The sequence below is a fragment of the Benincasa hispida genome, chromosome 3 (assembly GCF_009727055.1).
Source record: "Benincasa hispida cultivar B227 chromosome 3, ASM972705v1, whole genome shotgun sequence".
NCBI classification, from domain to species: Eukaryota; Viridiplantae; Streptophyta; class Magnoliopsida; order Cucurbitales; family Cucurbitaceae; genus Benincasa; species Benincasa hispida.
In genome coordinates, this window is record NC_052351.1 from 36,031,831 (window position 1) to 36,103,919 (window position 72,089).

The 72,089-nt window shown below is 32.7% G+C and overlaps 3 protein-coding genes and 1 long non-coding RNA gene across 13 annotated transcripts; 2 read left to right on the plus strand and 2 right to left on the minus strand.

Moving 5' to 3' along the window:
* The first annotated feature begins 15,617 nt into the window (after positions 1–15,617).
* On the plus strand, positions 15,618–18,452 carry LOC120073722 (8-hydroxygeraniol dehydrogenase-like). The gene is made up of 5 exons (XM_039026526.1): positions 15,618–15,803; positions 17,000–17,113; positions 17,237–17,750; positions 17,841–17,994; positions 18,094–18,452. Exons 1-5 carry the CDS (start codon positions 15,706–15,708, stop codon positions 18,297–18,299), a joined length of 1,086 nt encoding a protein of 361 aa, XP_038882454.1. The 5' UTR covers positions 15,618–15,705; the 3' UTR covers positions 18,300–18,452.
* Positions 18,378–22,786, minus strand: LOC120073721 (probable rhamnogalacturonate lyase B). The gene is made up of 12 exons (XM_039026525.1): positions 22,599–22,786; positions 22,267–22,351; positions 21,828–21,949; positions 21,569–21,619; positions 21,059–21,175; positions 20,756–20,875; positions 20,515–20,650; positions 20,171–20,341; positions 19,911–20,069; positions 19,696–19,802; positions 19,523–19,613; positions 18,378–19,406 (listed from the first exon to the last, which is right to left on the minus strand). The coding sequence occupies exons 1-12, from the start codon at positions 22,727–22,729 to the stop codon at positions 18,612–18,614; spliced, it is 2,085 nt and encodes a 694-aa protein (XP_038882453.1). The 5' UTR covers positions 22,730–22,786; the 3' UTR covers positions 18,378–18,611.
* A 6,025-nt stretch (positions 22,787–28,811) lies between these two features.
* On the minus strand, positions 28,812–32,003 carry LOC120074138. Of its 10 annotated transcripts, XR_005480904.1 has the most exons (7): positions 31,586–32,003; positions 31,228–31,278; positions 30,337–30,645; positions 30,037–30,233; positions 29,855–29,949; positions 29,434–29,500; positions 28,816–28,870 (listed from the first exon to the last, which is right to left on the minus strand). It is a non-coding gene; the product is annotated as an uncharacterized LOC120074138 (long non-coding RNA). The 10 variants fall into 10 exon arrangements; XR_005480908.1 differs by having other exon boundaries at positions 28,812–28,870; positions 29,434–30,233; positions 31,228–31,274; positions 31,586–31,643; positions 31,741–32,003; XR_005480905.1 differs by having other exon boundaries at positions 28,812–28,870; positions 29,434–30,233; positions 31,586–31,643; positions 31,741–32,003.
* A 28,275-nt stretch (positions 32,004–60,278) lies between these two features.
* LOC120073550 (MADS-box transcription factor 23-like) lies at positions 60,279–64,401 on the plus strand. Its single transcript, XM_039026382.1, has 7 exons — positions 60,279–60,460; positions 60,744–60,822; positions 61,580–61,641; positions 62,638–62,737; positions 63,899–63,940; positions 64,063–64,146; positions 64,246–64,401. The coding sequence occupies exons 1-7, from the start codon at positions 60,279–60,281 to the stop codon at positions 64,399–64,401; spliced, it is 705 nt and encodes a 234-aa protein (XP_038882310.1).
* Positions 64,402–72,089: the final 7,688 nt, after the last annotated feature.

Below are 72,089 nucleotides of genomic sequence, written 5' to 3' on the forward strand. Positions count from 1 at the left end.
GAAGGAAAAAAAAATAGAAGATTACTTCCCTGATGAAAAGCTGATGAGTTTGTGCGACAAGAAACTAAGGTACGTAGATATTATTAGCTACTTAGTTTACGTGTAAACTTTGAAAGACTACAATTTTCAACAAAAGAAAAAGCTTTTTCATGAATCAAAATTTTATTGCTAGGATGATCCATATCTGTACAAATTAGAGCCTGACGATATTCTAAGACGATGTATGCCAGAGACAGAGGTTCAGCGCATCTTAGTGCACTGTCACGAGTCCCCTTATGGTGGACATTTTGGAAGGCAAAGGATCGTGGCTAAGGTTCTTCAGTGTGGCTACTTTTGGCCCACTCTATTCAAAGATATCCGTGCTTATGTGGTGAAGCAAGCTTGTATCATTATCGCATCTGGCGATCTAGTGAGGAAACTGCACGATGAAGAACTCTGTCGCAACAATGCGAGGGTAGAAGAAGAAATGAGGAAAAAGATAGAAGAAGATAAGAGAATTGAGGTCGCAACTAGGGAATTTGTGCGAGAGATGAAAGAAGAAAAAAAAAGAGGAGAGATACATCTAATAGCTCTTTTTCTATTCCATGGCACTTAATGTATCTCATTTACATTAATCCTCTATTAGATGTATCTCATACATCATACCGATCATATCATATATAATCAAATTACCTCTTGTCAATTTGAATAATACAAATCAACACCAAGAACTGATCCTTAGCTTGAATCCATTGAGCTGACAAGAGAACCTTATGGACCTGTAGCTCGAAGCTCCAAGAGTACTTGAATAATTAACTAAACTCTTTAGTCATGGGATCCACCATCTGTTAACTATCAGGCACTCCACTAAAGACCGACAGTTGAACTCTTCTTACTATAGATATATTATGTGTCCATCTTAACCAATCAACAGTGCGACATCCCTTCATAAATCGCTTGTGAGTATAGTTCGGCCAATAACCATTATGCTCCTGTAGTTACATCTAACTCCTCAAGTACCACTGATCCCTCTAATGAACATAAGTCATAGTCCTACTATGACTGAGTCTTCTCTTCCAAAGAGAAGTTGTGGTCATTATGTTCAAGTCCCATAATCAGACTTTAAGGGAGCAATATATCTACTTACCTCTACTTTGTGGAAGAAGTGAATTCCATCTTGTGTAACTAAGTTCCCAGCTTTCAGATCAGACAAGTCCCCAAAAAGGTAGGCATGTTGAGTTGCAATCTGGTCACTCTCACCCATACTAATCAAAAGACCGCCCTCAAAGGCAGAAGTTTCCAAAAAACTCAGGATTGAGGTCATGTCACCTATGGTCGTTTAAAGAAGATGTAAGTCTCTAGTATCAACGGTGTTATATACAGAGTCTAGTCATCTCGTGGTCCGGTCTTATACAAAATCTTTGTATAAGACACCCCTGCTCGCATGTCTCCACATGAATAGTTAAGATCTACCATCTGTAGTAGTTTGCAACACTTGCAAAGCTTTACAAAAGTGGGTTGTATCCGTAGTGTCACTAGGATCAGGTATCCCACCTTAATCCTTATACTACAGACCTATTTAGGTTATCACTTAAGGCATGATCCACTTGTATATCTCATATACATGTTTAAGTTTACATAAGATAACCATGGAGCTTTACTTATTGGATATGAGTAAATGCCAGAATGAAATAACACTTATTTTATTCATAAACAATGTGTATAATTACAAACAACGAGACTTCGGGAGAATTAGGACACCTATCTCAACACTGCCAACACACAATCCATCATTTACCCTCAATGAGCTTCAAATCTTCATTTCCCGAGAACTCCAAACTCAGCTTGCGCCCTCCACCAATCGCTCATCGAAGTGCATTGAGACGTGGACACCATCCGCCAGTCTCTTGTCAATGTGCAATGCAACATTTTCACTTAACAGTTCCTCCTCATCTTCGCCAGCCTTCGCGTTTTTCTGATGTGCAAGGCCTTGCTATTCTAGCACCACAAAATGATGATCCTTTGCCGCAGAAGTAAATTTGGGGATGTTGCTTTGGGGTTGGAATTTTTTTCTCTATCTGTTGATTTTCCTTTGCTTGTATTTGCCAATTTTTTGTATTTTAGCGCATCATTTATTTATATTGAATGAATTCCATGTATATTTGCGTTCATTATTCTGGTTTATCTAGTCTTGACTTGTTATTTTTCATGTCTTATCATTTTGAAATTCATTTTGATGCTATGTCTTTTTGTGCGTTGATAAATAAGCACCTATCATGATCTTTATGCACTTCATCACTAGGATACGCATGCTTCCTTTAGCCTTAGTAGCTTCTTCATCTTTTGACAATCTTAAATTTTATGCACACAAGCCTCTACTTAACCTTCTTTTTCAAAATTTTCGAGTAATTTTGTTTTCCCTTTTTTAAGCAAAGAAGACCTTGCTACTCTAAAAAATTTAGGGGTGGGAGAGGTCTGAGCAGATGCGTTTAACTTACACATGATGATTACATACATGATTTCATAAATAAAAAAACAATAATTTCAAATAAGGTACTCCACTATCAGCGCAAAGGAAAAACCAAACTTGATAAGAGTTTAAGTTGTGAAAGGAACTTGATCATAGTTGGATACTTCACATGACACCCGTGCAGGTAAGCCAAAACAAAGGTAGATTACCAAGATCAATGCAATGTAAGTAATAGTTAATAAGATCAACTCCATTGTCTGGCGAAAGTTAAACTTAGTCAAGATAAGAGTTGAGTTGAACTTGGTACGCAATCGTAGTAGAATGTTCGCATGACGCCTTGGGGGCAAGACAAAATGAATGGCATAACCAAGTTCAACGCCGTGTAATAATCTAAATAAGTAATCACAAAATGTCAAAGAACTGCTCTTCTTTTCAAAACAAATTCATTACAAAGAAAAAAAAGGGGACATAAAAGTGTTCAAAATGAGAAAAAGGTTTTTAAGGGAAGGTTTTTCCGATTCAAATTAAGAAAATATTTCCTTAGAGAAGTGACCAGGCTCAAGAGAAAAATGTAGCTTGATAAAGGAGTACTTGTGAAAGGCAACCAGAGAAGCTAATCACCGCAACGTTAAGGTATAGAGTATGTTTAAATTTCCTTAGCATAAGATATGCTTGAAGACAAGTATTATTCTAAATTTGGAAGTGTGGTAACTTGTAGAAATACAAGTTATTATAGACTTTTTACTTAAAATAATGAGAGTAGATAAACAAATATACATTGATTATACTAGAATTCATGTTAAATATCATACTTGCGCTAAAGTACACTAAAAATTTTCCACTAACCGCATATCATGAGTTAAATTGCGTCAAAAGTGTATATTTTGCAATAGTTTGCAAGACTTGATTGCATGTGTTGATCTCCTACCCGATGAACAAATAGTTGATCGCATGCCTCAAGATCTCTGACCCTATACCAACGGATCTTCTGCTGAAATCCTTAAAATGTTGACCAGGATAGTAGTGTTAGCACCCTCACCTACTGCGTCAGAGATGATGATTAATTAAAGTGGGAATTTCAACAATTGTCAGTGTATGGCTCTATAAATAGAGCCTTGACGCTCATGAAGAAGTTCGAAGAGTTTTAAGAGTCGACACAAGCAAAGATGGAACTGAAAACATTTTACTGAGATTTTTCATCTCCAAACTCCACCCCAATTCATCATCGGAGCTTTACTAGAGCAAGAGTCTGAGAGGGCCTTCTCCACTCCACACTTCCATTCCTTCACCAGTAGCCTTGACATCCATCTATTGGAAGGAAGAAATTGCTGACAATTGTCCTTCCCCTTTTATTCTTTACTTTGGCTTATTGTTGTATTGCATTTTGTCTAAGAGAATATTCATTTTGTAATCAACTACTCTATTGCTATCCATATATCTCATCATGTCTACTTTCATCATTTTCTCTATCTTTACCTTTTCTTTTTCATTTATCATGAGTTGCTAATTTTCACAGGGAAAGGGTGAAGATTAATGCTATGAACTAAGTTGAACCTTTAAAGGGTAATCCTATTTGTTTAGTGTATGGCGATTTAAATGCTTGCATATGATCACTCATTGAGTCAAGCAACTATGACTAACTCCCCAAGAGTGTAAATAGCTTTGAACTCACTATGAAAAGTAAGAAGTGTTTCTAGACATAGAAATAACCTTATGCTCAAATGCAACATCACTGACATGTCATAGAAATATGATAAGTGTGGCTGGCCACTGAGAGATGTGCGATGAATGGATGATGCGAGCTATTAACCTTAAAAGTTAAACTTAAGGATGTGGTATTGATCTCCCCTAAACCCTTCCTTCTCCATATATTTTACACACGTTAATGCTACTGTCCATCTTAATTTTCTCAGGACGAAACTCGAATTATTCTTTGCTTGTTTAGAAAATTTCATCGCATAGGTTTATCTTATCGCATGATTTTTAACCCTCTTCAATTGTCTTAGTTCTTACCGCATTCATATACTTTTTAAACATTCATAGTACAGATCTTTGAGTTTGACCTCGGCTCACACCGAGAAACTTATAGTTTGTTTATACTTGGCAAAAAATAAGAAAACTCGTGACACACACATGATTCACTACACTGAGCGCAAAATAAGTTCAACGCATAATCAGTATAGTGTCGTTCACAATAGACAAGCACGTAAAGACTGAAACAAGTTTTTGTCAATACAAAACCCAACAAATGCCACTATTTATAGGTAATTTGGCAAGTAGGAGGTGGACTACATAGACACTAATAGTGTGCGATCTTGAGACACATAGACAATACATGGAGTAATGAATAAGTAACACATGGCCAATGAACACTAATAATGGACATCTACATTATACCTAATTTAAAATATTTATAATATCTCTAAATTTTTTATTATGATAAAGAAAAAACATTGTCATAGATAATCTTGGACCTACAAGGAATATTGGAAACAAAAGTTTTAAGGTAAAATATTAGAAAAAATTTCACTCCTAAAAGAATTTGAGATGGATAGTAAATAGTAAGAAAAGGCACAATTGAAATGTAGGGCGAGGCGATTGCACCACCCAACCTAAAAAGTCCACCTTAGCCAAAGACAAGGTCAAAATGCATGTCCCCTTCTTGGACTCTGTCCTTTGTAGACCCAAAATTAAAGACAATTGGGCCATTCAACCTAAAATGCATGCCTCGACCTCAGAAGGATTGAGGTTGAAGCCAGTCGACTCTGGCTTATTTCTCCCATATTTAGGCTTGATCTAGTCTTTCCAATTCATTTTCTTAAAAGAATTGAGGAAACCTTAGGTTTAATCCCACACTATATACTGAACATGATAAAGATAATTTTTTCTTCTTCTCTAAAAGCTTATTTTGATGCTTGTGTTGAAACTTTATTTTGCAGATGATCTCTTCTCCAAATACAAATTCACAGATAATGACACATGTGTTGGGATTGGTGTCCTAATTCTCCCGAAGTCTCGTTGTTTTGTAAAGATACACATTGTTTAATGAATAAAATAAATGTTATTTAATTATGGCATTTACTCACATCCAATAAACAAAGCTCCTTGGTTATCTTATGTGAACTTAAGCATGTATATGTGATATACAAGTGGATCATGACTTAAGTGATAACCTGAATAGGTCTATAATATAAGGATTAAAGTGGGATACTTGATCCTGGTGACACTACGGATACGGCCCGCTTTGTAGAAGTTTGTAAGTGTTGTAAACTACCATAGATGGTAGATCCTGACCATTCATATGGAGACGTGCAAGCGGGGGTGTCCTATACAAAGAGTTTGTATAAGACCTAGACCACGAGATAACTAGACTTTCTATATAACGTCGTTGATACTAGAGACTTACATCTCATCTAAACGACCATAGGTGACACGACCTCAATCCTTAGTGTTTTAGGAACTCCTGCCTTTAAGGGTNGTCGTTGATACTAGAGACTTACATCTCATCTAAACGACCATAGGTGACACGACCTCAATCCTTAGTGTTTTAGGAACTCCTGCCTTTAAGGGTGGTCCTTTGATTAATATGGGTCAGAGTGGCCAGATTGCCAACTCAATATGCCTACCTTTTTTGCCAGATTGCCAACTCAACATGCCTACCTTTTTGGGGACTTGTTTGATCTGGGAGCTGGGAACTCAATCCACAAGATGGAATTCACTTCTTTCCCGAAGCAGGGATAAGTAGAGAGATTGCTCCCTTAAGGGCTGATTCTGGGGCTTGAACATAGTGGCCACATCTTCTCTTTGGAAGAGAAAAATTAGTCATAGTAGGACTATGACTTATGTTCATTAGAGGGATCAGTCGTACTTAAGAAGACAGATGTAACTATAAGGGCATAACGGTTATTGGCCCAGCTGTACTGACGAGCGATCTGTGAAGGGTTGTCGCACTGCTGATTGGTTAAGATGGACACATAATATATCTGTGATAAGAAGAGTTTAGCTGTCGGTCTTTATTGGAGTGCCTGGCAGTTAACTAATGGTGGATCCCATGACTAAAGAGTTTAGTCAGTTATTCACTTACCATTGGAGCTTCGAGCTACAGGTCCATAAGGTCCCCTTGGTAGCTCAATGGATTCAAACTGAGGATCAGTTCTTGGTGTTGATTTGAAATGTTCAAATTGACAAGAGGTCTTTTGATTATATATGATAGAATTGGTATGATGTATGAGATACATCTAATGGAGGATTGATGTAAATGAGATTTACATTAAGTACCATAAAATAGAAAAAGAAATATGGTTTATATGTCTCATGAGATGAAATATTAAAACTAAAGGTTATAAAAATAGTATGATAAGTTGGTTATCATTTATATTTATAATAATATTAATTATTGGATAATTAATTCTTTTTTTTTAATAACCAATTGAGTGGGTGGTCATTGGTGATTCATGATAACCGTGAGATAAAAGAAAAATAGTTTTCCTAATTTTAGTAACTTTTGGCAAATTTTTGTTTTTGAGATTTTCTCTCGCAAAATGAATCTCACGATAGTTGTTAAGTAAATATAGATTTACTAAACGACAGCTTGGCGAGCTAAACGATCGTGCAGTGGTGAGCTAAATGATTGTGCTATATTTACTAAGCAATAGTTTACCTGAAGTAAACGATCGTGTAGTATTTGTAGGCGAAAAACATCGAGCTAAACGATGAGCTAAACGATCGTGTAGCTTTTGCTAGACGATCGCATAGCTTTAGCTAAACGATTGGGTATCAACCTATACGATAGGTCTCCACCATCTCCCACTTGTCCAGTCGTGTGCATGATCTGTGTTTCCTCCTTCGTCTGCCTCCTACCAAGTCTGAACAGAGCCCGCCCTCTGGATTCTCACACCGAGAATACCAAGGTAACCTTTTTGGTGGTGTCATACTCAACTCAACACCGTCGAGGTTCTGTGGAGGCCGTTCATGTTGCTGAGGAGTTCGTGGCCGAGGCGATCGTTGAGGACGAGCATGAAGTGTTCGTGCTGTGTTTGTAGTTGTGTAGATCGAGCGTTCGAAGTTGCCGTGTTCGAGCATTCGTGCGAAAAGGAGCGTGGAGACGAGTCTACAAATGTTCGTAGAGTTCTTTCTTGTTCATTTGTAGTGTTCATGCTGTAATTTCTATAATTGTACAACCGCATGTTTTGTATACGACTGTAATTTGTAATATTCATTCATGATTGTAATTTGGAATGATCTTATTTCTGCTGCTCATGAAAATCTCGAGTTCGATTTCCTTCAACATGAAGTTCAGACAAGTTTCCTTAACCAAATTTTGTCATCAACACACATAAACTAATAGATAAAAGTAGTAATGTTTATAAATTTAATTTAAAAAGAAAACCAAATAGTAATTGAATAGACATAATAAGTTAGTTTTTAAATACTTACAAAGATTATTGTCTAATATGGACCATAAAATAATAGAGCTAACTATCCTAAAATAAAATGTAAAAAGATTTCTTTATAATTACAATGTGTGTAGAACTTTCATGGTTAATATAACTAAGTGTATAGCAACATTTTTAAAGGATTGCAACTATAGCAAAATTTATAGGTGATAGACTTCTAAAAGTGATATAGTTTGTCGATGATAATTTATAAGAGTTCGATCTAATTTTTGCTATATTTGTAAATTCTTTTGCATTGTGTTATATCTATAAATTCTTTTTCATAATGCTATATCTGCTATTACTTTGGTCAAATTGCTATATTTACAACTATCTCTGTAATATTTTTCTCACCCATTGAAAAATTATTATTAAAGTTCAATTCATGACATTTAATTATTTAAGAGGAGATGAGGTCTGACTATCATAAAAGAGTGACTAGTAGCTTAAGATCCAATTCGTACCATCTTCACTTGAATGATGGGTTCTACTAATTGAATTATTTTCATCATAAACATTTAGGAAGTGTTTGATAAATGGGTATGAGTTATTGAGTTGGGTGGGTATTTATTACCTATGTTTGTTAAGCTCATAAAGAAAACCTATGGGTTATTAAAATTCCCTTTTTTACCTACTCAAAACTCTCTTTTTTATCCCTTCAAAACTAGAACCTTTTATATTAATATGGTTGTTTTCAAAACTTATTAGGGAAATAAGGTTGTTTTGAAACTTATTAGAGAAATATTGTTGTTTTGCTAGAAGTCGAGGGTTGAGGATTCGATTAAGTAGAGGTCGAACGTTGAGAACTCGATAAACAAAGAAAAACTTGGAAACAATATGTATATTAGGGTTGTCGAAGGTTGAAGTTTCGACATACATAGGTCGAAAATTAATCGAACGTTGAGAACTCGATAAACAAAAAAAAACTTGAAAACAATATGTATAAAGGGTTGCCGAAGGTTGAAGTTTTGACATACATAAGTCGAAACTTTAACTCTCGCAAGTGAAATCTCGCTAATTTTGTGATGAGGATCTCGCTCTAGAATGAAATCTCGCTAATTTTTTGATGAGGATCTCGCTCTAGAAGAGAATCTCACTAGAAATGTGGGCTGAATCTCGCTGGTAAGGTGAGCATCGCTAGGAAGACAGTTTGTTAAAAAAAATGCTTGATCTCGCTCATAAGGATCTCGCTCATCCTAATCTGATTTTCATTTCAATTTGCTAGCTAATTTAATAGAGTTTTTGTGTTATATTATATATATAATTTTTTTTCCAATTCATAGCTTACTTTTTAGTTTTACAAAAATTTGATATGATGATTTGGTTCATTGTTTTTGTTGGATTCTTCCAAGGACCGATCTTATCTTATATGTTCAAATTCATTCTACTGTCATTGGATTCTTCCAAGGACCGATCTTATCTTATATGTTCAAATTCATTCTACTGTCATTTTTGTTGGTTCATTCTACTCATATTTGGTTCATTGATTTGGTTCATTCTACTGCCATATTTGTCATATTTGGTTCATTATTTTTTTAGTATTTCTATTTACTTGACTTTACTATTTGTATTTACTTGACTTTACTACCACGTGCTACTTACTTTCAACTAACATTCAAATTAATTTCACTCTTTAATTAATGAGGTTAAATTAATTTCACTCTTTAATAAATGCACCTAACTCTCTCTAACAACCACTTCTTTCTCCAATGCACCAAACTCTCTCCAACAACCACTTCTTTCTCCACTATAGGTGTTAAACCTTAAAAAAGGTATGCTTTTGTTGGTTACTCTTTAGTTCAATTTATTTTTTTTGTTGGTTACTCCTTAGTTCAATTTATTTTATTTTATTTCTAATCTAACTATCATTATTTTGTATTTCTTGTAGGGTCCAAACTAATTGCACAAATCATTCATAATTAGTTTGAAGAGGTTTGTTATTTTGAGGTTCAGAGTATCTCCTTTTTTTAGGACTTATTATTATTATTTTTTTAATGAAAATATGTTATTTGTTAATTGTTGGTCACATTTTTTTAGAATACTAGTTCACAATTTTTTTTATTAATGGTTGGGGACATTATATTTTTTTAATCCGATACTTCTCAAAATTTTGATGAATTATGGGTGAAATAGTATGTTATGTAACTTTTTTTTATCTAATAATATGTTCATTTCAATTCTTTTTTTTTTCAGCTTCAATAAAAATATATTCTATACATTTTGGTGTGTTATTATCAAGCTAGTTTCAGAATTAATTATAGCATGTCTTACTATCGTTTCACAATCATAATTGATTTTTTTTTAAATTATGTAATTGTAATGAAACGATGGTATTAATATTATAACTAATGTTTAATTTTCAAAAAATATAGTTTCTAATCGGTGACATAAGAATTTAAAAAATATTGCACACCAATATTCATACAATCGGTTCACTAAGTTTTGAAAGTATAGAAAAATGTTGTCCTATGAACTAGGAGTATGACAAGTTTTTAGAAGCTGATACAAATTATTCATCAACCAATCTAGGGAAAAAAAATTAAAAGAATAAGAAAGAGAGAGAGAAAAAAAGAACCCACTAGGCCCTTAAAAAGAATTAACTAAAATACCCCCAACCCTATCCTTAGGAAAAAAAACCTATTAAGCCCTTGAAAACATGTATTTTTAGATTATTATAGGTACATTGGGAAATAACACCATAAATCTAAGGGCTAGTTGCATAAATAGAATTTAAGCCTAAAATAATAGAATATGTAGTACAAGGATAAAATAATTGCTTCTTCTCGGTAAAAAATGGTAAAAGACTAAAAAAACCCATGCCTAGTCACCATTTTTTCGCTTCTTCTCGGTTTTATCAAATTAAAAGCTATCACTGATAGCAGTTATCAGTGATAACCACTGATAGCTACTATCAGCTGCTATCACTGATAGCAGCTATCAATGATGACCACTGATAGGTTCTATCAGCTGCTATCGTTGATAGTTTCTATCAATTGCTATCGATGATAGTTGCTTCAGCGATAGCTTTCAATTTTAGAAAAATTAATATAATTTTGAAATATTAACTTTTAATTTGCTATCAATTATTATTAGCTATCATTAATTCACTTTCATCAATTGGAATCAACGTTGAAATATTATTACTTAAGGCTATCAGTGGCTATCAATGATAGATTTATAAATAGTGATCAACTTTGAAAGAAAACCAACAACTTTGATTACCATAGTAGTTATCACTAATAATCTTTTATCATGGTTATCACTGATAGCAGCTATCAGTCATTATCACTGATAGACTTTCATCAATTAAAATCAACCTTGAAATATTAACACTTAAGGCTATTAATGATAGATTTCTATAACTGGTTATCACCTTTGAAAGAAACTCGATATATAGATATCACTTAAGTTTTATCACCAATATCACTAACATCACTCATATTGTGGTTATCAGTGATAGCTTCTTTCACTGATAACATCACTAATAAGATGCTATCAACGATCTCACTGATATCAGGCTATCAGTGATAGTTCTCTATCACTGATAACGTGCTATCAGTGGTAGCTTCTATCACCGATAACGTGTTATCAGATAACTTCTATCATCGATAACATGCTATTAGTATTAGCTCCTATCATTGGTAACATGCTATTAGTAGTAGCTTCTATCATTCATAACCACTGAACATCTTTTTTCCCCTTTCTTGTCCTTCCCAAACATTTATAAGTCTCTTTTCTTTTCGATGATAGCTTCTATCACTGATAAACATTTTATTAGTGATAATTCCTAGGCATTCCACTTACATTTTAGTTCGAGATTCAACTTTATTAATTAAATTCACTAAGTTGGCTATCAATGATAGATTTCTACAAGTGGCTATTAACTACGAAAATATAATCAAAGATTAAGCTATCAATGATAGAAAATATTAATGGCTATCACTGATAGACTTTCATTTGCTATTTATATTTATTATTTGTTATAATAATCAAACTTGATGATTGGCTTGTTGGTACTAAGTCACTTATGAATTGAATACTTTCAAGTCATGCGTATGGAACTCAGCCTCATAATTCAAATAAAGGAAAGAAAAATTTTTAAAATAAGAGAAAACGAAGAAGCAAAAACTGAAGAAAAAGAAAGAAAATTAAATAGAAAAAAGGAAGCAAAAACTAAAGAAATGAAAGAAAAACTAAAAAAGAAAAAGAAAAAGAAAGAGAAGAAGCAAAAAACGGAGAAAGACAAGAAAATAAAATAATAATAAAAAAAGATAAGGGAAGAAGCAAAAATCAGAGAAATGGAAGAAAATAAAAATTAAAAAAAAGAATAAGTAAGAGCTGAAGAAAGAAAATGAAAAAGAAGGAAAAAAAAGAAAATAAAAAAATAAAGGAAAGAAGCAAAAAAAATAAAAAGGAAAAAAAAAAAAAAAAAAAAAAAAGAGAGAAGAAGCAAAAACTAAGAAAGAAAATAAAATGAAAATAGGGAGGGAAGAAGCAAAAATCAAAGAAGAGAAATAAAATAAAAAGACTAAAAAAAGTTATGCAACAAAATAAGACAAGGAGGGCGAAATTAAAAATTAAAAAAAAAATATTCAAAGATTGACTAGTCAACTAATCCATATTTGTAAATATTTTTAAAATGTAATATATTTTTAGATTTTTTCTCTTATTCTACTATGCATTACAAATATCCTAAATCTAAACTATAACCCAATATGCCCAATACTGACACTTGACATCGTTTGCTATTCTTTCTTAATCATGAAACATAATCTGCCAAATACCTTACCCTTTCAGGAGCAAATGGACAATGGACTGTCATGTCGAAAAGAATGATAACTTCTGCATACGTCATGACATGTAATTTTTGTGTTTGTATTATGACACGAATATTATTAGTATCGAAAAGAACATTATTTGTGACTTTTTTTTGGAAACGGCCACATATTCGGTCGGTTCATATTATTTTTGTGATCTTATGAAAAATGTTACTGTACTATATCACATTCTCACCATCATAATCAAATGAAAGGTAATTATCCTATGTACAATTTCAATTCCAAATATACTATTCATATTATATAAAAATAAACTGTATGATATGTGAAATAATAAAGTTAAGTTAGCAAGATTCAATATATATACATACAATATACCAATTAGTAATTGAGATAATTACCTTCAATATATATGTAAACATTCAATATATATACATACAATATACAATATACCAATTAATTGAGCAGCAATATGAAATATATTTTGTTGTTATGTTTTACCGATTGAAGAAAATTAGAATTATTACAGTTTTTGAAAAGAATATATGAAAAATAATCTACTATGTTCTACAAATTGAGAAAAAAAAATTGAAATTGTCCAGTTTATGTCATAAATGATTTGAGAAAATACATGTATATTTGAAAATTAATCAACAATAACAAAGCATAAAACTAAAAAAATAAAAGAATGAAATAAAAAACAAACAGAAAAAAATAGAACTAATCTCATTCATAAAAAACTGCATCAGGTCCCCAACTCAACTCAACTCTGCACAACAAACACATACAATAATTATCAACTCAACTCAACTCTGCAAATAAACATAGACAATTTAACTACCTCAGATAATATAACTTTCCAGATAATAATTACCAACTCAACTCAACTCAACTCAACTCAACTCTCTACTTTTATCACACACCAAACACACCCTTAGAATTTATGATTTTTTTTTTTTTGGGAGAAATATTGAAAATCATATTTTTCCAAACACATTTATATTCAGTCAAGTTTCAGTTAATTTTAGTCAACTTGTGTAACACATTTATTACGTGGCTGAAAGAACATGGTGGAATAGTATCCAAATTAAATCCATCCACCTAACTAACAAAACCCAATAAATTGACACCAATTAAAGACTCCCTCCATCCATCCAACCACCCATTTAAGGCCTATTTTTGCTAAATACTATTAAGGACTGAAAAACTCTTATTCTAAATTCTTATTCTATTTACAACATATTTTTATATTTTCAATTTAATCATTTTTTCAGTATAGGAGAGGTTGGTCAATTCGTATTACATTAACTCTTATCACTAATATATGTTATTTATCAATTGAGTTAAGTTTGTTTTGACATTTTCAAATAAATAGTTGAGTATACTCAATATATGATATGTAAACAAACATCAAACCAATCATCAAAATTTTTTTCCTTAAATTGAGTACATAGTTGTTACATACGTTAATGATTCATTGAAAATAATTTGAGATTGTTTTTTGAGATGTACTTCAAAAGGGAAAAAAAAAACATAAAAGAAAAATAATTAGGTGCATGTGTGTTGTATCTATATTCATATAATCTATCCAATTCTCCAATCACAATATGTCATATGATATCTTTTTCTTTTTTATAAATAATTGTTAGTCTTTTTTTACTGTGTATTGATTAAAGTGGAATGCGCAAAATAAAAGTTGACTTAATTCAATCGACATGTACGTATCAACAATCAAGAGATACATAATTCAGATCCTTCTAACCTATTGTACTAAAAGTGAATAGAATGATTGTACAAAAATAATTAGTCCATTTAATAACCAATAAAAGAATGATCGTACAAACATAATTAATGTTCACTTACCTAACAATAAATATTTGATTACACAAAAAATAGAAAGGGAGGGAGAAGAAATTTCTCTCCTAATCAAACACGAGATCTCCGTCACCGTCACCACCGCGTTAGACTATTGATTTTCTTTTGCAAGAAAAAGAAAAGAGGAGAAAATTAGGATATGTATGATAGAAAATCTAGATTATGTTTTATGTTTTTAGATTCATTACATTAAATAAATATGTGTTTGGTAGATGATCCGATTTTTGTTTCTAAAAACTATTTTCGAATCTTGTGATCTAAATAGTGGAAATACTAAAAACAACATTTTTATATTTTCATTTTTATTAAATAAAAATAAAAATAATTAGAAATACACTATGTATTATGCAATTTATTATAAATTATATAATATTACAAAATAATAATTATATAATTTTCTTTAAACATAAATCATAGTCATAAATAAATTTATAATAATTTATCGTCAACTAAACATTAATAAATAACTATAATTAATTTTATGCTTTATGAATATATAATATCAAATACATTTTAATAAATAATGGTTTAAATTAGAATTCAATTTTTAAATAAAATATATATATATATATATACATGAAACTATAAGGGGTTGTATGGGGCACTGAGATGATATACGATACACGGAAGAAAAATGTGATGAGATACAAAACATGTTTTGAAAATGGAACCACAAACAATTAAAATCGATGAGATAGGATAATGAGTCTCTAAATGCTAAGATGATATAGGATGTAGGGATATATCATCTCATGTTGAACTCCAAACAATCCCTAAGTTTGTCTTTATTAAAGTGATGGTTATCAAAATTCTCTATTCACCTACCAAAGTGGCCTTACAAATGGAAATCTTGAGGTGCTAAGTCTCTGATCTAACAAGGAAAGTATAGAAGATTCACGTGAGGAGATGAAGTAAAAACGTACCTAAATTCAAACCCGCCAAAATGGGCCCCATTTACCTTCTGCTGAGGTCAGGCAATATGTCAGGTGGACCCGACCCGGTTCGGCCCAGCCCAAAAAGCGTGGCCTTCTCTTCTTTTTTGTATGCATTCGGAGATTAGTATTTAAAGCCGGGCACTGAGTTGCACTCTCAACCATTGAGTGGCCTTCAAATCTGCATTTTGGTATTTTTTTTTTCAAATCTTGTTTGTTTTTTTCATTTGATTCTGATGGGGAAATCACCGGCAGAAGAGCATCCTAAGAAGGCTTTCGGATGGGCCGCCACCGATACCTCCGGCCATCTTTCTCCATTTCATTTCTCCAGAAGGTTCCTCTTTCTTTTTTCTTTTTATTTTTCCCTCTCGATTTGTGAAATGCTGATCAATGGAAAGAAAAATATACAGCTTATTTCTTGTTTTCTTGAGAAGCGCTTGCATGTGCCTTTGATGTTCATATTTTGTTTAGAATATTCCATGGGGACAATGAATATTACGACCTTTTCAGTACGAGGTGGGGATTAAAGTGTTCTCTCTCTGGATCAAGGATTCAAATTATGAGATCTCATTTTTCTTTCCATATATTAATAAAATATATAGGCCCCCGGATGAACTCTAAAAATTTACATATAAATTATCTAATTTATAATTAACTTCTTTTTACTTCTAAATTAAATTGTTGGTTTCATTTTTTTTCTTTTTAATTCCATTATTGGGCTACTTGTTATTAATATTTTATGTTCATATTGGATTAATTGATTTTTTAATTGATTTTAGGGGTATTTATAAAAGATATCGTAGTCATCGATTTTTTTAAAAAATAAATATCGTAGTTATCGATTAATACTAAAAAAATAATTGATTTGGACCGGACTGTTTAATTTAAAAAACATTTATTAGTATCATTAATTTTCTTGGTATATTTATGTATAGTTGTCGAGCTATGCTCACACAAGACTATTTGTGTGACTAATTAGGAGAATTTTATCAAATCATACTAATTATATCCTAATTTTTAAAATTAATAGGACTAAAATCAACCATAGGTACTTAATTCCTAATTTTAAAATTAATAGTACTAAAATCAACCATAGGTACTCAATTCCTAATTTTTAAAATTAATAGGACTAAAATCAACCATAGGTACTCAATTCTGATAGGACCAAAATTATAATTTAACTTTTATTTATGAGCTATTCATGATAAAGAGTTAAGAGACTATAGGTTCAATACATGATGGCTACCTATCTAAGATTTAATATCTTAGAGTTTTCATGATACCCAAATACTCTATGGAATCAGGTGGCTGTCCCATAAGATAAGTTGAGATGTGCATTTACTGGTTTTGAGTTTGCCACTTAGTTAAGTTTTCTTTTTTTAAAAAAATAATTTTTATTCTTTTTCGTGTGTGATTAGAGTGAATGCATCAATGCATTACTTGCTCAATAATAATTGTACAGCAAACAACTTTAATGAAACATATATCGATTATTTGTACTGTGGTTGGACCGACGAAATGTGGTTGCAGAGAAACTGGGGAAAACGATGTAGCTTTTAAAGTTCTTTACTGTGGAATTTGCCATTCTGACCTTCACATGGTGAAGAATGAGTGGGGCAATACCATTTACCCTATTGTTCCTGGGTGCGTCCTCTCTATCTTTTCTTTCTCGCCTTCCTTTTTGATCTACTGTTATGAATTATGATGATCATGTTCTTAGTTTCAAGTGTGCTTGTTGTTGTTGTTGTTGTTGGTTTGGATTTGCAGTCATGAAATCGTGGGCGAGGTAACAGAGGTTGGAAGCAAAGTAAAGAATTTCAAGGTCGGAGACAGAGTTGGCGTAGGATGTATGGTTGGATCCTGCCGCTCCTGTGATAACTGTTCCAATGACCTTGAGAACTATTGTCCCAAAATGATCCTCACCTACTCTGCCAAGGACACCGACGGGACCATAACCTACGGAGGCTACTCTGACTGTATGGTCGCTGACGAGCATTTCATTGTTCGCATTCCCGACAGCATCTCTCTGCACGCCGCGGCTCCGCTGTTGTGTGCTGGTATCACGGTTTACAGCCCCTTGAGATACTTTGGACTTGACAAGCCTGGAATGCAAATCGGCGTGGTTGGCCTCGGTGGGCTTGGCCATGTAGCCATCAAATTTGCTAAGGCCTTTGGCGCTAAGGTTACTGTGATTAGTACCTCGCCTAACAAGAAGCAGGAGGCTATTGAACATCTTGGGGCTGATTCATTCTTGGTCAGCCGTGATCAAGAGCAAATGCAGGTGAGATTTGTAATGATTTGAATTTTTATTGCTTTTGTTTTGTTTTTATGTATGAAAGTATGAGTAATGATATGATATCTTTTGGCTTAGGCTGCTGGAGGGACTTTGGATGGTATCATAGACACGGTCTCTGCTGCACATCCCCTTTTGCCTCTGCTATCTCTTGTAAAAACACATGGAAAATATGTTATGGTTGGTTTACCAGAGAAGCCACTTGAGCTCCCAGCCTTTGCTCTTGTTGATGGTAATATAATCAATCATTTCATAAAGCTCGTCGTGGAAGAAGAAAATTTGAAATTCACTCCATAATAACTATATTATTCGTTGCTCTTACAATTTACAGGTAGGAAAACAATGGCTGGTAGTTGCATTGGAGGGATGAAGGAAACGCAAGAGATGATTGATTTTGCTGCCAAACATAACATAACTGCGGATGTCGAGGTGATTCCGATAGCTGAAGTCAACAAGGCAATGGAACGGATGCTGAAACAGGATGTTAAGTATCGATTTGTCATGGACATTGCCAACTCATTGAAGCCTAGCAGTTAAAAAAAATGAGGGGGCAAAAAAAGTCTTCGAGCATTTGTCAACTTTCTGATATTGTATTAGCAGAGAGCATTAGCTGGGGTTCTTTTTCCCTCTATTGGAACTTGTTTTGATAATTGGGTTATAGTAATATGAAATTGTCTCGAATTTTGGATATTGGAAACAAAGAGTAAAACAGAGAGATTGGCTAACTAAAGAAAAACTAACTCAAATTACAAGATTCCTATCTAACAATAATAATACTAATTATAATTATAATAATGAATTTAAATGAATAAATTGGGTCATCAGTGATTATCCTATTTGTATTTGGTTTTACTCTACACCTTCAAATCGTATGTAGTCGTACATTACTCCTTGAAAAGGTCCTGTATGTCTTCTCTGTGTAAGATAGATTACGTTTTCATCTTCTACCAAATATTGGCTGGGAACCTGGAAGTTGAATAACCAATAAAGGCCATGAATCCCATGTCTGGCAATGGCGTTATCTTTTCCCGAGGACCAATACCCGGTCGAGAAATGAGGCCGTGTGGCAGATGGGTTGTTGAACCGTATATCGACGACTGCGTCGGTAGAGGAGGCCAAGGCCAATCGGAGCATATAGTTACCAGTCTGTTTAGGCCCTTGAAGACGAAACACAATTTGCCATGTGGTTGCCTCATAGTTATCGGATGTAGTTGCTCGGGTGACGTGAGCGAAGAACCAGTGGCGACGGTAATTGTCAGTGGTGACATTGTAGACGAGATCTTGATTGGGATACAATTCAGAGTATTGTTCCCAAAGACCATATTGTCGAAAATTATCTTGGGTGTGGAATTTAGAATTATTGTAAAAGCGATTCATGAGGGTGGGTTGGGGATTCGGTATATAGAACTCAGCCGCCGTTCGATCTGGGACGCCAATCTCCCACAAAGTTGGGCCTTGTCTTGGAGGGTGGAAGACCAACAAGTTTAGGTTGGTGGAACTTCTTGGTGTAACTATGATTTCCTTGTCATACTTGTAATCGGCAACGACGCCAGGTACCCAAGCATATAAATTGTAATTTCCAGGCCTTATATTGTCGATTGAGAAGTATCCTTGCTCGTCCGCGCGTGTCCAGAACTGGTATCCCTATGAATTAAAACAAGGACAATGCTTAGTTTATACAGTGGCTACATCTAGATTTTATTTATTTATTTGTGTCTAAGAATTATATGATAATAAAAAGAAAAAAGAAAAACGTTTACCTTGCTTTCTTTTTGCCAAGACCCCGATTCCCCGGGAGCGGCGAGGCCCACATAAGCCGAATCGGCCCACATGTGTGAGTTCTTAGCGTATCTGCCAAAGAAGAAAACGAAATCTTTTATTTTTAGCCACAAAGACGAGAGCTGAAAAGATAAATGAAAGCAACGGAACAAACCTATCTCGGACTAATAATCGACCACTCACGGTGCCTCTTTGGTCCGACGATGGAAAGTCTCCGGATTCAACAAAGTTGTATGGCCACTTACTCCTTTCTATCCTCATCTGATTTTAAATTATTTCCCTTTTTACAAAATAAATAAATAGCTCCAAATGGCTGTTTTTCTTTTTCTTTTTTTTCTTTTTAATTAAAGATATAATCATAAATAATACCTGGTTTTTAGCATCTTCCCATAGTGAACCGAGACTTCCTGTGCCGGTCGGATCCGAGTTCAGATAAGTGAAAACCGGTCCGAAAACCTTCTTCCAAGCCTCTCCCTCTCCAAATCTCATGGAAACTTCTTTACCCGCATAATGTGTACTTACAAACATCTTTTTTTTTTAAAAAAAAGAAAATTATGATTTAGATAAAAATAAATTAATTAATTAAATTTAAAAAGAAAATTATTATGCAAATCGGGTATTGGGCTTACAGAGAGAGTGGTGGGGCCGACGTGGGAAGTGAGATCTTGCTTGACGGGCCCCGCCGTGCGAAACTCATCACTGGACGTGATCATCCAGAATCCCACGTGTGGCTCACTCGACTCCCATCCATGAACTTTGTTCTCCATATTTTCTAAAGAGTATTGGTACTTATCGTCCACCTACACCACACACAAACACACCCCAAATTAAAATTAAACTCAAATTAGCGTATAACATTTTAAAATAAATGTACTAAATAAAAGGACCCAAAAACTTAGGGACAAAAAGTCATTTTTCCTCATGTGTACATCTAGCTAAAAGTCTCCACATAATTTTATATTTATCTATATACCTCTCCTTTGAGGTTAGAATTGATCGGTCGTGTTAAGAGAACCGCCTCTGGATAAGCTAGAGGTCGTCCCATCAAACGGTCCTGTAACGTTGGCATGATCCTTTGTCTGTTGTCTGATATTGCCATGTAATGAAACCTAACCATTGATTATATAACAAAAAGCATAACATAAGCTTTTTTTTAATATCTCAATTTGATTTTTGTTAAAAAAAAAAATTAATCTAACTTGAAAAATACTTACTTGTCCCCTTGGAGTTTGTAGACAATCCTAATCTGATCAACGTCAATTTGAGGCCATCCATCTAATCTTTCAAATATGCCATATGAATAGAATCCATAATCGCCGCGTCGTAGAATGTATCTGAAATTTTTTCCGACTTCAAAATTAAAATTTATACACTTGACTTATGGAAAAAAAAAAAGATGAGTTAATTTAGTAACATTTTTTTAAATTTAAATCAAATTATGGAAACATGAAACATAATTAGAAAACTATTATTTTACAATTAAGGAAAAAGAAAAAATGTAGGGAGAGAAAAAGCACCTTTTGTCTATGTTCAAAGGGAGTGAAGAAGAATCAGAAGGATCCCAAGTTTTGGTGAATGAAAGTTCTATTTGGTCACTATTCACCGTGATCACTTTGAATTCTGTCGCCCTTACTCTGGAAGAATGAATCAAATTATATATAGAATAATTTTATTACCTTTTTCTATTCATAAAATTAAAAAAAAAAAAAAATACTTGGAACTCACTTCATCACAAAGCAAAAAAAATAAATAAATAAAAAAAGTGTAACTATCTTATTATTTTTCAGGTTGACAACGATTAAACTATAAAGTACTAGTTTAAATATAAGAATCCGTTTCCAAAAAAAAAAAAAGTTTAAATATAAAAATCTCCCAAATTAATTTTAGAGTTCTTTTCAAATATAACATTATGAATCAACTTATTTATAAATATAATAAAATATAATTATCTATTAATTGATATATATTTAAAATAACTACGAACATAATTCAGTTAAAATAAAATTTTAAAAATTATTTGTAGTTACCTGTCAGTGGCACTAGCTCTATTCGGCCGGTTCCAAACCACGTCCCAATATCTACACAAGTCAACAATAATACCATTAAACAAAGTAATTATTTTTATTACTTTTCATGTAGCCCAATTGAAAAGATGATTAATTTAAGATAAATAAATGAACTAGTTGGTCTTATTATTATTTAAAAAAATTTGAAATTATAAATGTCAACTTAAATTTTTTGTGATACTAAATTATATAGAAAAAGGAGGAAATTTTAGAAATTTACCCTCTATTATGTTGTGCATTGTGAATTTCAAGTACGTTATCAATACCCTTATATTTTAGGCCAATAACATTGCCATCTGGACGAGATAATGTGACTCGAACTAAGCCATTGTCAATTACCACCTGAAAAGAAAAATATCGTTAGATAATATGAAATTAAAATCAATTTAATATTAATTTTCACTTGTTTGGTTCTATTAATTTCTTCCTAATTAATATTGATTTTCACTTGTTTGACTTTTTTAAATCAATATTAACAATTTTAGTCTCTATCATAAAAAAATCTATTATAATATAAAAATATAAATTGATTCAATAATATCTTTCAGACTAAACTAAATGTAATCTGGTACCAAAAAGTTTTATTTTTCCTATAAACATGGTTTTTTAGTATAAAATATACAAACGTAGGAAGAAGGATGAAGTTACTAGATTGTCACCTGTCCATGATTCTGCCATTCCAATGTTACGTCGCGTGACAACGTTGGTTTGTTGTTGTTCTCCACCAGATTTCTTCTCATTCTTCTACAATTGATTAAATTAAACAAAGATATTCAAAATCAAAATCAAACCATGAACCCTTTATCGGGCAAAAAAACAATACCCAAAAACGTCCAGTCTATTTAATCATGATTTTAACCAAAATTTTCCCATACTGCTCAAATTTTTTTAAAAAAGAATAATAGTAATAACAACAACAATGCAACGAAAAAATAATAATATGAGAGAAGAAGAAGAAGGAAAAACGAAAAAAAAAAGAAAAAATCCTTACTGTTGGAAGGATTGTTGTTGTTGTGGTTTGGCCTTGGCGAGAGTAAAACTGAAGAATAAGAAAATAAGTGCGGCCATTGCTGAGAGCTCAAGCTTTTTCTGTTGCCTTCTTCTTTTGCCTTTCTTCTCCATTATTTTTGGTCCTTTTGTTGAAGCAGTTTCGATGAACAATAATAACGTTCTAATAACATATGAACTTCAAAACATCAATACATATTAAACTATCTCTCCTCAAAAGGTTAATAATTAATATATATGAGGAAGAAAAAGGGTGTAAATGAATTTGCATGGATTAAATAATGGACCAATAATAATAATAACGAGGTTACCTATTTATGAAGAAAAAAAAAAAGGAATATTTGCAAAACAAGCAGATGTTTTTTTATTGAAGGGAAAAAAAAGAGAGCTTTTTTTGTCTCAAACAGGTTGCGACTTAAGTCTTTATAACTTTAGGGAGGGGCAATGTTGAATACGGAATATGGAATATTATAAATATAATATAAAAATCTTCCTATTTAGAAAGTGGAAAGGAAAATATTAAGATGTCATTAGATATTGGGTTATTTCTAGACGTAATATATACAAAAGATGATTTATTCTATTCAAAATTTGAAAAATATAACATAAAAGGAATCATTCTTTTTTTTTTTTTAAAAAAAGGGTAGAATGGCTAGATTTGGGAGAAAATATATATGGAAATAAATATTTTATTTTATTTTATTTTGTTTATTTTTTTTTTGGTAAATATATAAATTTGGAAGTGGTTTGTGGGTGTTATACCAATATTTGACAAATTGGGAGAGGCAGTTGCTGTGGTGGCATGCATGTGGGAGAGAGACATTTAAAGTATTAAATGGGTAATTGAATTAGGTGAACTTCTAAATTCCCTCTCTAAAACCAATATATCATTGCTTTTCTGATTTCCTTTTTTGAATTTTCTTAGGGAAATTGATTTTTCCCTTCCTCCAACCAAGGAACTTTTCAACTTTCAAAAGTGCCCATATATACCTATATTATGATTTTTTTTTTTTTTTAATAACATAGTAAAAGCTATAATAATTTAACTTTTAAAATAAAATATTGTCACCAAATTTTTATTGGATGATTAATGTGGCTGCAAGAATAAATTTAACCCAACCACCATTAAGTTTGTTTTCCTATATATATGTATGAAAAATAAGGCCCTTTTTGACACACAAAACAACGCCGGATTACTTTACTTTTCCTCTTGTTTGTTTATTGTATATTTATTATCCAAGTTAACTAATTATGAATATTATATTCCATAACTAATACTTAAATAATTTAATTTATAGAATAATATTCCAATGTTACCTTAATTAATCTTATTTACGTAACTAATTTGATGATAATACTAGAAATTAAAGAAAAATACATTTTTAGTCTCCAAGTCTTTTGGAATAGTGTGTTTGGTCCCTGAATTTTTAAATTAATTATTTTTGGCCTTAAGTTTTCAATAATAGGTTTAAAAGGTCTTCTTCATTAACAGAACTGTTTAAATTAACAGATTTGTCCAAATAAATTATTTAAATACTAATGTAGCTTGCTGACTAAGTTGATGATTTGGATTTAAATTCGTCTCATGAAGTTACTTCACAAGACAAAAGACAGAAATGACATGAAATTGAGTTCGTTGAGTTCATTTCTCCTAAAGCTCATCTCGAAGACGAACTTCATGAAACAAACGATAGAAATGATGTGAAGTTTAGTTCATTTCTCATGAAGTTTGTCTCATAAAATAATTTTAAGAGACAAAACATAGAAATGACGTGAAGTTGAGTTCATTTCTCGTGAAGTTACTTCATGAGACAAACTTTATGAGACAAATTTAAATTCAAATCATCAACTTAGTCAGCATTTGAATAATCTATTTGGACAAATCTGTTAATTTAAAAGTACTATTAATGAAGAGGACCTTTTAAATCTATTATCGAAAGTTTATGGACTAAAATGCCTAATTTAAAACTTCAAAGATCAAACACATTTGTTGCCAAAAATTCGGAGACTAAAAAGATTGTTTTTTCCAAGAAACTAGGTTCATTTGGTAGGCTCAAACCAACTTTCTAAACAATGGAGAAGGGGAAACGGGTTCAATAACAAACAAATTAGGTCAAAACCCACTTTGGAGATTAATTAATGGTAAAGATATATGCCTCCAATCGCGAAAATTATAAAAGATTTTTGAAAGGTCTGTTGAAGAATATAAATGTTTTATGTTAGGTTCACACATACACACACAAAATCATATGAATTAACTTTACAAAATTGATTAATGCAAATATGTTATTTTGATAATCGTTTAGGTCAATGTTATTTTAATTTCTTTAGACTTTTAAACACACTAGCCAACCTAATCCCAACTCTAATTCTATGTGTTTAAGCTCTGCCCATAACAGACTTATCCGTCTTTTGACCAAGAAATTAGAAAAGTATTCCAACGACCCTTCTTCTTATCTAGATTTTAATATTTTGAACAAACTAAAAATTATTTGTAAGAGACCAGAATATATTTAATAAAGAATTAAATGGTTATAATCTAATTATATAAATATATTTTTTTTATTTATTTTATTACAATGTTTTGTCGAGATGGAAAATAACTAAACTTCGATTTTAAAAGAGGCATGTCATTTACGGTGAAAATAATAATATGGAATGTAACTCTGATATTTAAGAAATATTAATTAAAGTGGATTTTGTGATATGTCATGATATATGTAGGTATATCCTCTTACATTTCATATAATGAAGATACAAAAATAGGTAATATTTATCGTACTTGTAAATTGTTTTTTATGTCCTAATATATTTGACGACATGATAATGAAATTTGTCATCTATTATAATCTTTAAATATCAAACTAAACAACAGTTAGTAACTCATTATCCCAAAGCTTGGATATTGTTGGATATTATTTGAGAAACGCTATATGATCTTTACGGAATAGCAAAAAAAAAAAAAAAAAAATTGGCTCAGATGTTAAAGTACAATATAATAGAGAAGAAGTAAAAAATTTAAATTAATGTCATAACGATTATATTTATACAGGATTTGATCTGAGGTTTAACTTAACTCTCATAGGATTAGGATATGAGTTTTTCCTAATTTCAAACAAATTTGATTAAATTTTATCTTAACTTATCTTATACTGATATTTTATTTTATTTATTTGACCAAATTTCATCTACAACAATGTTATTATTATATGATTAGTAAAGATATATAGAAGTTATTGAAACGTGTGAATGAAACTTCGCCTATAAAATGTTATTTGAAACCGTCTGAAAGATTATTACTATAGTAATGACATATTGATTCATTAAGATAGGGGAAGGGGACTTGAGCCTATAAAAAGGAAACTTTAATATTTTCCCAACCTATCAGAATCTATATATTTATATATCTATATATTTTTTAAAAGTATTATGAGGAGAAACCATGGATTTTTTTCCTACATTTTTTAATTGACGATTATAGGGATATCTTATTTAATTTCACTGAGAGTAGATAAATTATTGTAGATTTTCTTTTCTAAAAAGCACACACATTGTTTCTCTAATTCACGTTTTAAAAAAAAATCATCACATTTATCTATAATTCATGTTAAATGGAAAAAAAAAATTAATTCTTATATTATCTAATATCCTTAAATAACTTCATTATATTCAAATTAAATGCATAACAAACTTTCAAAAAGGAATGATTTTATTTAATAATTTTGAGAATTTCGATTTAAGATTAAATGAAAGTAGATTTTCAATAAAAAATTTCTCGATAAATGGATAAATCATACTTGTAATTTTATGATGTAGCTCTCTTTCTTTTCTTTCTTTTTTTCTCTTTCTATTATAAATATCATAAAATAGATGATCAATGCTTAGTATCCTAAAAGTCATGTGTCATTTTTCATATTGTCCACGTGCCTTATAATAGTTCATGCTTGGTGTCCATGTAAGTCCACATCCTACTTGTCATTTTTTTTATAAATAGTGACATTTTGTGGATCTTAATAGAATGCACATTGATGAGAAATCCACTTTAAAATTATATTAATTTTCATATCCAATTTTATAATTTTAGTTATTTTATGATTTTAGTTATTTTATTTTATTTTATATTTTATTTATTTATTATTATTATATTATATTTTCTCCATATCTGTGTTCCCGTTGTGCTCTTCAATTTCACAACATGTTATCAGCACGAGCTCTTGTCGTTTTTCCCGCTAAAGGTAGGTCCTAAAGGTATGCCGATTTTTCTCTCTTCATTATAATTAATAAACTGAATATTATTTTGCATATGCAATATCTATTAAATGTCTAACATAAGTGCAATATTTTATGATAGCGTTGCCATGAAAAATCTCATAAAATTGAATTTGTCACCTTTGATATTAACGACAATAATTATTTGTCATGGGTACTTGATTTCGAAATCCACCTGGATGCTATGAATCTTGGGGAGACTATTAAAGAAGGAAATACGACATCCAGTCAGAACAAAACAAAAACTATGATTTTTCTTTGTCATCATCTCCACGGGGGATTGAAAATGGAGTATCTTACAATAAAAGATCCCCATATCTTGTGGAAAATTTTGAAAGAGAGGTATGATCATAAAAAAAACAATTATTCTTCCTAAAGTTCGTTATGAATGGATGCACTTGAAGCTACAAGATTTCAAATTAGTAAGTGATTACAACTCTGCATTATTTAAAATCAGTTCGAAATTGTTATTATGCAGAGAAAAAATTACTGATGCTGATATGTTAGAGAAGACATTTTCTACATTTCATGTCTTAAATATGCTTTTGCAGCAGCAATATCGAGAGAAATGTTTTAAACAATATTCTAAACTAATTTCATGTCTTAAGGTTTTAAACAATATTCTAAACTAATTTCATGTCTTCTCGTGGCCGAACAAGATAACGAGTTATTGATGAAGAACCACAAATCTCGACCAACTGGAACAACACCATTCCCTGAAGTGAATGTTAATAATCATGGTCGAGGTCGTGGTCGAGGTCATGACCGTAGTAGAGGAAGAAATAATTATTATTTTCGTGGTGGTCGTTCTAATCATTTAAATTTCATAAGAACCACACAAAATGATGATCACAAAGGAAAAGCTCCACAAGATAAAAGATCAAAGAGTGTTGAAAATAAATGCTTCCGATGCAGAATGACTGGACATTGGTCACGTACTTATCGTATGTCAAAACACTTAGTTGACCTCTATCAAGCCTCCCTGAAGAAAAAAGAGAGGTTAGTTCATTTACTTCACTTTTAAGCTCATTATATTCTCTTACATCTTGTTCTCTCCGGTGGGCCGCATACATCGCTTGAAGTGCATAATAGATGTTCATGTTCTCCAAATCTAGTAATTAGTGTATCCTAGGTTAGTCAGCTATTCAGCACATAATTACTATTGCCTCTTTGAAATCTTGGCTAGAAATTCTATCAAACACATTAAAAGCAATGTATTCAATCACGAGTGAATGTGACAAAACACTAGAAGAAATTCGAGTTTTAATGTTGGTTGACAACCGACATTAAAGATAGTGTTATTAAAGCCCTTTAATGTCAGTTTTAAACCGACATTAAAGGGCTTCAATTACACAGCCTTCAATGTCGGTTGCAACCAACATTAAAGCCTCTATTTTTTTTTAATTATTAACCGACATTGAAGCCCAAATCTGTCTAATTTTTTTAAATTCCGTTGCCGAATCCATTTTTTGGTCAAAAAGTATAACATGACACATCATCATTGAACGTTGTAGCTATGATATATTATTCATGTATGGATTGTAACCTATTATATTTAATCCACAAATTCTGCTATGAAATTATAATTTAAAAGGTTGTACAATAATTCAGGCCTTGAAAACACAAATTACAAGTAATACAAACATTAGGATTTTACAAACATTATGAGATTACTGTCTCCCTCCACTTAGTAAGTATGGATCCCTTCATAATTCTTCTTGAACCAACCCCCTAGCTTCAGCAGTGTCTGGTTATAGGCATCTTTGTCTGACCACTATTGTTCAAAGGATTACAAAACAAAAAAGGTTTAAGACAAAGGATTGAAAGTGAAAATGTGATAAGAATTCATATTCAACTAACCGTATTTATTGGGAATGTGCATAAATGGTACATTCAAGGCAAAATTCTTGTAGTGAATGTGTTGGATCTAAAGTTCCCCAAGAAAAAGCATAAAGAGGTTATCAAATATTTACTCCTTTGTTGCATCTGCAAAACAAGAAAACTCAATAGTTGAATAAATGAGAGAATCTTCTTTTTTAAGATCTTGAAGAAGAGAAGCTTGGTTACCTAGATATGAGATATGAAGACGATGGAAAATTTTCGGTAGCATAACGATGCTACTACAATAAAACCAAAAATTTACCTTAAACCTGTTCAAAGAAACACACTCCCAAAAATATTTCACAACCACTTGTTCTCAACAGAACTATCAGAATTCCCAAAAAATGAATATTCAAGAACACATATATCAATAAGCAAATTTAGCTCACAATATACTTTAAACCCATGTCACAAAGACTACCATAGTGCATGAATAACCCATAAACTACAATAGTGCGACCTACAAACTCGAGCACCTTGAATCAAATCTAAACTACAAATAAATAGTACCCATGAGTCATAAACTGGTGTTACATTCTAATCCAATATTGTCCAAAGAGAAATAAGCACACTATAACTTCTCAAACAGGAATTTTCATATCATTAGAGTCACTTGAAAACACTTAGAAACTGTGCTTAAAACTGCAAGCATTCAAAAATGCACTTACCAGGAATAATTTTCACAATCCCTTGCTGTTGCAAGAAATCCATCTCCTCTCCACCCCTTCTAAACACCTAAAAAATACACAAACAAAAAAGGTTTAATACAAAGGATTGAAAGTGAAAATGTTATCAAAATTCATATTCAACTAACCGTGTTTATTGGGAATGTGCATAAATGGTACATTCAAGGAAAAATTCTTGTAGTGATACTTATTGAATGATCAAATAATTTAAATTGAATACTAGAATGATGCTTACAGAGCTAGATACTAACTATTTAAATCAGATGTTACTAATGTAATAGAAATACCGATTCTGTTACAGAGCTAGATACTAACTATTTAAATCGGATGTTAAAGAACGCTAGTAGATACTAACTATTTAAATCAGTGAATCTATATGATATTTGATGATATATGCATGAACCTGCTTCCCGAATTCGATAGATTGCAAGGAACAACAAGCATTACACACGATTCCGAGCGTATAGTTTATAGGATAAGCTCCAGCTTCCAACATTTCTATGAACACTCGAAAAGCAACAAAGATCAAGAAAACTCTGCAGTAAATAAGTAATTGGAAAACCTGATGTTTTTTAATGTTCTTACCATTGTGCTTGAGTTCCTGGAAGGACAAATCACAATAAAAAATGCATTACATCTTGGTGATTTGAACTGACATGTTTGATGCAATGTTTTTGAGTTGAAGACAAAGATTTAACGATAGATGGAAGCCGAATGGAATAGATATTTCATCCAGTTTACGAGCATCGGTAGTGGCAAATAGTTGAGACCCAATGCAAGGCCTGAAATTTGAAGTCAATTACTGAATTTTAGTTGACATAATTGAATTAAAATAAATACTCAACTGCTAGCCTACGAGGTAAAAGAAAACGCCAGCAAGTATACCTTACACAAGACAAGCACTTGGGCACTCGAAATGGAATGCTTATCCACTGTGTAAGAATATTTGATAAAAACTGCACGCCATCCTCGATAACCTAGAGAAATGTCCCCTCATCCACTCTGTTTGACTTGCTTTGCAAACAGATGAACTCAGAAACAGCATACCTACAGAGAGTCAAGATACCTCTTACTTCGTACCCCACATCTGATATTTTGCCTCTTGAAACCAAATGCAATTAGTTATTCGGTCCTCCATTGATTTCGAAAATTTGTGCGAGCATTCTACTTGTTTCATCATCTACCAACCAAAGCCTGCCAATCAGATTTTGAATGAGTATTGCATGTGATTTAGTTCTAAAATCATCCACATTTTCAGTCATTAGAGTTGTAGCCAAGTTTGGAACATGAAAGGCAAAAACAGCACAAAAGGCCAACAGAGAGCAATTCAGTGCAAGGGCTGAAATAATGTTCGAACTCTTGGTGTCCATTCCAATAAAAGTTGTTCCAATGAGATCAAATTCATGGGACAGCCTCTCTAACGTTAAAGATAATTTACTAAATTTGATCAACAAAGACAATGTACCATTTGGATTAGTTGTAATATAAACCAATAGCACCTACTACAATGTTCTGTATGAGGAGTTTGATTTTGCACAGATAGAAAAAGGTCAATCTTCTAGTATGTCTTTCATATAGCAATGGATTATTTCATATTCTCAATAGTTAATCTAATTATGATAATCATAGACATGTCTAAAGCTATTAGTAGTCAGTGACACTGAAGATTCTCTACTACAGAGAGAATGGGAGGATGATATAAGATAAAATCATGATGCTTCAAATGCATTCAAGTATGGAAGTGAACCAAATTTAAACCACAGTATGAAGTCTCACCATAGTCCCAATGATGGCATCTCCTGCAAGTGTTGCCTTTAATATGTCTGACTGCGTGAACCAAAAAGTAGGTTAGAATTGAAAAGGTTATAAGCCATGAAACATCCATCGAGGCTGAGTATCAAACAGAGATCTTATTAATTCACATAAATCTCCTTCCTACCCAACACCCGTTCAAATAAAAGATAAAAGAAATTCCAGACTGTTGAAGCATCACTGGAATACAACCAGCATAAACAAATCTCTGGCGAATTACACATCCATCAACATTTAGAGCTTTTAGCAGATCTTACTATCTAAAATGACAACTCACAAACAAGATAAACTATTCAAATCCAGTAAATAAAGTGGATATTACCTCGAACCACTCATTTAAGACCTTCGAAGTTGGTGATACTATAAGGTCTATAAACTCCCTAAGAAAAATAAAATAAAGAGATGCATCAGACAACAACAAAATTGAATTACTTAAATCAACGCCTAGTAAAGTCTATCCTGGTACAAGTTACTTACACCATATCTTTTTGACCTAATAATAGCACATGCCAAAGACAACGACCCTAGAAAATAGAGTTTTGCAACTTATCTTTCAACCGGCAACGGAAATATTTAAACCAGCTTATCTCTCAACTCAAAACAAAATTTAAACCATGCAGCGTGCAGCGACAGTCGATGAGATGGTGTCGAGCAGGAACGGCGAGCGGCGGGGCGAGGTGCAAGTGGCTGATAAGGGAGGGAGGAGGGTGGCTGATGGGGAAAATAGGGTTATATAAAAGAAGAAAAAAAAAATTGGGGGGGGGGGGGGGGGGGAAGAGAGTAAAGCAGGAAATGAAAAAAAATGGGGGGAAATGAGTTTTGTGTTTTTTTTAAAAAAGAAAAGTGGATCTTTAATGTCGGTTTTAAAGGTATACCTACAATATCAGTTTAAAACTGATATTAAAGATCCGCTTTTTGTAAAAAAAACAAAACCAACATTATACATCCGGTTTCACTTTTTCCAACCAACATTAAAGTCCAAATTTCTTCTAGTGAAATCAAGCATCTAGGCTAAACATGCTCAATATATAGATCATTTAGCATGCTTCAAGAATTAAAATTAGATTCAAGAATGCTCAAATTCAAATTGCTATTGATAAAGAAAAGTAGAAAACTCAAAAGAATTTTCAAGAACCCTTGAAATAGAAACAAGATTGAATTACTTCACAGACCCATAGACAAATTCATAAAGAATTACAAGTTATTGATTATAAATGAAAAAGAAATCAAAATCTAACCTAGGTAGGAAACAAAATTACCATAGAGATTAATTGATGCAAAGAGAAATTCCAGCCTCCATGAAATTGTGCTTCCTCTCTTCAGCAAAATTGAAAGAAATCTTTCTTCTTCCTTTAAGCAAAAATGAAAGAAATCTATTTATAGTTGTAGGGATAAGACACATCGTTGACGCTTGGTTGTGCGAGGCTCGTGTGTGGGATGAATCGCGTCAAAATCCAGAAGAAAGAATGAACACATCAAGTTTTCTATTTTATACTCGATGCTCGATGCCCGATTACTCGGTAGCATTCACTCAATGACCTTTTTAGTAATTACTCGATGACTTGACAACCTTACTCGATTGTACTTTATAGTATTTTTCTAAATACTCGATGGCACTCATTTACTCGATTGTATTTTTCTGTTTACTCGATTCTCTTCAATTTGTTGATTTTATTGGTTTTTTTTTTTTTTTTAATCTTTTTGGTACAATTTTCTTGTAATGACTTCTAAATGCCTTCGGAGACCGTTTTACCTACACAATTAGCATCTAAAGAAAATAATCAACACAATTTTTGGGGGAATCAACATAGAAAATATACATCCTTGAAAGACCTAACAAAACACCCCCAACTTAACTCTTGGTCATCCCAAGCATGTCTAAACTAGAAATATGCATACATTCAAACAAAAACATGAATATCAATCGTGCATTCGTTCAGAGAACTCATTAAAAAATGTTAATATGTTCATATGGTTTACTCAAAAATTTAATTAATATCTCTCTTTTCAACAATCAAGCAAACGAATGATACAAATTGGCATTTAAACCATTAAAGTTTTTCTAACAAAGCATTGAATCCTATTTTTTAGAAGAAAACGTTTTTTTCTTGTAAAGCCATAAAAGAAGAGAATACTCAATTTTAGTTTATTTAAAGGCTAAAACTAGTAGAAAGACTATATCCAACTCTCAATTCCTCTTCGCCATATACTGGCTCGGTTATCGGTCTATGATATACCTAACTTGCATTGGATAGAGTCAATTCTAATACAAGGGTGCCCTTTTTTTTTAAAAAAAAAGTCACACATACAAAACGTAAATGACATTTCTTTTACTTAGAGGGATAACTTTCATACTCACACTGCAGGGAACCTATCACTCTTTTCTCGCAGGCCCTAACTAATACGATGGAGGTAGCTCTTTTCACCTCTATCTATGCGCACACACACGTTAGTGAAGGTTTATGTTATTTTGTTATGTCAATTCGCAAGTTTGCCCTTTTATTATTATTATTATTATTATTATTATTATTTTGTGTGTGCTAGCAATTTTTATACACTGAGCTATTTTTATTCCTCTATGTCTAGACTTGCCTCTAAAAAAAGATGGTTGTTCTTAGACCAAAGTTTTTCTTATTAGGGTTAATAAAGAAAATTAAGTAGATATGACATTTCTAAAAGTTTAAGATTCTAAATAAATCTAAGACTAAGTATTCAATTTCTTATGAAATTAAAAGTAAAATAAAGTTTCTTTTGAAAAATGAGTTTCAAAATTTTGTAAGAAAAGATTTTAAGAAGTTTAAAATTGATTTATATCATTGCTTGAGAGAATGTATCATCAAAGTTCATTGATAAGAATCAAAAGATTGAGAAAAGAAAATGATCATGACAAACAAAGTGAATGTTATTCTTGAATGAATGAACATACTTAGATGAATCATGCATAGAAAGCAAAAATGAGTCATATAAAAAGAAAAATGATGTCAAGATAATGATATTATGTTTCTTAAGAGAATAAAAAAGAATGCCATAGGAATGTAATAGAGCCTAATCAAGATATATTTCATCAAGATCATAAAATCCACATAACCCAAGCTCAGGTGCCCAAGGGTTCCAAACATGTAAAGTTAATAGAGATAATAGAGCAAACAGAGCAACATTTTTATAAGGCCATTTTTAACAACCCTAAAAAAAATGTTAAGAACATGCAATGTATTCCCACCCTCAACTTAAAAACTAAACATTGTCCTTAATGTTGATAAAACTAAAATATGAGTGAGAAGAAAAAAAAAAAAGGAACAAAGAACTCCCCTGATTTCACGCAAAGGGTGTGGTGGTAGAAATTTTTCTTAGTTTGTTCTTATTCTTTTCGTGTGTTCTTTTCCTGCATCAATTTTTTTTAATTTTTCTTTCATTTTGTTGTTCCTACAAAAAAAAGATAATAAAAAGAAAGGAAAAGAAAAGTTACAAGAAAATGAAGAAAGTTAGCCTAAAATTTTCTAAACCTAGAAAGCTACTAAAGAAAGCAAGTAAAAGTTGTTTTATTTTTTTACGCTTGGCTACCTCTAGGAAGGGCAAATTTTTAAGTTATTTTATTTTTTACGCTTGGCTACCTCTAGGAAGGACAAATTTTTAACGTCGATTGCTCGACGCGACCCGTCTTTTATGCTTTTCAAAGTACATAAAAATTCTCATATTTCTCCGGTCCTTTCTTGGATGAATCTATATAGTCGATAAGGGCTATAAGAGAACTCATCCTCTTTCGAGAACCAGACAGGTCGAATTTGGATTTTCTAATATTTGGTAAAAAAGAGAAAAATAAAGAATCAAATGACCCAAAATAGTCGAAAGAAAGAAAATACTCAACAACAAACTCATAATCATAAGGAAAATAAGATAAGTTCGTCTATCTCCCACTTGCTCAATCGTTTACACGATTGTGTTTCCTTCTTCTTTCTACCTTAAACCAAGTCCACACAGAGCCCACCCTCTGAATTCTCACACCAAGAATACCAAGGTAGCCTTCTTGGTGGTGTCATACTTAACTCGACACTGTCGAAGTTCTATGGAGGCCATTCGTATTGTTTGGGGTGTTCGTGACCAAGGCGATCGCTTAGTTCAAGTACGCGGTGTTTATGCAGTGTAGCGGTCATGTTGGGCGAACGTTCGTGTGTTATTGTGTAGCTGTGATCGAGCATTCGTGATCAAGGAACTTTGTGATGAGTTTACAAAAGTGTGTTGCTCTTGTCTTTGATCATTTGTGTAGCATGCTGTAATTTATGTATTTCACATAACCATTTGTTTCCGTTTGTGATTGTAATTGTAATGTGCATATACGATTTTAATTTGGAATGATCCTTCCGCTGCTCATGAAAATCCTCATGTTTGATTTCCTTCACACAACACTTACAAACCTCTACAAAGCGAGTTGTATCCGTAGTGTCACCAGGATCAGGTATCCCTCCTTAATCCTTATACTACAGACCTTTTTAGGTTATCACTTAAGGCATGATCCACTTGTATATCTCATATACATGTTTATGTTTACATACAATAACCATGAAGCTTTATTTATTGGATATGAGTAAATGCCAAATAAAATAACTCTTATTTTATTCATAACAATGTGTACAAGTTACAAACTACGAGACTCTGGGAGAATTAGGACACTAATCCCAACATGCTCGTCAAGAATATCCTCAAGTATCTTCGGAGAATGAAATCCTACATGCTCTTGTATGGATCTAAGTATTTGATCCTTACTGAATACAAGGACTTTGATTTTCCGACTGATAAGGATTCTCGAAAATCCACTTCATGATTAGTGCTCACTCTTAACAGAGGGGCTGTAGTGTGGCGAAGCACTATATGGAGGCCAAGTATGTAGCAGCTTGTGAAGCTGCTAAGGAGGCCATTTGGCTCAGGAAATTCCTGACTGATCTGGAAGTTGCTCCAGACATTTTTAGGCTTATCACCCTTTATTGTGATAATAGTGGTGCTGTGGCGAACTCCAGGGAGCCTAGAAGTCACAAGCGTGACAAACATATAGAGAAGAAGTATCATCTAAGCCGCAAGATTGTGTATCGAGAGGACGTGATAGTCACGAAGATAGCTTTGGAGCATAACATTGCTGACCTGTTTACAAAGGCTCTTATGGCTGTAGGTTTTTAGGGTCACCTATAGAGCATGGGTCTACAGGACCATCCGCGGCGGAACTAGGGCAAGTAAGAGATTTTATACTGGGCCTTAGTGCCCTAGTTTATTATTTTGTACTTGTATTTTTCTTGTACACCCACTCGCTTTAGGATAAGTGGGAGATTGTTGGGGTTGATGCGCCTAAATCTCGTAGGGTCATGTAGTTTGTAAACACGTGTATGAACAAATATTTGTGATATAATAATTTGAGATATTTTCTTCACTTTTGTCTATGAAATATCGGATATTTTAGTTGCATTAACCACAAACCGATAAACTAAGATCCCTGGTTATCGTTGTAACTTAAGCATGTATGTGGAGACATACAAATGGATCATGCCTTAAGAGATAACCTAAATGGTCTGTAGTATATAGATAAAGGAGGGAAACCTTATCCTTATGACATTACGGATACGACCCGTTTTGTAGATGTTACAAGTGTTATAAAATGCTACAGATGGTCAAATCCCGATCAGTCATGTGGAGACATATGAGTGGGGGTATCCTATACAAAGGATTTTGTATAAGACCGGACTACGAAATGTTTAGTCTCGTTATACAATGTCGTTCATGAGGGAGACTTTCATTTCACTAGGATGATCATAGGGAACATGACCTTCATCCTAAGTGAGTTGGGAACTCCTGCCTATGAAGGCGATCTTTTGATTTGCATGGGTGCGAGTGGCCAGATTACCAACTCAAAGCTACCACTTTGGGGATTCGTCTGATTGGGGAGCTGGGAACTCAGCTACACAAGATGGAATGCATTCCTTTCCCAAAGCAGGGGTAAGTAGATAGATTGCTCCCTTAAGGAATGATTCTGGAGCTTGAACAATATAGTGGCACACACTTTCTCATAGCCCGAGAAGTGTTCACTCATAGTAGGACTCTGATGTATTGTTCATTAAAGGAATCAGTGGTACTTAAGGAGTTAGAGGTAACTACAGGGACAAAATTGTAAATGGCCCAGCTGCACTTATGAGCAATCTGTGAAAGGTTATCGTACTGTTGGTTAGTTTATCCAATAGACACAGAAATATATTTGTAGTGTGAAGAGTGCAGCTATCGGTCTTTAGTGGAGTGTCTGACAGTTAATGGATGGTAGATATCGTGATTAAAGAGTTTTGTCAGTTATTCATGTACCATTTGAGCTTCAAGCTAAAGGTCCATAAGGTCCCCTTGGTAGCTCAATGGATTCAAGTTGAGAATCAGTTTTTGGGTTAATTTGAAGTGTTCAAATTAACAAGAGAGAATTTGATTATATATGATATAATTAAATTGGTTCAATTATATGTGATATAATTGATTTTAGGTATTAGATACATTAATTGGAGGAATTGATATAAATATGATTTATATTAAATAAAGGAGAAAATAACTATGGTTTAAATAGTACAAATGATGTGATATTAAAACTATAGCTTATAAATATAATATGATAAGTTAGTTATTATATTTATTTATAATAAAAAAAATTATGAGATAATTGTTTTTGGTTATTTATTTTCTCCATTAACTGTGCAAGTGGGAGGTTAATTTCAATTTTTATAACTGAAGAATAAAATGAAATGAGTTTTCATTTTTTGGATAATTGCTTCATTATTGAATTACTAATCGATCGGGTGAAAGAAAGCTATACGATAGCCCTTTCGAGAGACTAAAAGATCAAGCGAGAGATTGCTAGACGATTGCTCAAGAGAGCGAGGCATTGCTAGATGATTGACTAGACGATTGCTCACGAGAGCGAGAGATTGTTAGATGATTGCTCTCAAGCGCGAGAGATTACTAAACGATCGAGTACGATAGACTAAACCTTTCTCCCACTTACTCGATCGTGTAGTTCGATCATATACATCCTCTTTCCCTTTACCAAAATCACTCAGAGCTCAAACCTCTTGGTTTCTCACTCCGAGAATACCAAGGATACCTACTTGTAGTGTCCAAGGTTGTCGTTCGAGGATCAGACAGTTCGTGATTGCAGCGAGAGCGAGATTTTGCTAGACGTTTGCAACGAGAGCGAGATTTTGCCAGACAACTGCTCTTCGTTTCTTTTCGTTCGTGATCGTTGAAACTTTGCTGACCAGTGTAGATCGAGGGATATGTGAAGAAGAGTTCATCAAAGGTATGTTTTTCAATTCTCTTTGTTTTATAAGAAAGCATGCTGCAATTTTCTCTATAATGCATAACTGTTCTTATATGTTTGTGAATGCGTTTATTCTTTCACAATGGGCTTGGAAAGATCTTGCTTCCGCTCACGGTTCTCTTGAATAAGAGTTCCTTCAATTAGTGTTAGAGCCAGGTTGTTCTGATATTTCAAATCCATTGATGTATTAAATTGCATTTACATTCTTGGTGGGTTATAAGCATGTGTACATTATATTTAAGTGTTAAATGTAATTGTGGATGTGGATTAATGGAGTTTCTAGGATGATTGTCTCTGGTTATTGCTTTCTTTTACATTTCAAAGTTAATTGTAAGGGTCCTTGTGTTTTTTAGGCATATTAACTTGCTATCAAGTCTGTAATTTAAAGAGCTTGAGTCTGTAAGAGTTGCTCGTGATGAAGCTTCAAGGCATGAAGATGCAGTTTACTTTGAGGAAGAAGAAGACTAAGAGTTGGTCAGTTCATGTAGCCCAGGCTATATGATCATTTAGATTTGGCTAAACGATTGAGTAGAAAAGTTCTAACTCGATCGTGTAGTATTTACTAAACGATCGTTTGACTGATGCTAAATGAACGAGTAAAGTGTTTACTTAATTAGTTTGTGTTGGCTACTCGATCGTGTAAATGATGGGGGTAGACGATCACATAGAACGCTACACGATCAAGAAGCGAGGCTTCGCCCGAGTGGTTCAAGACCCGGTTCACCTGTTTGAACCAGTTTACTCGATGGTTTATGTAATAGATAGTTTTCCTTTCTGGTTTTTTAGGCTAGTCATCCAGGTCCATTAATTTTTTGTGAATGTACATGAGATGTATGTTTAATTTATATGTCATATAGTATGCTATATAGTTTTAAATCCCACCATAGGTTATACATTTGTCATGCATCATCTCTATATTGTAAGAGTTATGATATAGTAGCTTATGTGTTTAAATTAATTAAGAGCATGCTCATGCATCATATAATATAAGAGTTATATTTATGCATGCATTAAGGATTAAATGTTATTGTATAAGGGTGTATGGAAGCACGTATGCTTAATTCATTATTTTTTATACAAGAGTTATATATAGTAATGAATGAACATTGCATAAAGCATGACACATAAATTAATTTATAAGAGTTATAAATACCTAGTCTAGCTTAGCAATGTGGATGATTTTGGTTGTTTCCTTTTATAAGTGTTATAATGGAAATTAGAATTAAAATCAATAAGAAATACATGCATGCAAACTTAGGCTTGAATCATGTTTTAAAATAGTTATAAAATTTGATGGAGATAGACCTAAGATCACGGTTCTAATGAGATTAGAAACCTAAGTTTAATCTTTTAATCAGTTTAATAGGATTAAATTGACAAATAAAAGATTAAATATGTACCTATAAGGGACCTTTTATCTAAGGTGGGTTCTGTCTAGGCTAGGGTACTTAAGCTGACGGAAACGGAATACCCCTACCTAGGAACCAACCTGGAAAGGTGAATTAGATAAATTTGATGCATGCATGCAAATTTGATAATAGTCCGTTAAAGTTTTTAATGGGACTTGTTCGAACTTGTTTAATTATCAAAAGTAAGAGTTGTTTTTGAGAAAATTAAACTCACACATAAATAAAATCAGTAGTTAGATTGTCTAAGTTAATGAATCCCTATGTAGAACATTCAGTGGGAGGTACTTGGGGTATATGATACTTCACTTAAACCTCTTCACGTTTCTCCCTAATGTTCACACCGTAAGATCAATCCTCGGCCTCGAGGCACTCTGGGAGTGTCCCCTTAATGGATGGTGTTTGGGTAGGTCAATATCAAGGTGAATGAAGAGAATGTTGATAGTAAGTGAGAGTGAGACGTGTGACAACATGTCCCACGGTCTCTCTCATTAAGTTGGATAACGTTTTGTACGCCTCAAGGCACCTTAGGTGTGTCCCCCTAAAGGATGGCAGTTTTGCATGACTCTGTATCTGATCTCTTGTATAGGATAAGGTCGCTTTAGTCTCTTGTCCTAATCTGCGTTTTCCTTATGGTGGGCATATTAGGGCGGGGCTCTAAGGCCTAAAATGAGGGGTTAAACTTACGCAGAATCATTAAAGGTTAATAGTTCTGGACTGAGAAATGGTGACTGTTAGAGTCAGTTACAAGAGTTGTTTCTGTCTAATGGTTGAGAATGTCTCATCCTAGTAAAAGGGCACTCGATCACCCCATCGGTGACTTTTTTCCTACCACGCTGGGGCATCATTGCAAATTAGATGTCATTTCATTTAGGGTACATTTGAACTATTTTGCTAAAGCTAAAATTGGTGTTAAAAGTTGTAATTCATAGACTTATTAAGTTTGTTCATGTTTTTCAGCAACTTTAAAATGGCAACAACCACATTAGCTCTATTCAGTGCCAAAAAATTGACTGGCGAAAACTACGCTAGTTGGAAAAACACGATTAATACCATTCTTATCATCGATGACCTGAAGTTCGTCCTTGCAGATGAGTGTCCTCCTATTCCAACTCAAACTGCCGCTCGAAATATTCGGGAGGCATATGAGAAATGGACACAAACGAATGAGAAGGCTCGAGCCTACATCTTGGCCAGTTTGAACGACGTTTTGGCCAAAAAGCATAAGTCTATAGTCTCTGCACGTGAGATCATGGAGTCCCTACGAAGAATGTTCGGACAACCGTCTGAACAACTTAAGAATGAAGCTCTAAAATGCATCTTCAACTCCAAAATGGAGGAGGGTACATTTGTTCGAGAACACGTTCTGAACATGATAGTTCACTTCAATGTGGGAGAGATGAATGGGGCCTGCATCGATGAGGGCAGCCAGGTTAGCATAATTCTGCAAACGTTGCCAGAAAGCTTCCTGCACTTTTTCAGCAATACTGTGCTGAACAAAGTTGATTATTCCTTTACAACTCTCCTCAACGAGTTGTAGAAATTCCAATCCTTGCTGAAAAGTAAGGAAAGGAAGGTTGGTGAGGAAAATTTTGCTTCATCATCTAAGAAGTTCCATCGAGGTTCAACCTAGGGAACTAAGTCTGTACCTTTTACTTCTAACACTATAAAGTGGAAGAAGAAGAAGGGTAGTAAGGGAAAAGGGAAGGCACCTGCTAACCCACAACCTGTCACACAACGGGGTAGGCGACCAGTGCCAGTTGAAAAAGGAAAATGTTTCCATTGCAACCAGGATGGGCATTGGAAGCGAAACTGTCCTCGCTGGTTGAAGGAGAAGAAGAAGACTAAGGCTAAGGCAAAACAAGGTAAATATGATTTACTAGTTTTAGAAACTTGTTTAGTGGAAAATGATGATTCTACCTGAATTATTGACTCTAGGGCCATTAATCATCTTTTTTCTTCTTTTCAGGGGATTAGATCCTGGTTACAGCTTGAGGCTGGTGAGATGATGATGCGAGTAGGCAACGAGAACGTCGTCTCAACTATGGTAGTGGGAGAGCTCTAGTTGACTTTACAGAATAAATTTATCATTCTGAATGATGTATATGTTGTTCCCGAGTTAAATAGGATCATAATTTCTAAAATGTTTGATTGAATGTAAATATACTCTCAACTTTTCAGTGAATAAAGTGTTTATTCTGAAAGATGGTGTTCAGATTTGTTCAACAAAAACTATATCCTCAACTGTGTTCCTTCCAAGAGTGTTGCTAGAACACCTTTGGAGTTGTGGAACGGGCGTAAAGCTAGTTTGCATCACTTCCACTTCTGGGGTTGCTCAGCATATGTTCTTGAGGCTAATTCTAAAAAACTGGAACCACGTTCGAGGTTGTGCCTATTTGTAGGCTACCCCAAAGATACACGAGGAGGTTACTTTTATGATCCTAAGGAAAACAAGGTGTTTGTGTATAAAAATGCTACCTTCCTTGAGGAGGATCATATGAGGGAGCACAGTCCACGAAGTAAAAATGTGTTGCGTGAAATTTCCAACGAAACCACTGAAATTCAACAAAAGTTGTTGAAGGGCTTGCTACATCAACAATAGTTGTTGATGGTAGTTCATCTAGTAGGTCAAATCCACCTCAAGAGTTGAGAGAACCTCGACGTAGTGGGAGAGTTACGAACCCACCTGTTCGCTATATGAGATTCACTAAAATCCTGGCTATGGTAGCAGATGGCAAGGTTGAGGATCCATTTTCTTATAAGATGGCAATGGAAAATGTTGACCAGGATGAATGGGTCAAAGCCATGGATCTCGAGATGGAGTCTATGTACTTCAACTCAGTATGAGATCTTGTAGATCAACCTGATGGGGGTAAACGTATAGGTTGTAAATGGATCTATAAGAGGATATGAGGTGCTGATGGGAAGATGCAATCCTTCAAGGCTAAACTTGTGGCAAAGGGTTATACCTAGGTGGAGGGAGCTGGCTCTGAGGAGACTTTTTCACCTGTTGCCATGCTTAAGTCTATCCACATCTTTCTGTCCATTGCCTCATATTATGACTATGAGATATGGCAAATGGATGTCAAGATTGTCTTTTGAATGGTAATCTTGAGGAGATCATTTATATGGTGCAGCCTGAGGGATTCATCGCCCAAGGTCAAGAGCAAAAGGTTTGCAAACTGAATCGATCACCTATTTCCATGCTTAAATATCTTCGGAGAATGAGGAACTACATGCTCGTGTATGGATCTAAGGATTTGATCCTTACTGGATATACGAAATCTGATTTTCAGACTGATAAGGATTCTTAGAAATCCATTTTAGGATCAGTGTTCACTCTTAACGAAGGGGCCGTAGTGTGGCGAAGTACTAAGTAGGGATGCATCGTTGACTCCACGATGGAGGTCAAGTATGTAGCGACTTGTGAAGTTGCTAAGGAGGCCCTTTGGCTTAGGAAGTTCCTGACTGATCTCGAAGTTGTTCCATACATGTCTAGGCCCATCATCCTTTATTGTGATAAACTCTAGGGAGGCTCGGAGTCACAAGCGCAACAAACATATAGAGCGAAAATATCATTTTATCCACAAGATTGTGCATCAAGGGGGCGTGATAGTCACGAAGATAGCTTCGGAGCGCAACTTTGCTAACCCGTTTGCAAAGGCTCTCACGACTATAGTTTTTTAGGGTCACCTACAGACCATAGGTCTACGGGACCGTCCGTGGCTGGACTAGGGCAAGTGGGAGATTTTGTACTGCCCTAGTTTATTGTTTTGTACTTGTATTTCTCTTGTACACCCACTCGCTTTAGGATAAGTGGGAGATTGTTGGGATTGATGCCCTAAATCTCATAGGGTCATGTAGTTTGTAAATATGTGTATGAACAAACATTTGTGATGTAATAATATGAGATATTTTCTTCACTATTGTCTATGAAATATGAGATATTTTAGTTGCATTAACCACAAACCAATAAACTAAGATCCCTGGTTATCATTGTAACTTAATCATGTATGTGGAGATATACAAGTGGATCATGCCTTAAGTGATAACCTAAATGGTCTGTAATATATGGATAAAGGAGGGAAACCTTATCTTGGTGACACTACGGATACGACCTGCTTTGTAAATCTTACAAGTGTTGTAAAGTGCTACAAATGGTATGATCCTGATCATTCATGTGGAGACATGTGAGTGGAGGTATCCTATACAAAGAAGTTTATATAAGACAGAACTACGAAATGTTTAGTCTCGTTATATAACGTCATTCATGACAGAGATTTTCATTTCACTAGGATGATCATAGGTAACATAACCTTAATCCTGAGTGAGTTGGGAACTCTTGCCTATGAGGGCAGTCCTTTGATTTGTATGGGTGCGAGTGGCCAGATTGTCGACTCAAAGCTACCACTTTGAGGATTCGTTTGATTGGGGAGTTGGGAACTCAACTACACAAGATGGAATTCACTCCTTCCCCGAAACAGGGGTAAATAGATAGATTGCTCCCTTAAGGGCTGATTCCGGGACTTGAATAATGTGGTGCCACACATTTCTCATGGCTCGAGAAATGTTCACTCATAGTAGGACTATGATGTACCGTTCATTAGACGAATCAGTGGTACTTAAGGAATTCGATATAACTACAAGGAAAAAATAGTAAACTAGCCCAGTTATACTTACGTGCAATCTATGAAGGGTTATCGTACTGTTGATTGTATTGGAAAGAGTGCAGCTATCAGTCTTTAGTGGAGTGCCCGGTAGTTAACTTATTGTGGATATCATGGTTAAAGAGTTTAGTTACTTATTCACGTACCGTTGGAGCTTCAAGCTACAGGTCCATAAGGTTCTCTTGGTACTCAAAGGATTCAAGTTGAGAATCAATTTTTGGGTTAGTTTAAAGTGTTCAAATTAACAAGAGAGAATTTGATTATATATGATATAATTAAATTGGTTCAATTATATGTGATATAATTGATTTGATGTATTAGATACATTAATTGGAGGAACTAATATAAATATGATTTATATTAAATAAAAAAGAAAAGAACTATGGTTTAAATATTACATATGATGTGATAATAAAACTATAGGTTATAAATATAATATGATAAGTTAGTTATTATATTTATTTATAATAAAAACAATTATGAGATAATTGTTTTAGTTGGCTATTTATTTTTTCCATTAACCATGCAAGTGGGAGGTTAATTTTAGTTTTTAATAATTGAAGAATAAATTGAAAATAGTTTTCATTTTTTGGACAACCACTTCATTATTGATTTACTGATCGTTTAGGCGAAAGAAAGTTATACGATAGCCCTTTCAAGAGACTAAACGATCGAGCGAGAGATTGCTAGGCGATTGCTCATGAGAGCGAGACATTGCTAGACTATTGGCTAGACGATTACTCATGATAATGAGACATTGCTAGACGATTGCTCACGAGAGCGAGAGATTACTGGACGATCAAGTACCTACTGTCTATATGATAGACTAAACCTTTCTCCCACTTACTCAATCGTGTAGTACGATCGTATACATACTCCTTCCCTCTACCAAAATCACACAGAGTCCACACCTCCCGGATTCTCACTCCGAGAATGCCAAGATTACCGAGTGGTAGTGTCGAGGGTTTTCATTCAAGGATCAGACAGTTCGTGATTGCAGCGTGAGCAAGATTTTGCTAGACGATTGCGACAAGAACGAGGTTTTGCTAGATGACTGCTCTTCGTTTCTTTGCGTTCGTGATTGTTGAGACTTCGCTGACCAATGTAGATCGAGGGATACGTAAAGAAGAGTTCTTCAAAGGTACTTCTCTCAATTCCCTTTGTTTTATTAAAAAAGCATGTTGTAATTTTCTCTATAATGCATAATTGTTTTTATATGTTTGTGAATGTGTTTATTATTTCATAATGAGCTTGGAGAGATCTTGCTTCCGCTCACTGGCTCTCTTGAATAAGAGTTCCTTCCATAAATTGATTAGTGGTCACTGCATAAGCCCCTGTCATCATTTCAACTCCTCTGACCACAAATAAGTCATTGACATTCTTTTTAACTAGGACCACCTTAGAATCTTTAAGAACTTCAAGAATTCATCCTCTCCTGTGTATTCACACCCTTCTACATCTAGCATTTTCAAGTTTCTCTTGAGAAGTGCCGCATGTCTTACATTTCTAAGGAGCTTCAAAGTTTCATTTTTGAAATTTTATGAGATTGATCCAATTCCTTCAATTTTACAGGCTTGATTGTTGCCCATGTAGACCAATTTTGTAGGTCTGGATCATATGGTAGGTGCATACAGAGTCCAAGACCCAATCATGTTTCGCTAGATGGTTTACATGATTGACCTTATCTTGTGTTGAAGCTAGTGCATCAGAATAAATATAGGATCCTTCTACAAGTGAGGCTAGCTTCTTTCTACAACTGACCCAACTCCACGATCCGGCGAAAATCCAAATGAACGATGGTGGAGAATGAAATCGGTGGATCTGGCATCGACGTGGAGGCTGGTCGGTGGCTGGAAGTGGCAGTTTACAAGAATGGAGGCATAACGCTAAATCTGGCGACAAGCGACAGCTGATGGTGTCGAGTGGCTTGAGAGACGCGAACAGCCAGGACCTGCACTGCTTGAGTGACACAGCTGATGTGGGCTCCGGGCGTCGGTGCGAACGACGACTTAAAGGCAACGATCAGATCCGGCGAAAACGAGAGGCGCACGGCTCAGACGACTTGGTTGGAAGCGGCGCGGCGTGCGGCGGTCTGGGCGAAGGAGACGGCGTCGGCGGACTAGCTTCGGTGGGTCGAGGTTGTCTTGCGATCGGAGAAGAGAAGCGTTTGCGGGAGGGTTTCTCGCGCGCGTGGGTAGCAGAGAGATTTAATTAACTTTCTTTTTATTTCTTTTTTTTTTTACTCCAAAATTTATATATATATATATATATAAATAAATATATATAATTTTAAAATCCTTTTCCTTTTCCCTTTTCAAATTTCAATTACCTCCTCAAAATTTCAAATTCTTAAAAAAAAAAAAAAAATCGAAATCCTTTCTTAAACCAAATCCAAATAAATCCAATTTAAATAAAATCTTATTCAATATCTCAATATTCCGAATTCTTTCCAAACTTTCCTTCCAAATTAATTTAAATCATCCATCCACATAAAATCAATCGAATTATCTTAATAAAAATAATCCAACTTTTATTCGTAGTCCAAATTAAATCTCCAATAATTTAAAATAATTAAACTGAAATTAATTTAACCAATCATTTAAATCTCAAATTTCAAACTATCCAAAAACAATAATGAAAATTTTACATGATAACTCAAGATGTTACCGTCATGGACTTGGTAATCAAAGGAATCAATCCGATTGAAGTCCAAATAATGCTTGAAGCACTTGGATTTGGGCCTTCACTTTTTTGAATTGGAATGGGTCGACCCGACCTAATGAAGAGTGTGATGGAGAATTTAAAATACGAATTTCCTTAACACATATTGATATGCTCGCTTTGGATTACCCTTAGAGTTGGGGAATTGGAGTGTATGCCAGTTTTTGAGGTTTCATTCGGAAAAATATTCAGAAAAATAGTAAAACCGCCTAGGAATAAGAATTATGGCAACTCATGTGACATGCACATGGTCGGAAATTTTAAAATTTCTGATTTGTCCTTGACTTGTTTGGGATGTTGTTGTTGACGTAACTACAAATACATGGTAATTCCAAAAGAGAAAGCAGGGTCGAGATATATGTACAGGGTAATTGTTGATATTCGCCAAGGACCTTCCTAATTTTGCTCATATAGTTAATATAATCTATATAGTTTATTATCATTTTAGATTTTATTTAACCAATTTTCGAATTTATCTCACCTTAATAAAATATCCAGATTTCAAAACCAAATTTATATTTGAAATATCCATATATTATTAAAATTTCTTTCCTAATTTTTAGATAACACAATCTCTATGTTTTATTATTAACTTAGATTATGTTTAACAACTTTTTAAATTTATCTCATCTTAATAAAATATCCAGATTTTGAAACCAAATCTATATTTGAAATACCCATATATTATTGGAACTTCTTTTATCCATATATTTTTTTCAAATTTCTATATTGTTTTTCTCATATTTGTAATAAATTAGGTGTATAAACCAATTTTGATATTATTTTCACGTTCTTAAAAAAATATCAGTTCCTAAAAAAATGGCCATGTGTTGATTGCACAAGAATCAACTCGATTGTTTGTTTGAACTTGTACACAAAAAATTTCATCGATTTAGGTTTCCTTACTAATTCATTAACTTTTGCTACTGTTTTTGCTATGACTTTACAATGGATTAAACGCCTATTTGATGGTCGATGGGATGAGAATTCTTAGTACCATGATTTTCGAGATTGTGATGCGTATAGTCCATCAAATTCATCAATCCAACAATTTGTGGAATATATCCAAGGTAAACTTTTTCCCTCCGGTGAGTTAACTATATCTCGTTTGACAATGTACCGGATAAGTTCTTCCAATTCGAATCTTATTAGCATTGTTGAAGATAATGATATTTTATGGTTGATATCAATGTTATTAGATTCCCCAAAATTGATTTATGTGTAGTGGTATCTTTTACCCCAAACACTCGAAATACAGTGTATTTGAATAATGAATCAGCAAACATTGATCAATCTTTCAAACATCCTACGAACAACACTGAAATCGTTGATTCTCAAGATTTCGATGTCTTTCAATCTGGTATTCCCATTAGAGTAGGTTTACTTTTTAGTAGTAATTCTGTATTGAAGAAAGCAGTTTATTTTCTTGCTCTTAAAAACAATTTCGAACTTACTACTACTAGGTCAAACAAAACTTCGTTTGAAATTCGTTGCAAGGATTATGGGTGGTATCTACGTGCATCTGTATATAGAGGGGATGGTGTATGGATGGTTCGGAAATTCATCGATATCGATAAATGTTCTATTGACATTGTTAAAGATGGTCATTGACAAACAACATCTTGGATTGTTGCTGAATGTACAAAGTCATTTTTTAAAAATGAATGACAAAGTCCCATGCCGACTGTGTGATGTTGTAAGCTATATAAGAAGACAACAAGGTGTAAATATAAGTTATGATAAAGCTTCGAGAGGTCCGAGATTTCCCTCAATACCCTCAGGGGGACTTCCGAGTCATCATACGTTGGTTTGTCACCATTTTTCAGCTGCGTTGATTGAAAACAATCCTGGTATGTTTCTCGTCTATATTTAGTTTAAGCAATTATATAACACACACTTTTCGTATAATCAATCTAAATTTTATTACTTACAGGAAATATACAGCACAAGAATCTGATGATGAAGGTAGGTTTAAGTATACTTTATGGAGCTTGCTACTTCCACAGATGCATAAAAATTTTGTTTTCCTATTATGTCAGTCGATGGTGCATGTCTAAAGAACAAATTTATGGGGACATTATGTTCTGTTTGTACACTTGATGACAATTCGCAGATTGTACCTCTTACATTTGCCATTGTCGATTCTGAGAATGATGCATCATGGTCTTGGTTTTTTTCGTAATCTTAAAGCTGTTTTGGGGATTCTAACGACCATGTTATGTGTCTGATGTCATAAAAAGTATATGCCAAGGGTGTTAGTTTCATCTATGATTAACATGGTTTGTGTGTATTTCATTTGTATAAAACCTTGTAAGAACCATAAATCACGTCCATTGAAGACACTTCCATATGTGTGCAAGAGTATATACAATTGTAAATTTGAGTATACATTAGCAATTGGATGAGGTTGCCTCCGTCAATTAGGATGAATTATAGAGGATGTTGGCAAATCCAAATGGGCTAGGTCATTTTGTTGGAGAAAAAAATTCCTTAATGAAGACCAATATATCTGAATGCATGAATTCAGCTTTAAATGAAGCACGTGATTACCCATTATTGGTCTCCTTGAATCTATTCGTAGTTGTTTTCAAAAATGGTTCTACAAATGTCATAAGTCATTGAAGTTCCAGCATTCTGATTGTCATCGCATGCAGAGTTTATGTAAGTCTTAAGGGATATAGGTCAATGGTAAGTGTTCTTTTGTTACACAGTATTTATATTCGATTGAGCCTATTATTAAATAGTCAAAAGTAAGTTTATCGTTTTGTTTTTTTTTTTTTTTTTTTTTTTTTTGTAGTTGTACCTCATTAATTAGTATGAATTTGAAGTGCATGATCACTCTAACCAATTTGTTGTTAACATTTTGAATCGTACTTGCTCATGTCGGCGGTGGGACCTAGACATGATTCCGTGCTCTCATGCATGCATTGTATTGTCTCGTAGGAACCTTCAACTGTAGTCATATGCACATGATTTCATCGCGTTTCCAATCTACATTGGTTATATAAAAAGGAAACGGGACCTATTGGCAATGTTCAAAAATTCACTACAAGTCATGTAGTTGGCAATGATCTAGTTCTTCCTCCTAATGTCAAACGTCCGGCTGGGAGGCCTAAGAAAAAAAGAATCATGTTGTGTTTAGAAAACAAAGCTACAGTCCGCTGTAGTCAGTGCGGTAAGAGGGGTCATAATTGTAGATCTTGCAAGGATCCCATACGACATTGAATGCACCTACAGTGTTATATTGTTTAGTATTGTTTTACTTTACTTTCCCCCTTCAAACAGTTTTTTGATGTTCAAACTTAATGCTATTTATGAAAGGAATTGTTATTTGCATTAATGATTGTACATGGAACTGAAAGTTAAATATTACTAATTTATGTTGCATGTTCAATCATTTGTGTTATTCATAATGGGAAATTGAGCTAAACATTTTAGAATTATAGTGCGTTTGTAAAATCAATTCAAAATATTCAGATTATATACAAAAACAGTAATGATATACCAATATTGTATATGGAATTGAAAGTTAAATATTACTAATTTATGTTGGCTATTTAGTCATTTGTATTATTAAATGTCAAATTGAGCTAAACGTTTTAGAACTATAGTGTGTTTGTGAAATCATTTCAAAATATTCAAATTATATACAAAAATAGTAATCATATACCAATTATTGTATATGGAATTGAAAGTTAAATATTACTAATTTATGTTGGTTATTCAATCATTTATATTTTTCATAACTAGAAATTGATCTAAACGTTTTAGAATTACGGTGTGCTTGTGGAATCAATCCAAACTATTTATTGATATACCAAAACAGTAATGATAACAATTCCAAATCACTTGATATATCCATTGTTCATTTATGTTATTGAGGGTTGGAGATTAAGTTGCATGCTTTATAATTACAGTGTGTTTGTTGTTATTAAACTTTATGTATGTGTAATGTGAAAATTTCAATTCACCTACAAATAATTTATATATATGCCCTTTGGACGACTGAGACTTTACCGAGATTATTTAGTATAGGGCTGGCCAGAAAAAATCGTACAAAACAGCTACACAAATCCAAAGCTATTATATTTTCAGAATCCAAAATAGTTAAACTGTATACCAAAACAGAGACGACCTCAACATATTCAAATCATTCTATCCATTCAATACAGGAAGCAAGAGTACTAAAAAGTTCTAAAGTTTAAAACATATACCAAAACAAGATTATAGAATTCGTCCATATAGCTGCCACAAAATCTGAATGTATCCTACTTTCAATATCCAGATCGGGAATCACATAAAAAGCCAGAATCAGTTAATTCATTCATTGCAAGATCAGGCTTGGCTTAGGTGCAAGTCAAATAATGGGCCATCCGAGGGTGTATTTTCATTCGTGGTTTGAGGTTTTCATATTATCCCTTTTGCTGCATCTATCCATATGTCTGTCATTGGTGAACTCGCATCATTCACTTTTGGTAGTTTCCTTTTCAGTTCCCATTACTTTGATCTTCTCTCCTCCTCTTGGTTAGCCATCATGATCTACTCTTGCTTAGTTACGTTTAACTAACAACATTTAATTACCAATTAGTTGTTAGGACTTAATGAATTATAATAGTGATCAAATTTACAAGATCAATTGTTCTTACATGTTTGAGTATGATCCTTGTAGTAAGGTTATTTTCATCAATGTTGTACAGCTTATCAGTCATTTCCAATTTCCTTTTGACATTTTATTAGTTATTAAAAAGACAACATTTGTTAGAGATATGTAGAAATACACATTATATGTTCAAGATCTACATTAGTTGTAGTATTATACCTCTTGCTTTCTTGGTTGTAGGGGTTGACCCGTGCACCGCAATGGTTGTACCTTTTGAAGGACCTTAGTTGTGTCATTCTATTAACGCGTTAAAAAGTTCAAATAATTTATTTAGTATTGGGTTAAAAAATAATAAGTACCAGGATTGTACAGTTTAAAAGGAACATACCAATATTGTTGTCTTTCGCTTGTTTGACGTCTCCAACTTCTTGTAAATCTCTCGTTCATCAATTGATCGAATCACTTTATTGATTTCTTCATCAGCGTCTTGATTGTCTTATCTCAATCAATTACGCCAGTCAATTTCCATGTATTGCTAAATGGTATAATCTGCAACATGCTTATATCAACTCACCTTTACCTCTGGTTCTTTACTTCCTCTTTCTTCAAACTCCTTGTTTTTATCTCTATGGCATATTTCTTTGTGTACTACTGATTGTATTTTCAGTTCATGATCCTTGTTTCCATTGCCTTCTTCGTCCTCGTCGTCATTTTTTCTTCGAACCATTGTGGGAGCATCAGAACCATCAATCAACCCCTTCTCTTCTTCTTTTTCTTCTTGTTCTTTCTCAATACCATCTAGTTCCTTTTCGAACTGGGATGCAGGCTGCTTCCATATAATTCAGAATAGGTTTGTACTATGAAAAACAATAAATACAGTGTAGTTAGTGTACATACCATAAACAGATTGCTTGTTGATGCATGTGATTGAACAACTTGTGTAGTCTTCATGTAGTCAATCAGTTTGTTTAACGACTCCACCAAGTCATCTATCTTCTTCATTAAGATTTGCTAACTATTCTTCATGGCATCAAAATTTTCATTCATCCTTGTGTTCATTAATTTTTGCATTTTCTCTATTCCTTCAAACCTTTGTTCCATTTCATCTTTGTCATATGATAACGAGTCTTTTGTTCAAGGATAGTTCAATCACTTTCTCTTTCGGCCTATATTTTCTCATTTCTTCTTCGACCTCTTGCAACACCTTTTTTCCTCCTCAATGAATGGCGCAAAATATGGCATAGTCATTTCATGTGGGGTTGCAAGTAATGGACAAATTTCAAGCTGTCAAGTAAATAAGGGAATAAGATGTTAGTTTATAGATTATAATTTAAAACTCTATGTATATTTTGTTGTATAGATATTTATACCTTTTTTGAATCAAATACTTTTCTCTTGAGATCCTTCCATTTGGGTTGATTGTCTACAGCCCAATTTACTATTCTTTGAACATTGTTAGAAACCTTCCTAGCAAAGAAATTTTGTGACGAGCTCAAGGTGGGCATGACCTCGTATGCCCATGCTAAGATTGGGAATATGAATTCCTCCATTGATATTCCTGATTTACCTTTGATGTGTATTGCTCTATGCATAACATCAACAAGTAAATTAAATGCAACCCTTCCCCATGGGTAGTTATCAAAGAGGTCATTGTCATCAACCATCAGTATGTGGTCTATACACATTCACCGAATCTTGTTTTGGGAGAAGAAAACTTTCCAAGAAATACAACTTTGCCATTTTTATCCTATCGCTGTCACATCCTGCCTTGCTAACATTAAAAGCTATGTTAAGAAAATACCTACTCACAACTTTCAAATCCTCGAAGTACATTTTTCTTATATTTCCTCCTCACTTTATTCCACTTGTATCAATTATTGGTAATTCCTCACAGTTTAGACCAGTTATCAATGCAAACTCTCTCAAACCAAATTTCAGTACTCGGCCCTTTATGAAGAAATTCAGCTAGGATGATGACTTTGGTTTACATTGTCTTTGTATTAGGTGTAACAACAATGAAAAAGATTGATTTGTAATGGAAAAATCAAGGAAATGTCCAAAAATGGTTTCTCTAAATCTCTATTGTAACCCATCATTTAAATTCTCCTTGATTTTATCAATTACAAAAGTTTTTGTTTGCAAGTTTATTTTCAATGGTTCATTTCTCCTTGCACTATCCATCAGATACAAAGAGTCCTAACACATTTGGAATAAACCAGAAACACAAGCTTAATAATATACTAGTAGTAAAAACAAGTACAGAGTATTTGAGTAAAAATACCTCACGTGGTTCTATCAATTCACTTGTTTTTCCCTTTTGGCGTGTTCTTACTTTGCCTTTCCCTTTATCTGACCTAGTTATTACCTAATATTTACAAATATCAGTAAATATTTAAGTAAGAATACCTCACATATATTCATTCCATAGATGATTATTTTTTTTCCTTTTGTTGTTTCCATCCTCTTGTCCGACTCTCCACTAGATGATCTTTTTTCTGATAGTGTTGTTTCCCCACGACTTTGTGACTGTTCTTCTTCATTGTCTTTACTTTCATCGTGCACATTTTCACATGTCCCTTCAAGCTTCTCTTCTTCCTCTTCATACTCATTACCATCTTGTTCATCCTATTTCATTATTTAATAATTATATTATGTATATATGTTAACAAATACACTGTAATTAATAGATTATTTTATAAAATGTACATTATCATACTTTTCCCTCATGTAGTTCATGTTGCTCTTCTTTTTCTTCTACTATTTCCTTTCTCCCTTTCTTGTTTGGTTCTAACTTTTTTTTTTCACACCTACATCACAATTTAGATCTATAAGATTTTCAACCCTTAACATTCTCGTTGACCTTACTTTTTTTTTCTTCTTCAAATAATCCTGACCTTGCTTTTTATCCTTGGTCCGTTTGCTTGAACTTTCACCTCTATTGCAAAAGCATCACGCTTTCGTTTGTTGCTAGTTATTGGAGTTGCATGTTTTTTGCCTGATCCCCTTGCCATTGTCTCTATTTTCCCCTGTTTTACATAAATGATTTAAATTTGATGTTTTCAAATACATTAAAAGTAAATTAAAAACATACCTTGTCGTCACTGTTGAAAACTATTAGCCCTTTGCTTGTTTGTTTTTTTCCACCAGTTATTCCAGCTGCTCTTAATTGTTGTTTGCTGGCTCTGCTTCTTCCTTCGGCATTCTCTTTGTTCATAGCTTCTAATGTTTGATTAATGGTAGACTTATCTGTTTTATACAAACAACCAAAGGGCGAGATTTTATATCGTTTTTTCTGTTTTCAACTCCTAAAAAAAGGGCATTTTTTTTATATCCCAAAAGATTCGAATCTAAATACTTAACAGTAAAACTAATATTAAATATTTTTTATTTTTGAAAAATAATGGAATATTAAGAGTTACGACCAACACTGGTTTGATCTCTTAAATATAGAAACAAGAGGTAGACTAGATTGCAATGCATGGATTAGAAGAAATTTGGGAATCGAAATATTGTCCGAAATTAGGAAATTTAAGCAAATTTCAGACCTAAGCAGATTGCATCCAAGAAAATTAAAGTAGGTTGCAATCAGTGAAGAGGTTCAAGTAGGCGCTTAAAATGACTAAAAAATGGCCAAGAAGCTGCAATACTGTGGAGAATACCGTGGAAAAATACTCGATACCGTGCAAAGTCCGTTGAACCTGCCGCTTGAAGCTGTTTAGAAGGAGCTTCAATGTTAAAGGTCAAGCGTCTGCAATGAAGCTATCTATTTTCTTCTCTTGAAATGAAGGTATTTTTCCATCGAACCCTCTCACCTTTTTTCTTTCCGGTGAACGATTTTTAGATAGTAAATGTTTGGTTAGGGCTTTGGTTATCATTGATTATCGTGTGAGGTGTGATGGTGGATTAGACCTCTTGTCAGAATGGAGTGTGTAGTGTGTGATAGGAGTAGGTAGATTGTATTTGTTATTTTCAAACAATTTTGAAATACTCAGACCTTTACAATTCCATTGGGGGTAGTTTTGACAATTGCTAATCTTTATTTTTAAATTTTATATTATGTTTGCTATTTTTACAATTTTAAAAAGTTTTTGCTATTTATCCAAATAAGAACTTAAATTCTGTTATTTATCTGATCAACCCATTAGAGTTTAGTGTTTAGTTTTGAGAATTTTGACTTATCTTTTCGATTGTTGCGTGGAGAGAATAGGCTGATTTTATTCAATGTTCTTTGGGTATTAGTTTCTACCTAATTGGGCCTCATCATCTCGGCCTTTTTACTTCTTTAAAGAAAGATTATGGCTACAAATTTTTGGGCTAAAGTCCATGACTCAATCTTTGACTTGACTTGACTTAGTTCACTATTATTTATTAGAGAAGGTCGTGGGAGTGATGAATTAAATTAGCTTATTGAATATTAATTATTTAATTATTTAAAAATATTTAAAAATATTTTCTTGATTTGAGTAATATTCAATTTTATTGATCTATATTTCTTCTATAAATTTTATTAAAATTTTGGTTTTTAATTAATAAAATTATTAAAATGATATTATTTTATTTATACGTATATTATTTATGTTGATCCAACCTCTAGTCCAACGAGCCAATTTATATATGGATTAACTCGATCCTCAAAATGGTTATGAAATATGGTTTATAAATCAAGTTTGTACTAGTCTTTATATCTTGAGTCGGTTGATAAAGCCGAACATTCTTATGCATTAGCTTCTCAATATAGTCTCGCTTTTCTTCTTCTTTTTTCTTCTTTACTTTGAGAAGAATAGACTTATTTTTCTTTGTTATTTCTAATTTTTTTTTAAATATAAATTATTGAATTAACACACCAACATCAAATCTTATATGTCAATTCAATCAATAAACCAATAACTTTGCTCAAAGATCGTAAATTCGATTCATCATTTCTTTCTTTCAATTTTAATATTCTAAAAAGAATTGGTTTAAATGTATAAGTCAAAAACCTATTTGATAAAAAGGAAAATAAATCTTGAGCTTGTAGATGTCATAAAAATCATTGCACCAATAATATGGATGTGGAATTTACAACTAACGATATGCACAAATGTAAATACAAAATTGCTACTAAGGATAAGCGCTTTGAAGATAAATACTACACAAACATCAATAATAAGCATATGAAAATATAATGGAAGATAGCATGTGGGGTTCTAGCATCAAAAGCGACATTCCAAGATCTTCCTTCAACTCCCAAAGAACAAATAAATAAATAGGTAATATCTTTGTCTTGGATGGCTAAACCTTATGAGGGTCATCATAAAGGGAGTGTATCATGTGCACATCAGAAGAAGGAAAAGGAAAAAATGAAAATTATTCCGACTTATTTAAGCATGCAAAATTTCATTTTTGTTGGGATGATAAAAATTTGAAATAATAATAATAAAATATGGACACAAAAATCCATAAGTAAGTTTAATTTTTTTTTCCTTGGGTTATGAGGATATATGATTTGTTGATGATTGACACCTGTCTAAGCTCGTTAATATAAGCAGCAAGTTGAGAGTAATTTAACCAAAGATTTTGAATTTAGGTCTCCTTAATCCAGGGGCTTTCATTGGAACTTTCAGCCACATTGTCGAATCTTATTGGTCTAATCAGATCATCTTCACGTGCTCTCACCCAATAGGAATTCGAGTTTAAAGGCACTCACCTGAACCCTTCATCATTATATATTGCTTCATTCACCCCCTCCCAAACCTCACACACACACACATATATATATATAATCCCAACTCCTATTAATAACTCCAAGCGTTATAAACAAAATAAAATCATTATAAGTTTAAGGGCACGTTTGGATAGACATTTGGGTTAAGAACCAAACATAAACTATTATAATCTAACTATAATAATTTAGAATTATAATAACCAACTCATTGCTTCGAACGCATGAGTATTTAAATGAGTATTTATAAACACTTGGAAAGTAAATTCAAACAGATCATAAGTTTACACTTAATAGCTCAAGTTTGAAACAAGGAACATGAGTTTGATGGTTGTTTGGCTTAAGGAGTTTGTGGATCTTACTACTTAAAAAAATCTATTTCGTGACTTAGTTAACTTTTTATATTGTGGGTCTTTCACGGCTAAACAACTTCACTCTTTACCCTAAACTCCTTGAATAATGTTGGTATTTATGTTAGAATAAGTTTCAATCATTTGATATATGAGGTCAATAGAGTTCAACGAGAGATTTGGTAATTATTTAATTTGTAATTTAACCCAAGAAGATATAATATAGAGGGTGTTTCTTTAAATCACAAACTACACTTACATATACCTAGAAGTTAAAATAATAATAATAATAAATCTACATTATGTATGTGATTTTGATTATGGTAATGAAGGTTTAGGAAATTCGCATTTTATATAAACAATAATTAACTAAAGTCTTAACAACATATTCCTTCATATAGCTAGCTAAATCACAAATGAAATAATTAAATTCATCCTTTATATATTGAACTTTGAGAAAATATAAAAGAAGCATCCCATATTACTATAATAGCTGGATACAAATGGATTACAAGTAGGAAATATGAGTCTTAAAGTAAATAAATATACAATACAAAAACCTCTTACTTTTTCCTGAAATGGTAACTTGCAACTTTCAAAAAAGGGTTCAATTTTTGGTAATATTCCAAGTTCCAAATGGCAAATTGTATAGTGGAGTATGGACTTAGATATTCTCAAATTCTTCGGATAGTCTTTTAATTAAACATTCCTTATTTGGAAACTTTAAAGTTTCAAAAACCAGACCATTTTTTGGGTAAATTTTCCAAGTTCCAAAACCAAATTACTCTAAACGTGTTCTGTCTGACAATCCACTCCACAGTTTGCCCTCCAATAAAATTTCTGACCCCTTGATATATATTATAAGTATATTTTAGATCAGCTGTCGAAAATTTAATTAAAAAAAAAAAAAAAAAAACAGAACTTATTTTAAAAAAATATATTTCATCCTCCATTTAAGGTTGCAAACTAATCCAAACAAAAAGTTTCTCTCTCGTGAAATGGGTTATAATTAATCACTCGAACAGCTCTATGCCACTAATCTTTTATTAGTGGAACAAATTAAAATAATTAAATAGAATGCAATTTGGCACGAAATATATCTAATATTTGTGCATAAGGTATCATATTCCAACAACATGGCACAATATTTTGAACTTTAACCTCTATTATTTAAATTCTTCATAAGAACAATCAAATCATTAACTAGTGTTTTGTGCACGAGTGAAGTAACACTTCGTTTCTTCTATTTTTCCCAAAAAAAAAACTTTTTTTTTTTTTTTATTTGAAAAAGATTCATTAGAAACACTTAAATACATATAATGAAGCTTGGAAAAAACTTTCCAATTTTTAAAAAATAGTAGAAGCATATCATAATCACAAAATAACTTTAATCTAGATTTGGGTGCACCAATTCAAAATAGTTTTGATACTGTTCTCCCACATAATTAAGTACTTCATTTTAAAAAACATTACACTTTTAAAAAAACACACATACTTTCTACACTTCTTTGAGTCGCACACCATACAAAAACTAATTTTTTTTAATTAGTCAAAGTTATTTACTATATTAAGGAAAATAAATAAATAAATAACTAACAACCGCTCAAATATACAATATCTCAAACAAAAATTTAGAAATGTCACTTTAGCAGTCATCAACCACAACCCAAAAGTTTGTATTAATAAATAAGTAGTATATATTCTTCTTCCCCATCTATTTTAACCAATTTTTTTAAAACTATATTCGATCTCATATAAACAAGGTTACGTAATAATAATTTTTAAAATTCTTTCTATTTTCTTAAAAAAAGAGATCAAAAGAAAGGTGATTGACCTAAAATATAAATGGGAATAGTAATAGTGTGTATTGAGTATTTTTCACATATAAAAATAAAAGGTACAAACAAGTCGTACAGTAGTTTAATACTAATTTAATAAATCCCTCCATCCCAATTGAATCCCCTTTAACAGTGCTCAAATTCCTCATTTTGCTCAAAGGCTAATTTTTCTTCCACCATAAAATCTCCTTATGGGAGAAACAAAAAACCCAATCGGAGAAGGAGAAAGCTTCCATCAATTTTGTTCTTCAAAATAATAATTAGTAAGTTTCTTAACCTTAATTGTTTCTTTGATTTATTTCTGATTGGGGTTCTTGTTTAATTATTATTTATTTGATTAGATTTGTTCAGGGTGGAGAGGTTGAAATAATCCATTGAAGAAACCCTAATTTGAAGATGGGTCGAGGGAAGATTGTGATAAGAAGGATTGATAATTCTGCAAGTAGACAAGTGACTTTCTCCAAGAGAAGAAAGGGATTAATTAAAAAGGCTAAAGAACTCTCTATTCTCTGTGATGCCGAAGTTGGTCTCATAATTTTTTCTAGCTCTGGCAAATACTATGAATTTGCAAGCACTAGGTTTGCCCTTTCTTAATTAGTTTTTTAGTAGATGTCTTAATCGTTGAGCTTTTTCTGTTCGAGTTTAGGTCTAATAGATGTCTTAATCGTTGAGCTGTCTGAAGTATGTTTGACTTGTTGTTTGATAATCCTAGTTTCACTGTTAGATTTAGAGGTGAAAAAGGGAAAATGATTATGATGAAATAGTTTTGAAGCTGCTTTTATTAGGAAGAAATTTCTAGCTCTATTGAGTTTCATTGATAGTTTATACAATCTTTGGTTTTTTTTTTTTTTTTTTGGTCAGCATACATTCAATAATTGAGAAATATAACAGAAGGAAGGAGGAAGATGAATTGCTGTTGAATCCAATTTCAGATGTAAAGGTATAAATAATATTAACCTCCATGAAAAGGGCCTTTTTAATTTCTCTTGCTCTCTTTGTTCATTATATCTGTGCATATAGTTTTGTATTGTTGAGTTATACTTTTTTGTTTAGCACATTTAATGATGTTTTTTTTGTTTGGGTAAATTTTCTAGTAGAAACAATAAATGTGTGTATTGAGATAACTCTCTCATGATTTCCACAAAAGTTATTTTAGGTCTAATTTGATGGAAACACCATAGAGGGAAAATGTAGGGAAAATGTGTATGTATGTATGTATGAAACATGATAGAAAATTCAAAAAGTAGTTGTATATTATTTTTCAGAGAAGTGATCTAAGTTGTTGAATGTTAAATGATATATAGTTAAAATTTATCTTTATCTATTAGCTTAAATTTTTGGATAGTGATTTAAGATAGTATGAGAATAAATGGTCTGGGAAGTCCTGTGTTCAAATTCTTGTAATGTCATTTCCTTCTCAATTAATATTGATATCCACTTGCTGTTCTTTCATAATCGTTCGTTGTGATTATCAAACACATTGTACTAATCATATATTAAGACACCTTATAAACTCTGTTTGACAGAAAATTGAAATCTAGTGACTTAAATTATGGTTTTCTAAAATGTGAGGGACTAAATAAGTACATTTGAAATTTTAAAGATTGAAACTTGTAATAAATACATATCAATTGATCATTTTACTTTATAATTTTTTTTTTCTGAAAGATTGTTGAATTATTCTTTTACATTGGTAGTTATGGCAGAAGGAAGTAACAACTCTAAGGCAGCAACTACATAACTTGCAGGAGAATAACAGGTAACTACCCTTTTCTATTTTTAACATTTAAGGTTGCTTAATTATTTTTTTTTTATTTTTTGGTTTTTGAAAATTAAACCTATTTCTTCTATTTTTTTTTACAAGATTTGTATCTTATGATTGAATTCTTAGCCAAATTCAAAAAATAAAAACAAAATTTTAAAGTTACGGTCGTAACCATTTTATTTTTTAAAATTAAATCTATGGATACTACTCCCACTTTCAAATTTCTTCCTTTATTATCTGTTTTCACCAATGGTTTAAAAAACCAATCCAAATTTTGGAAACTCAAAGAAAAGTAGTTTTTGTTTTTAGAATTTAGCTTAGAATTCAACCATTGTACTTAAGAAAGAGGCATATAATTATAAGAAATGTGGATGAAATAGGCTTAATTTATACATAAAAAAAAAAATCAAATGGTTACCAAATGGGGCTTACTTTTTTAGTTTTCAAAATTTGGCTTGTTTTTTTAAACCATTACTAGAAAGTAAATGACAAAGAATGAAATTTGGAGCTAGAAATAATGTCTATAGATTTAATTTTTTTTTTTAAAAAAAAAAACTAAGGCTCCTTATGGTAACAATTTTGTTTTTTATTTTTGAAAACTAATTCTATTTCTTCCACATTTCTTACAATGAGTTGCATCTTTCTTAAGTACAAATGTTAAATTCTTAACCAAATTCTAAAAACAAAAACAAAATTTAAAAGCTGCTGCTTTTTTAGTTCTCAAATTTTGGCTCGATTTTTTAAACCATAGGTGAAAAGTAGAAAACAAAAAAAGAAATTTGGAGGTAGAAATAGTGTCTAAGTTTAATTTTAAAAAACAAAAATCGAAATCTAAATAGTTATCAAACAGAGTCTAAATAGTTATCAAATGAGAACTAAATTACTAAAAAGTATAATGTTGATTTTTTTTTCATTCGGAATAATATTATTGGTTATTGTATTAAATAATTAATTATGCTTAATAATCTTCATTTTTTTAATGTATGCAAGGAAATTAATGGGGGAGCAACTCTATGGTTTATCAATCAAAGACCTAAACAATCTTGAGAGCCAATTGGAGTTTAGCTTACAAAGCATCCGAATTAAAAAGGTCAAATATTGATGTCAATTTTTTTTTTTCTGTTTTCGTATATAGAAAAATGAATTAATTTACCTATATAGTAAAATGTCAATCAATGATAGATACTGATAAATATTGATAGACTACTATCATTTATCATCGATAGAATTAATAAATATCTATTAGATATATTGTGATATTTTATTGTATTTAAAAATATTTTCAATAATTTTTCATTCAGAATCATTTTTCTCTATTTTAAAAATCCCTTTTGTTCAATTACATCATTAAGTAACTGTACATAGGTTATCATATAGTTTTAATTTAACTTCCATTTACACTCTTTATTCTCTCTCTTCATCTCTTACCATTATTATTATTATTATTTCCATTTTAAGAAGTAAATATTAAGCACAGGGGAAAGCAATTCAATGAGATCAAAAAACACAATTCCAAAATGTTTGAAATGATTGAAAAAAAAGAGTGATATATATCCACTTTTTATATGTTGAAGTAAAGAACACTCCAAAGAAAAGAAAACATCAAGGTTGGTATAATTTTTCAAAATAGCTTTGATTTTTTTAAAGTTTGTTTTACAGGTAAGATATGATATATGCAGGGTCTTAAAATAATACGACAATCTGAATAATTGAGACTACTCAATCCAAATTATAAAAATTGAATTAATTTTATTTTGATTTTCAGGTTGGGTTGGATTAACTTATTTATGTTTTTTTTTCTTTGAGTTGGATCAATCTAAGTAACATTTTTGTTGTATTTGTTTGAAGTTTAAAATTTGTAATAGATATCTTGGATCTTTGATATTTAACCTTTGAATTTTATAAAATTTTAGTTATTAGTATGTGTTGCACACAAATTTAAGTATTTTTTAATTTAATAAAAAAAATACTAAAAGCATAAATAAATAACCCACCAACCCAACTTGAATTTTAGGAATCAGGTCGGAGATTCTTTTCGAGTCATTCGTATGGCCAATCCGACCAACTGAATATTTGGATTAGTTAAAAAAATTCTTTCAACCCAACTCATTTCAATATATATCTATATTTTGAACATAATTCTGAGTATACATCAATTACCTCTCATAAATCATGTCGAGTTGATCCAAATTTATTTCCAACTCAGTACTCTCTTCAGTTTAATATTAATGAGAATTTGTGTTGCATGCAGGAACAAATATTAAATGATGAAATAAAAGAATTGAATCGAAAGGTACTAGAAAAAAGACGCACATTAAAGTTGTATCTTTTCTTTTTTTTTTTTTTCCTCTTTTAATCGTATCCTTGAATTACGAGTAACAAAACTTGAATTAAATTTTTGGTTTATATTTTCAGGGAATTCTGATGCACCAAGAAAATATAGAGTTGACCAATAAAGTAAACCTTTATTGTCAAGAAAACATGGAATTACACAGAAAGGTATCAATCTCAAATTACAAAGCATTAACAATGATTAAATAGATAAATCATTATGATAATTCAAATTAAAACAAGAAAAAAGCTTCATAATCTCTACAGGTTTATGGGCATGATTCAAGATCTGAGATGAACTTGGGCACCGGTAACGCCTTGATTCCATATGGTATTATCACCGCCGCCGCCGTCCCTATTGCAGGCGACGCCCTGCGTGTGCCAATCCATCTTCAGCTCAACCCGCCGGAGCAACAAACTTAATTTTAATTAATTAATTCAATGCCCCATACAGACCGTATTATAAAAAAAAAAAAAAAAAAACAAACAAACAAAAACAAAAACAAAAAGGGTCCAGAATTATTAGTTAAGCTCCGACCAATTTGGTACATGAATTATATTTATTACGGTGTATGTAAAAGAATTGTTGTTTTTAATTTTCCAGAAATAAAGGCAACAATTGTTAGAGAATGTATTGTCATGTGGTTGCTCATTTTCTAGATAAAGCCGAATGCCGTTTGGACTTTGACCAAAAAAAAAAAAAAAAAATCCAAAAAACTCATTTTATTTAAATATTTTTGATAAAAATCGTTCAAAATACATCTCAAAATCTATCTGGAGTGATTGTCCAATACTGCAATTTTTTCTAAAATGATTTGTTTTAAAATTTAAATAGTTGAAAATGCATTTCAAACAATTCTTAAAACACTTGAATCAAAATTAATGGCAATATATATTTATATATATAGTCTTAAAATTTGTTTGTTTAATTTCTATTTTTTCTTAAATTTCAAAGTATTACACTTTCATTTTTGAGTTTTGAGTTTTGAGTATAATATTTTTGAGTTTGTTATATATTTTTTTTTTATTTGAGTTTTGAATTTTGTTTTGATGTAATTTCCCTCAGCTTTAAGATTAACTATCTTAACTTTGATTTTTACTAAATTCTTAGTTTTGATCTAAGTGTTAATCTATTAATTTTAGTTTAAACAGAATTATAATGGACTAAGTTTTCATTAATTTTCTTCCATATCAAAATTAATATAACATATTTATTTAATTTCATATTTATTTAAAATTAATTGAAAGTTAATGTCAAAGATGAAATGAAACTATGTGCAAAATCTAGCGATAAAAAAAGAAAAAAAAAAAAAAATATTCTTCCCTAAATTAAAGTTGAACGTGGTCATTTCTTTGAAGTTATAGAACTCATTTAAATATAATTTTTTTTAGGGATAATTGAAAATATAACAATCATACCTAAAATATTAGAAGATATAACACAATGCAAGAAAATTTGTTAATGGAGTAAAATTTATATTTAATTCTCAAAGTGTCTATCAGTGAGACCATATCACTAATAGGAGTTTATCAACAATAGACCATATCATTAGTAGAAATCTACTAACTATCAATGAAAGATTTGTAATATGTGAAATTTTTTAGAAATATTGTTATACATTTAATTATTATTTTTTAATTACTTGGTCTCTGAATTTAAACTTTTTTAAAGGTTTTGTTTGGTTTTGTTTTTTTTTTTTTTTCTTTCAGGGGATTTGCATTAAAAAAAGGAAAAATCGATGCAATTCGTTACTTTTAAGAATACTACAAGAAAACTAAGTTACCATGATACATCTCTATAGCGAAATCAATACAATTTGTTGCTTTGGGGTGTCATAAATGTAAAAGGAAAAAAAAAAAACGTTTTTAGCGAGAAAAAATGGAGATTTTTTAATTTTCGAACAGTTATGATAATTTTTAAATGGTGTGGATTTATGATAATTTTTAAGTGTAATATTATTTTTTCAAATATATTTTTATTTTTTTACAAGCCCTAATTACTCAAATCTCAAACATTTGAATATTTTGTCTTCCCTCCCTCCTTCACCCCTTTCATTTTCCCTCTCTCCCGAAGTCGTTCGTCGGTCGTGTGTCCCTCTCTTGGCATCTCTCTCCCTCGTCGGCCGTCAATCCCGACGTCCCTATGGTACGATTTTTCTGATTTTCTCCCTCCCCTTAAAGTTCTTCCCCCTCACTCCCCCTCTTATTTTTTCCTTGCCCAACACTCCTCTTACCATTCTTTCCCCTTCCCTCAACTGTCTTGTGGCTGAATTTTTCTTCTTTTCCCAGAATTCTCAATGAATCAATACATGCTAAAAAACCATCTATTATACACAGTACTAACTTTAAAAAAAAAAAAAAAAGGAAATAAACAGTAGGCAAAAATCAAGTTATTGAGATGCTGATTTTCTGGAGGAAAATAAGTAATTAAACAATCTCTTGGTGAAGATTTCAAATTCCACTAGGAAAGTTGAGAATCTTCTTATAGTGTAGCAAAAACCTTGACTTTTGGTTAATAAAAGAATTAAAAAAAGAAAAGAAAAGGAAACTTGTATAAAATATTTGCTTGTACTAAATATTTGGTGAGAGTGTGAGTTGTCTATTGTGAAAATTGGTGGATCTGTGATTGCTTACGTTGAGATTGAATGTTAAACATTATTTAGTTTTTGGAGGTATAACATTAATGTTTATTATTAATTCTTTACTCAATATTAAACACCTAAAGCTCTTGCTGCATCTGAGCTCAATGAAGAAGCAGACTACTTTTAGTTGTTTAGCATGTAGTTTAATTATTGTCTTGCTCGGTTTCTTTTTGGCTACGGCATGAAGAACCTTGAGGTATGTGCTCTTAACTCTTCTAACTCTTCGTTTGTGCCAACTCCTAAGTCTTCTACCTTTTGATTGATTTAAAACCTTTGAATTAAGGTTTAAGATTGCTTTATTTTGTGAACTACTTTAAACTCTTTTTGAACTTTTTAAATATTATATTGCAGCGTGTTGCCTCTCTAATTAGTTTTAACATATATTAATTAATGATGTTTAAAATTTGACATGGTCACTTAGATAACAAGAAGTTTGAAAGCTCTTCTTTAGTGAAGTTATTGTTGGGATTGGTATCCTAATTCTCTCGGAGTCTCGTTCTTTGTAATGATATACATTATTTGGTGAATAAAATAAATGTTATTTCATTCTAACATTTACTCATATTCAATAAACAAAACTCCATGATTATTTTATGTAAACTTAAGCATGTATATGTAATATACAAGTGGATCATGCCTTAAGTGATAACCTAAATAAGTCTGTAGTATAAGGATCAAGGTGGGATACATGATTCTATCGACACTACGGATACGACCCGCATTATAGAGGTTTACAAGTGTTGTAAACTATTACAGATGGTAGATCCTGACCATTCTAGTGGAGACGTGCGAGTGTGGGTGTCCTATACAAAGAATTTGTATAAGACTAGACCACGAGATGACTAAACTCTATATATAACATCGTTGATACTAGAGACTTACATCTCACCTAAACGACCATAGGTGACAGGACCTCAATCCTGAGTGTTTTGGAACTCTTGCCTTTGAGGGCGATCCTTTGATTAGTATGAGTGAGAGTGGTCAGATTGCCAACTCAACATGCCTACCTTTTTGGACTTGTTTGATCTAGGAGCTAGGCACTCAATTCACAAGATGAAATTCACTCACCCGAAGTAGGAAAAAGTAGAGAGATTGCTCCCTTAAGGGCTAATTCTGAGGCTTGAACATAGTGACCGCAACTTCTCTTTGGAAGAGAGGATTCAGTCATAGTAAGACTATGAATTATGTTCATTAGAGGGATCAATGGTACTTAAGGAGTTAAATGTAACTACAGGGGCATAACGGTTATTGGTCGAACTGTACTTACGAGCGATCTGTGAAGGGTTGTTTACTGTTGATTGGTTAAGATGGACACATAATATATCTGTGATAAGGAGAGTTCAGCTGTCGGTCTTTAGTGGAGTATCTGGCAGTTAATGGATGGTGAATCCCATGACTAAAGAGTTTAGTCAATTATTCACGTACCGTTGGAGCTTCGAGCTATAGGTTCATAAGGTACTCTTGGTAGCTCAATGGATTCAGTTGAAGATCAGTTCTTGGTGTTGATTTGAAATGTTCAATTGATAAGAGGTAATTCGATTATATATGATATGATCGGTATGGTGTATGAGATACATCTAGTGGAGGATTAATGTAAATGAGATTTACATTAAGTACCATGGAATAGAAAAAAAGCTATGGTTTGTATGTTTCATGAGATGAAATATTAAATCTATAGGTTATAAATATATTATGTAAGTCAGTTATAATTTATATTTATAATAATATTAATTATTAGATAATTAACTCTTTTTCTCTAATAACCAAATGAATGTGAGGTTATTAGTGGTTTCATGGTAACTGTGAGATAAAAAGAAAAATTGTTTTCCTAATTTTAGTAAGCTTGTAAAATTGTTTGAGATTTCCTCTCTCGAAAATAATCTCACGGAAGTTGTCAAGTAAATAGGATTTACTAAGCGACAACTTGGAGCGAGCTAAATGATCATGTAGTGTTTGTAGGCGACAGATACACAACTAAGCGATGAGCTAAACGATCGCTTAGCTTTTGCTAGACGATCGCTTAACTTTTGCTAGACGATTGCTTAACTTTTGTTAAAACGATTGGGCATCAACCTATACGATAGGTTCAGTCTTTTCCCACTTACTCAATCGCTTACATGATTGTTGTTTCCTCTGTCTTCTGCCTCAAACCAAGTTCACACAGAGTCCACCCTCTGAATTTTCACACTGAGAATACCAAGGTAGCCTTCTTGGTGGTGTCATACTCAACTCGACACCGTCGAGGTTCTGTGGAGGCTGTTCGTGTTGTTGGGATGTTGGTGGCCGAGGCGATCGTTTAGTTCAAGTGCCGGTGTTCGTGTAGTGTAGCGGTCGTGTTGTACGAGCGTTTGAGGTTGCTGTGTTTGAGCGTTCGTGATCAAGGACCTTGGCGATGAGTCTTCAAATGTGTGTAGCATTTCTCCTTGATTGTAGTATCATGCTGTAATTTATGTAATGAATGCATAATCATTTGTTTCTATTTATGACTGTAATTTGTAAAGTTCATATATGATTGTAATTTGGAATGATCTTTTCGCTGCTCATGGAAATCCTCGTGCACGATTTATTTTAGTTATCAAATTTTGGCTTTTTTTTTAATATGACATGTGGAGTTGCTCTCCTAGAATGGACATGTATATAGGATTTGTCTTCAGACAATAATGTTATTATATTAGTTGTTAAAGTTTTTGTTTTTGTTTTGTTTTGTTTTGTTTTGTTTTTTTTTTTTGTCTTTTTCTTGCTTTTGTTCTAAGGGAAGTATTTGTTAATAATAAGTGTAATGAATCACATTTGAGGAAGAACCACTTAAAAAAAAAAAAACAATTTTCTATAGCATTTTGTTATTGCATCAGTTGAAAAATGCTATACAAAATTATCCAAAAAAAAGCACATGTTTTTTTTAAAGGTTTTTTTTTTAGTTGCCACCCAAATTAATATCACACTTCCACTTTATTCCATTTCTTTTTTAGTATTTCTTTCAACTCTTTCACTTTATCCAACTATTTCTCTACCCTTCTCCTTTTTGAATCCTTAGTTGCTTCTTCAACCTTGGTACTATCTTTCTTGCCCTTTCTCCTCATAAATCCTCCATTATTAACAACCAACTCCAGTTTTATTGTTTGAATGTTCTTCTTCGTCTTCTTATGATATGTTTTCTAAAACCCAAATGGATTTGAAGCTCAATCTAGTCTGAAGCCAATCGTGGAGTTGAAGATCGAGCTTCAGTACGAGTGCAAGGCTTAGAAAAATCTGGAGTCTTTACAAAGAAGCTGGTTAAGGAGCTTGAAGAAGAAAGGAAACAAAGTGTTGGGTTATACTATCTTGTCTAGGCTTAATCAAGGTAAATCCTGAGTTGGTGAAGAAATGGCTGAGGAAGGCTCTGTTTCTTCGGGTAAAGCTATCTCTATTTTCCTCTCTTATTCAATAAGCACCGTTAAATCCTTGATGTGTAAATACTCGTTACTCGATGGATTTTTCCTTCTATCCTCGATGAGTTTCTATTCTTTCCTCTGTGGAACTCGACGAGTGTTAATCTTTACTTGATCCTACTCGATGAGTATTGGTCTTTACTCGAAGCAACTCGAAGGGAGAAATTCTTGATTCGATGCTACTCGATGAGAGAAATACGTGACTCGATCAATTCGATACTCTGAAAAGTTGTGATTTGATTACAAGATCGTGTTTTCTTGATTTGCAAAGAAATAGATGAAGATTGAAAAGAAGAAGATAAAGAGAAGAAGAAGGAACACACAGAGTTACATGGTTCGGGTAATAAGCCTATGTCCACGGAGATTCCATTTCTTTCTTATTTGAAGATTGCTTACAGTAGTTGTTGTTTACAGAAAATTAGAAAGTACGATGATTCTCTCTCTCTCTCTCTATTTTTTTTTTTTTGTTATGATCAGTGGTATTTATAACATATACCATCTGATCATTACAAGATAAAGTTTGTTATGTAAACTAAACTAGCTGAAATGGTATTTGAGTCACCGTTTTTACAAATTCTCCATCTTGACTTTAATGCCTGCAATCTTCTGATCTTCCTAATTCTGACCATTCTATTTACCCTTTGTCTGGAAGTTCGAAACCAACTTGTTCTAGACATTTGATCAATTTAAGTTTTGATACTGGTTTTGTCAACATGTCTACTGCGTTCTCTGATGTGTGAACTTTTAGAATTTCTAGTTCCTCTATCTCAACTTTGTCTCTGATGAAATGATACTTTATATCAATATGTTTTTCTAGTGTGGTATTGTGGATTTCGAGATAAATGTATAGCAGTTTAGTTGTCATAGTAGAGTCTTACCACTATTTTACTTAATCAAAAGTCTTTCAACAATCCCTTAAGCCACAATGCCTCTTTAATTGCTTAAGTTAATGCCATATACTCAGCTTTTGTTATAGATAAAGCCACTATAGGTTGTAATATGGTTTTCCAGCTGATTAGATTAGGACCATAAAGGAATAGATAGCCTGTTAGGGACCTCCTTTTGTCTAAATCACTAGCATAACTAGCATCCACATATCCATATAGCTCTAAGTATGGTTTAGCTGATTTTTGGTAGATCAGTCTTGAGTTTTTAGACCAAACTAAGTATCTTAGGATCCATTTAGTGGCCTTCCAATGTCTCTTACCTAGGTTAGACATATACCTACTAACAAGACTAGCTGAGTATGAGAGATCAGGTCTGATAGAAATCATTAAATACATTAGGCTTCTGATTGCTTGACTATAGGGTATAATAGACATCTTTTTTTTATGTTCTATGTCAGAATCTTTAGGAGAGTTGACTGAGGATAACTTGAAGTGTTGAGCAATAGGCAAGCTTACAGGTTTAACATCACTTAGGTTGAACCTTTTTTAGGATCTTCTCACAATAATTAAACTGGTTGATGCTTAAGATAAACTCCTCCCTGTTCCTTAGGATCTCAATCCATAGAACTTTGCTTGCTTCTCCCAAGTCTTCATGTCAAACTCTCTTTTTAAGAGGTTTTTAAGATGAGTTAAATCTTCCTTGGACCTACCTGCCAGTAACATGTCATCCACATATACGAGTAAGTAAACCTTGTCCTTGTAGGAATTTGTATTTATATAAACACATATGTCAAGGAACTTCTTTGAATCCAATGCTAGATATATAGTCATTGAACCTTCTATACCAACACTTAGGTGATTGTTTTAGCCCATAGATTGTCTTGTTGAGTAAGAAATAGAGATTCTTTTAATTTAACATGAGCTGACACTGTGTAAATGCTAAGTTTCGACACCAAAACTCAATAGAAAGAGGAAGGTTAGGGAAAAAGTTCAGGACTCACAAGTTTATGATCCCCAAGTTCAGAACCCTTCTGTGTCAGGAGCGCAAAAGGTTGGAGCTGGTGGATAGTAGCTCCGAACCCACCTGGTGCTCAAGTTTACGAGGATGCAATGGCGGAGCAAATTAGGAGAGTTGTTACTTCATATTTGTTGGG

Excerpts from the sequence above, each read along its gene's own strand:
- LOC120073550 (XM_039026382.1), top strand. The coding sequence starts at position 60,279 with ATGGGTCGAGGGAAGATTGTGATAAGAAGGATTGATAATTCTGCAAGT. Across the intron at positions 60,461-60,743 it reads TATGAATTTGCAAGCACTAG|CATACATTCAATAATTGAGA; the intron begins GTTTGCCCTTTC and ends TTTTTTGGTCAG. Across the intron at positions 62,738-63,898 it reads AAAGCATCCGAATTAAAAAG|GAACAAATATTAAATGATGA; the intron begins GTCAAATATTGA and ends TGTTGCATGCAG.
- LOC120073722 (XM_039026526.1), top strand. The coding sequence starts at position 15,706 with ATGGGGAAATCACCGGCAGAAGAGCATCCTAAGAAGGCTTTCGGATGG. Across the intron at positions 15,804-16,999 it reads CCATTTCATTTCTCCAGAAG|AGAAACTGGGGAAAACGATG; the intron begins GTTCCTCTTTCT and ends ATGTGGTTGCAG. Across the intron at positions 17,995-18,093 it reads AGCCTTTGCTCTTGTTGATG|GTAGGAAAACAATGGCTGGT; the intron begins GTAATATAATCA and ends TACAATTTACAG.
- LOC120073721 (XM_039026525.1), bottom strand. The coding sequence starts at position 22,729 with ATGGAGAAGAAAGGCAAAAGAAGAAGGCAACAGAAAAAGCTTGAGCTC. Across the intron at positions 22,352-22,598 it reads CAACAACAATCCTTCCAACA|AAGAATGAGAAGAAATCTGG; the intron begins GTAAGGATTTTT and ends AATCAATTGTAG. Across the intron at positions 21,950-22,266 it reads AATGGCAGAATCATGGACAG|GTGGTAATTGACAATGGCTT; the intron begins GTGACAATCTAG and ends TTTTCTTTTCAG.